This window comes from Gobio gobio, assembly GCF_949357685.1.
Source record: "Gobio gobio genome assembly, chromosome: 18".
In the NCBI taxonomy this organism is placed as follows: Eukaryota; Metazoa; Chordata; class Actinopteri; order Cypriniformes; family Gobionidae; genus Gobio; species Gobio gobio.
The window spans coordinates 3109407-3181495 of NC_137111.1; the positions used below are offsets into that span (position 1 = coordinate 3109407).

The window sequence follows — 72089 nt, forward strand, 5'->3', positions numbered from 1 at the left end:
TGGTTCAGGTTCTGAGCTGTGGTTCAGGTTCAGGTTCTGAGCTGTGGTTCAGGTTCTGAGCTGTGGTTCAGGTTCTGAGCTGTGCTTCAGGTTCTGAGCTGTGGTTCAGGTTCAGGTTCTGAGCTGTGGTTCAGGTTCTGAGCTGTGCTTCAGGTTCTGAGCTGTGGTTCAGGTTCAGGTTCTGAGCTGTGGTTCAGGTTCTGAGCTGTGGTTCAGGTTCTGAGCTGTGGTTCAGGTTCTGAGCTGTGGTTCAGGTTCTGAGCTGTGGTTCAGGTTCAGGTTCTGAGCTGTGGTTCAGGTTCAGGTTCTGAGCTGTGGTTCAGGTTCTGAGCTGTGCTTCAGGTTCAGGTTCTGAGCTGTGGTTCAGGTTCAGGTTCTGAGCTGTGGTTCAGGTTCAGGTTCTGAGCTGTGGTTCAGGTTCAGGTTCTGAGCTGTGGTTCAGGTTCTGAGCTGTGGTTCAGGTTCAGGTTCTGAGCTGTGGTTCAGGTTCTGAGCTGTGGTTCAGGTTCAGGTTCTGAGCTGTGGTTCAGGTTCAGGTTCTGAGCTGTGCTTCAGGTTCAGGTTCTGAGCTGTGGTTCAGGTTCAGGTTCTGAGCTGTGCTTCAGGTTCAGGTTCTGAGCTGTGGTTCAGGTTCTGAGCTGTGGTTCAGGTTCAGGTTCAGAGCACTTCCTCCCATCAGGTCTGCACAGTTACAGGAATTTTTCAGGCTGGAAACTTTCCGTGGAATAACGGGAATTACTGAGAATATGCAGGTTAGCCTTTAACAGGGAACTTGAACGTAGTAAAAATCTTGCAGAATAATCTCAGTTAAAAAATCCAGATCGAGTGCACTTTCAGTTTCACACATCCCTCCATCACATCTGATCATAACTCCAGTGTAGATCAGCTGTTCACACTCACACACACACACACACACACACACACACACACACACACACACACACACACACACACACACACACTCATGTTTGTTTTTGTGAAATGTGAGGACATTCCATAGGCGTAATGGTTTTTATACCGTACAAATCGTATTTTCTATCCCCTTACACTGCCCCTAAACCTACCCATCACACACACACACACACACACACACACACACACACACACACACACACACACACACACACACACACACACACACACACTGCCCCTAAACATACCCATCACACTCACACACACACAAACACACACACACACACACACACTGCCCCTAAACATACCCATCACACACACACACACACACACACACACTGCCCCTAAACATACCCATCACACTCACACACACACACACACACACACACACACACTGCCCCTAAACATACCCATCACACTCACACACACACACACACACACACACACTGCCCCTAAACATACCCATCACACACACACACACACACACACACACACACACACACACACACACACACACACACACACACACACACACACACACACACACACACACACACACACACCACACACACACTGCCCCTAAACATACCCATCACACTCACACACACACACACACACACACACACACACACTGCCCCTAAACCTACCCATCACACACACACACACACACACACACACACACACACACACACACACACACACACACACACACTGCCCCTGCCCCTAAACCTACCCATCACACACACACACACACACACACACACACACACACACACACACACACACACACACACACACACACACACACACACACACACACACACACTGCCCCTGCCCCTAAACCTACCCATCACACACACACACACACACACACACACACACACACACACACACACACACTGCCCCTAAACCTACCCATCACACACACACACACACACACACACACACACTGCCCCTAAACCTACCCCTCACAGGAGACTGTGCAGTTCACTTTCTGTGAAAAAAAACTCATTCTGTGTGATTTATAAGCATTTTGAAAAGTGAGGACATGGGGAACGTCCTCATATTTCACCCTCTTTTTGTAAAACCCATGTCATTATACACATTTGTGTCCTGATATTTCACAAAAACATGCCCACACACACAAACACACATATACTCCAGTGTAGATCAGCTGTTCACACTCACTCACACACACTCTCACACACACACACACACACACACACACACACACACACACACACACACACACACACACACACACACACACACACACACACACACACACACACACACACACACACACACACACACACACACACACACACACACACACACTCCAGTGTAGATCAGCTGTTCTCTGTGTGAATATATACTAAAGTGGCATTTATTCCTGTTTCCAACACTGATAAAAATCCTCATATCGGAATGATTTCTGAAGGATCATGTGACACTGAAATAAATAACACGTTTTTTTTGCGCAAACAAAGCACTCGCATTGCTTCACTAAACTCCCCCACTGGAGTCACATGATTCCTGTAATGTCTCCACTGCCTCTGGGGCTTGAATGGTAGTTGTGTAGCCTGTCAATGGAGGGACGGGAAGCATCAGATCTTCATCTGGGTCTGAAGATGAACGAATGTCTGACGGTTTGGAACGACATGGCGGCGAGTAAATGATGATTTATATTTTTGGGAGAATTAACCCTTTAAGTTGGCAGAGGAGGAAGTATCCTACCATTCATTATTTCATCTGGAAGTAATATGTGTATTTGGTAGAGTGTTATACATCATTTTGAATTCAAGAATTGTTTTAGGCTGTTTTAGCATTGTTGCGGTGAGACTGTGCCATTTAGAGACAAGACAGCGCTTCAGTGCTTCTCCAACTCACTGAAGAACCCGTTTGACTCCAGATCCGGCTCATGACTTTATTTGCTTTAGCTCCAGGCAAACTCAAGTGCTTGAAAACAACGGTCAATGTTCAATGTTCTTAAAATGGTTAAATTAACTGGTGTGGGTCCCAGTGTTTAAGGGCTGCACGATTTGGCGAAAATATCTAATTGCGATTATTCTGGTTAAAATTGCGTTTTTTTTTTTTTAACAAATGAAAAGTGTTTGTGTATAACATTTTGTGTTTATATATTAATATGATAATAATAATTATGATTATTATTATTGCTCAATAAAAATATTGAACAAAATAAGAAATATTACTATTACAATAACATTTTCATTATTAAAAATAGAGTATTTAAGAATAAATATAACAATATAATACTACTACTACTACTAGTAATAATAATAATAATTTTTATATTTGACAGAAAATTTATTTTACAAAAAAAAAACTGCTGGGTTACCTGTTAATATGCAGACAGCCTGACTAAAAATCATTAGGAAGGTCTAAGGATTTATTGTAAAATTATTATTATAAAAATCTGTGCTTTTTATCTGTGATATCAATTTCTTAAAGTCTATGTCTTTAATAATGAGCCTGTGGGGAAGAAAACGCCTGTATATTTAAGAAAAACATATGGATTGTCATATAAATTTATTTAGAGAGAAGTATTTTTCTCATTTGTTACCGCATTCAGATATTGTGTGCCATTGCGATATGTATATCGCGATATGTACATTTGCGATATTTCGATATATTGTGCAGCCCTAATTTAAAGCCTTAAAGTCCCACTGAAGTGCCTTGAAACCCACAGCATTATTAAATGTGCTGATGTCATTTCCCCTGAAATGGCTCCACCTGTGAGCAGCTCCTCCCCTTTTTTGAAACAGCCAATAGCGTTTCGTTAATACCACAGTTTGACTAGAGCCGTTCTGTTTGGTAAAGCCAGAGTTTCCTCCTAAAGTCTGCGATGATGTCATCAAAATCTGTGATCCATTTTGTGAGTCTGTAATTTTTGAATGCTTATATCTCCTAAATGCTGTTTTGGAACACACCAGATTATTGATAACCTTAAGGCTAACATAGTCATACTAAAAGCTAAAAAACTTCCATTTTGATTTCAGGGGGGCTTTAAAGTTCTGCATAATTAAGGGCGTGGCCACTTTGAGTGACAGGTGGATTGCCGTTTGTCTGCTGTCTGCATGCAAAGATTCGTGATCCAACTTCATATCCAGAACACGCAAGTACGCCACTTTATAATGTGTGTGTTTGCAAGTGGCCTTTGTGAATGTGCTGGTTAGGACGCTACACCGTGGCTAAAGCTAGCATTCACAGAGCTGGTTATTTTTAAACGCTCAAAAATAAAACGAATGACATCTCTGATCTCTGTGAGTGGTACCTTTAGCCACGGCGTAGCGTCCTAACCAGCACATTCACAAAATATAACGTGCAATACTTACATGTTCTGAAAATGAAGTGTGTAACAGTTGGTATTGATCCATCTCTGTGAATTATATTCGCTGTGTGAGGCTCTGCCCTATTCTTGAAAGCAGCTCATTTGCATTTAAAGAGACACACACATCAAAATGTTTCAAAACATCCTAAAATAAAGAATCTGTGGTGTGAAAAGGGCATTATAGGACCCCTATAACTATTTATATTTTTCTCACATAGTATAAATGGTTCTTCATACTTAATAAATATATAGCTACTTTATAATATTGAACCGTTCGGTACGGCATTCAAGGTTCAATACGCGCTTATGAATTGCGTTTTTTTTTATATGAATTTTTATGAAAATTTTATGAATTTTCGTTTTTGCATTTAATTAATTATTTGTCTACAAATTCTATCACTTGCCTCCATCCCAATACTGAACAACGCGACACACATTCACATCACACGTTAGTGGTGGAGTTATACTCACGGAATTCACAATCACCAAAGTTCATTATTTGCATGCGTTTTAAAGCCTTGCCGGTTAAACATGCGCTTTTCCGAATGCGCGCACTAAACGCCTGTCAAACACACGATTACTGGACTAATTAAGTTAGTCGTCTTACTTTGCTAATACTGTCAAATACACACAAGGTTAACATAAACACAGTCGGTTATGTCTAAAGTGAAAGTAAAATCGGTGTGTGTGTATATTAGATGCGCGCAGGTCTTTAATTGACAGCGGCGCAGCCTATAGTGAACACGCTGGTCTTAAAGGGACAGTTCACCTCTAAAATTATGTCATTATTTACCCACTCTAATATTGTTCCAAACCTGTATTCATTTCTAAATTACAGAATTTTCATTTTTGAGTGAAATATCCCTTTAGTGTTAATACAACAACAAAAGACAAAGAGAAAATCACTCACTGCTCTTGACTGAAGAACTAATACAGCAGCTTTAATAAGAATCAGTGTATATTTTATAGTGAAGTCTATGTAGTGTTTTATTTTTACATTTATTAATTCAATTTCATACTTAAATGCTGCTGTACATCTCTGAGCTGCCAGAGTAAATCTTTATATATATTTATATTATATTTTACAATACACTGGGAATGTGTACAAGTAAAGTTTTAAGTTTAAGTAAGGTTTTTCAATTCTTTTAAGTAAAATAAAGAAAGAGTATTGTAATAAAAAAGTCTTTTTTTCTCCTTAACCTCTTGCTGTTCCTGTCGCCGAAGAATAGAATGGCAAAAAACACTTTTTTTGCGAACCGAAAACCGTGGTTAAAAACCGACCGTGCACTAACTGTATTGTTGCATCCCTAATAGCTACCATTATATTTTAGAAAAGGCGATTGTCATATTTGGGGGGGATCAAAGAGTTAACAAATACTTGAACTACTGAGAGCGATCTGGCTTTGTAAACATGAAGTGGAGGAATATCTTACCATCGGTAGTCTGCGTCCTGGAACGCTGGGGAAGTCATGGTGCTCGTTGTGGTACCCGACGTTGAAGGTCAGCAGGTTGAGGGACCCATAGTACGAGTAGGTCTCATGGCCTTTGAGGAACATGTAATGTTCTGCAATGAAGTGTCCTGAGATGGGATGGAGACCCATTCCTAGCAATGAGCCCATCATCATGTAGACCAAGGGCTTGGCCCCCCAGAACCAGTAGAGGAGGGCGTTGAACGCGAGCTGGATGGCCGTGTTGATGACCTCTAGGTGGCTGATGGGTTTGGGGTTGATGTAGAGGGGTCGCACAGCGTAGAACAGCGGCTGGAACATTATCCAGATGAGCTTGCGCAAACGCGTGCTAAAGAACCAGCCCTCGAAGTCGGTCGGGATGTCGACGTCCACGCCATCTCCGCCCAAGTAGCGATGGTGGTCCAGGTGGTAGCGCTTAAACGATGCCGAGTACGGCAACCCAATGGGCAGATTGGCAAAGATGGCAAACCAGCGGTTCAGCTTGGCGCGGTTGTTGCCGAAGGCGGTGTTGTGAGAGATCTCGTGAATGGCTAGCGTCATTGAATGGTTTATGCAACTCCCAAACGCATACGTCCAGAACAAGACCCATTTCCAGGACAGGTCCTTCACCAGATAGAAGGCCCAAAACTGGACCGCAACCATCGTACAGACGATCCATTTCAGTCTGGGGTCGGGTCCCATCAGAGACTTGATCTCTGGGTATTTAGCTGCCAAAAAAAAAAAGACAACACGTTGTCAAAGAGTGTAGAAGCCCAAGAGGCGAAACTCAATAGACAGTTGCCCCCATGACGAACTGAAGGAAAACGCCGAAAAATAATGGAAGTCAATGGCACTGAACCAACTTAACATAACAAAAACTTAACATAACGTAATGTTTTCTCGCCGTCATATCTAAATATGAAAACAATTTAAAATATATTAATGAGGATGACCGACGCTAAATGACAGAAAATGTTACGTCTATGTGTTGGTTATGCATGGCCTAATTACCCTTAGGAAAATAGTATTTTGGGACAAAATATTACTATAAGCAGGGCTGGACATTAAGCCGGTTCACATTCATTTTTTTCATAAATATAATCTATTCTGAAGCAATATTCTCACCAGTGTTCAATCAGCTTTTAAATATTTATATATGCATATTTGTGATATTTTTACCTTTTTATAAAGGCCATTTTTCCACAATCTTATTAAATATAGGCTATGCTTCAGCTTTCCTTTTATATTCTTAAATTTGATCTATAAATTAAATTAGAATAAGACATTATAGGCTGTTACCAATCAAATTAAATCATTTACACTGAAAAATTACAACTGCATTAAATAATGTTATGAGATTATTTTAAATATTTTTCAATATACAAATAAGAAATGTTGGAAAGATGAAAGTAAAGCACCAGTAGGTGGCAGCAGGTGACCGTCTGAATGAGCGAATCATTGAGTCGATTCAGTGAAACGGCTGATTCATTCCTGAATTTGGCGGTCGTTTACTTTACTGTCTATGGTCGTATATGAATAGGCCATTGAATCTTTGATTCAACCGATTCATTTAAACGCTGAATCATTCACTAACCCACACTGTTGCTGTGAGAGGCGTTATGGTTCTGCTGTGATCTTTGTTTGGCTAAATATTTTCGCTACTGAAATAGAACAAAATCAGTCCATATTGCTTCTAAAATGTAAGTGATTTAATGTTAATAATTGTTTCTGGAACTGGCGTATGAAATCAGTGTCATTTTCAGTTATGATGGTATTCAGGAAAACACACTCTTGTTAGTGTGATGTTGCTTAACTGTATCATATGTTATAAATATAAAAACTGCACAATTTTAACCGTGTGTGTTAACTGAGTTTCTGTGTGTGAGCGCCGCTCATTTGTTTTGGATTTTCTCCTTGAGAGTCTGAGCCTCAACAGCTCAACCTTATTAACGTCAGTTAGTTTTATATTATTATCCACTATCCATCTCCACTTACACTGATGCACAATCATTATTGCACTTTGCTGATTCCCTGGTTATTTTTTGTTTTGACGTTTTACTCAGGACACTTGTCCGACGGGAAAGTAAAATTATTTTTCACTTGCCCCTTCAAAAAATCCACTTGTGCGGACAAGCGTTAATGTCCAGCCCTGTATAAGACTACTATAGAAATACTATAGCGGCTCTAGGATATTAGAGGTATTACAGAACATAACATACTTCTGTGATGTTCTGTAATACCTCTATAATATTTTAAGTCTTATCGTACTTCTATAGTATGTCCCAAATTACTATAGTATCCCTATAAGATTACTATAATATTTTGTCCCAAAATACTATAAGATTCCTATAGCAGTTTTTCGTAAGGGTAAGCCCCCCACCGAATCGGCCTACCACTTACAGTTTGCAAAGATACAATTATAAAATGACTGCATATCTTTAATCTATCAATATTTATGTTCTATTATGCATTTTCCTTGTTATATGAATAACAGAAATTCATGAAATAATATATAAGCAGACACACAGTAATAAGATATTTATTCAAATGTTGATTTTGAAATTAGTGAACATTAGGGCTGGGCGATATGTGAATTTTTTTGGGGGGGATAATCGCCTTCAAAAATATCGCGATATCTGATAATATCGTCTACTCCGCACTGACCACGCGCGCCATTTCTCATGTCTGTGTCAAAATTTTCCAGGCATAAAATGGAGGACAACGGCTTAATATCCAAGAAAAGATGCACACCGGCAATTTGGCAGTATTATGGATTTAAAACCAAATGCAAATGGTGAACCAGCGGATCCAACAGAGGCTGTGCAAAAAAAAAGCCCCGGGTATACTTCACTCACCGCGCCCGGACGCGTCACGCGCGCAGCCCTGTCGCGCGTCTTTCAAAGTATACTACACAACGGATGCGCGCGGAGGATCGCGTTCGACACATGCGCAGTAAAAAAGTGTCTATGCTCCACCAGACATCGGAGGGCAGCACTGAGTCCTGTCATCAACGGGACATTCGCTGGGCATGATCGGAGAAGAACTGTAGTGCATCCACCATTGCTACAAAGTTTGGAAGAAACACTGAAGAATAAAAAATTTTCCGAGTAGGGCTGCAACGACGCGTCGATGACGTCGACTACGAAAATACGTCGACGTGTGTGAAATGCGTCGACGCGTCGGCGGCACATTATTTACGTTCTAGAATGGAACAGAAGATCTAGAATAATGGCAGCTTCTGCTCCCGGGCATAGTGAAAATTATCATTTATCATATAAAGCCAGACCGCGACATTCAAAAGTGTGGGAGTACTTTAAACAGAAGCAGAGTAAAACTGTGCTTTGTTCGCTCTGTAACGCCGGTTTCACACTGCGCGCGCAGGCAGAGCAGGTGCTGTGCGCGTGGAGAGCGGGAGCTTTCACACTGCAGTCAGTGTTGCCACGTCCGCTTTTTTCCGCGGAATTGGGCTACTTCTACACTGTTGCCGCGGGCTGTGTCTCATGTCCGCGGGTTGAAGCAAAAAAACACACATATTCAACCCCCCGAACGCGATGTTTACCAGAGAACCTCCCCGAAACGCGATTGGGCTTGTTTTGGGCTTGTTTTGAGTAACAAATGGGTGGGTTTTGTTGTGTAAACCTGGCAACCCTGCTGCCAGTGTTCTCTCGCGCAGCTGAACCGTGGCGCGTGTATTGCAACAGACGGTCACATTTTCCGGTGTTCACTCCGACCCCAGTACGTCTCGTGCTTTTATTTATTATGGGCTGCATATATCTCCTGTTAATGCGACCTGGTTCCGCTCTGTCCCAAACACATATGCATAATAACATGCTGTATATAGGTAGTTTACATGATTAAAGTAACATTAAAGTTAAGATATGCCTCTAGCTTTAATCATTTAAATGTGTCTTTGAAGTTTGGGCAAAAACTTCTGGCAGCTTTAGTCGTTGTTTATGCACATGTATCTTCAAAATAGACGACTAGTTATAAATTAAAACTATGCTGAAAGCTCCTGTATGTGAACCTTTTGCAGATAAATACAAGTGCATTTTCGTTTACTATTGACACAAATCAATAAGTAAATCATACTCAACTACTAGCCTATAGTAAACAACTTTTCCTAATTAGGCCTACTCTGTATACATTTTATGATGGATAGTATCATTATATATTATGTTTAAAAAGCTTCTTGTGTTCATATATTTCATTATAAAATGGCATACTATGTACACTACCTTTCCTGAAATACAATTAATATTGTCATCATTCATTGATTTCATGTTAAAATAATATACAAATTCACTACCCTCTTTGAAATACAATAATCAGTAAAAAAGAATCATAAGATTAATCTGGAAAAATAATCGTTAGATTAGTCGACTAATCGAAAAAATAATCGTTAGATTAGTCGACAGAAAAAATAATCGTTAGTTGCAGCTCTACCTCCGAGTGACGAAAATTACGTCATGCGGGCGGTGCACGAACACGGACGGCCGAAGTATACCCGGGCCTTTAGTCTTGTGGACCAGGCAGAATACTGGTCCATGCTTCAAACTTTTGACCGGCAGTATGAAGTACCCAGTCGGAATTATTTCTCAAGAACAGCTATTCCAGAGCTGTATAATACAGAGAAAACTGAGGTTATGACTAACATCAGTAGCGCGGATTACGCCGCTCTTACGACGGATATGTGGTCGAGCAGCAATACGATGACACCTTACATGTCAATTACTGCTCATTACATAGACAAAAACTGGGTCAAACTGCCTCGGAACGATTTATGTGCCTGAGAGCCACACAGCAGATTATTTGGCAGATAGTCTCTTGGAGAGTGTAGGGCGTTTTCACACCTGAAAGTCCGCACCGAGGTCCGAACCGAAATGTTTTGATACATTTTATACATTGGGTTAGTTTTGGTTTGGTTTCACATTGCCATTACACGAGTGCTCTAAAGAACTGAACATGACACACTTGCGTCCACAGGGCTCTACGCTAACTTTTTTCTTGAGGAGCACTTGTGCTCTTAATTAAAAAAAATTAGGAGCAGTCAAAAATTTAGGAGCACTTTCTGATCAATAACACGTTTTCCAATTATAACTTTCCCATTACAGGATGATCTTTGTCCCTTTAAATTAATGTCCAGGGGCATTTTTACCATTAGAAGAGCAATGTTTTCTAATCTTATATTAAATGTATGCACCATCTTTGGTCAATTTCTTCATTTAAAATAGAAAAGTTTTTTTTTATTAAATGTTAATTTAAACAATAAATTCAGTTAGAGCAATAAGACACAACCAGACTGTTACCAATCAAATTAAATCCTCATCAAAAGTAGAAGTGGCGCAGAAGCTCTATCTGAAATGGTGTTTAGATACATTTACATGCAGCTCATGGGTAAATAATGTTGTATAAATGTTTTAAATATAAGTTTTTGAATTTAGAAATAGGCTATGTACAAGTTAAACTTAAACTTTGTTAAAATATTTATATTTTAAATAAAAAGTCCATGCAAAGTATAAATATGAAAATAAAACAGCCAGTAGGGGGCGTCAAGTCTATGTGGGAGTGATTGATTCAGTCGTTCAAACGCAGATTCATTCGATCGAACCGCTTGGAGATGCGCAACTGGTGTTGTTTTGATTTTCACAAAATAAACAGTATTGTGGCTAAAACGTTGTTACTTAATATCAACTTGTCTATTGGACTTTTGTACAAGATCAGTATCACATTTGCAATCATGCCAATACTCGGAGCAATAGCAGTCCGTAACTGTTGGCGCTCTGGCGCTAATAACAGAACTGCGAGCGTCTTGCGGAAGAACAGCCGGATCTACTTCTCTCTGTGTGTGTCTATGGCGAGTCACGCAGGGACTGTGATCCTCCACAGCGCTGCGAACCAAACTGGAATAGTCAGAATAGAAACACTTATTATATGTGTACCGTAGTGATTCAGGGTAAGATAAAAACACGGTTTGGAAAATGGATTCATGATGTACTCACTCATATGCATCTAGTCATTTTTAAACACAATAAATGTTATGGACTGCAGCTGATAAAGATTAAATCAAGAACTCATACAGGAGCGTTTTTAAATTATTTTTTATTAATTCATTTTTGGTGGCATTTTTGCCCCAAGCCCCAGTTAATTTCCGACCTTGTTTATGATAATCCAAATGTGGTATTTCTAGTTAAGTTTGGCTGCAAAGAAACATCAGCGCGAGGCGTCTGGTAAGTGCATGGCCGCGTCACACCCGTTTCACTCATAGACCGCGGTTTCACCATTTAATCTGTGAAGTGTAGTCCGTCGCACACGTTTTTTGCACATGCTCCGCGGACAGAAGGCATGAAAAGCAGTTGATTGCAGCACGAAATGTAACAGTTGCTCAGTCAGTCAGTGTTTGTAGTTTTTATTCCGATTTATACATCTATTCATGAGAAGCGATCGGGTCACTCGCACCGGTGCGCCTAAATATTTTTCGCAGTCGCACGCAGTAATTTTCAGGAGCAAATGCGCCTAAAATGGTCGCTATGTAGAGCCCTGATCCACTCGTCTTCATCTCTGTGTGCGGCAACTGGACATTGATTGGTTTGTAAACGGATGCGTCTTTGACAAGCGTGAATGAACGGACGCATATCACCGCCACTATTGAAAGGTGCGCATTGCTGGACTACTTTCTTTTCGTTGCGTTTAAAAGTGGACAATTCAAGCTTTATATACACATATTTCTCATGTTTGTGAGACGAGTATCTGCTGAGTTTGGGTTTATTTGAGACTCCAGTTCATGTGTAAAGCATGTGATCGCTCCCGCGATTATTGTCTGCTATAGACTATTTGCTTCTTATTTATTAAATCCAGGCAATTGTCTGATTAAACGTTGATTAAAATTAAGATACCATTTATACAAAACGAAATTCACTTTAAAGAAGGGTTTTCTAAGCAAAATCATGCAAAATTTCGTGTCTAGAAACCTGCGTTAGATTGTTGCGTTAATGTTTTATAAATGCATAGGTTCAATTAAATAACGTGGTGTTTAGATTAGGCTATATTTTATTTCTGAGAACTAGCCTAATGTATTTTTAAAAAATGAAATCATATTTGTTTTAATTGTGAATTATAATTTAGATTTTTTTATGATTTTAATGATTTTTAAAAAAATGCATGGCAACTGCTAAGACATGCATGCAAACCACAGTTAGCCTACGTTTTATAGGTTCAATTAAATAACGAGATATTTGGATTATATTTTATTTTTACGGTGTCTAATTAAAAAAAATAAAATCAATTGTTTTAATTTTGAATGATGATTTAGTTTTTTTAAGATTTTACTGATGATTTTAAAAAATGCATTTATGATTGTCATACGCAACTGTTAAGACATGCTGGGTAAACCACATTTACGGTGTTTTACAGATCACCTGCATAAAGTTATTTTAAGGTGATGTTTGTTTACCCATATTTAGATTTTTTTTTTTTAAACGTTTTGAATATGTTACTGATAAAAGCAATTTGTCTAAATGATTGAATATCGTTCGCATTGTGTCCTGAATAAAATATTTTTTTTTCAAAGGTTTCGCTCTCTCATTTTATTTTTAGCGTTAGTATTTTAAATGTTTTCCAGGTTTACATGTTTGATTAATATTTGTATTATTAATAGGCTATTCTATTTATAATTTAATTGCCAATAATATTTTGAGCTGTTTAAAACATTTAGCCAAGCCAACCTATGTCTAGTTAATTTGTAACGTGCTTCTCTTTGCGCACAACCACAACCAACATCTTATCCATATACTTCAATGTTTTGCTTTAACACATAATAGCTACTGTAGCTATGCATCAAAAACACTAAAAAGGTAAGTGTATGGTCACTACTAAGCTATTTTATAATGTATTTGGCAACGCAATGTCCTGTGAGTTTATCAGTCGTCATTTTTACGATACTGTCGATTATCGTCTGATAACACTGACTGTTATCGATATCGAGATATTTGCGAGACATCGTCGATATACCATAATATCGTCATATCGCCCAGCCCTAGTGAACATCACCATATATATGATTTGGAAAAATAAATAAAATAATAAATGAACATTTCTAAAGACAGTTAATCTTTTACATAGAATATCACAAAAATATGAACTTGTTTTTCAACATCTTCAGTGAAAGTGCACACAGTGAAATGCAATTTATTGCAGAACACTGCTTGTGTTTTGACCACTTGCTCATCTTCACAGTTGTGAGGCTCGCTAACAATTTCAGCAGCTTTCAGTCCATAATGGCGGCCGCGCCTCCACAGCGCCATCTACAGACTGTTACCCATAATGTGGCGTTCACAGCGGACGCGATTCGCGCGAAGGTGGACGCTTGAACATTTTGAGTTTACTCGCTTCACTCGCGCGTGACATTCACTGCACAACAGACGTGATTCTCCTCATGGGCGGAGCTTCTGCCAGCGGCTCGTCTCGTTGAGAAATGGCGAACATGGGCTGTGTTTACACGTCTTTTTTTTGTTAAAATCTACTGTTAATGTGTGACAAAACGTAGTTTTAAGACTTTTTCAGTCGATAATGTAGTAGTTTAAAGCTCAAATGTGTTTTATTTATATAAAGAGAGCCTATTTGAACATGTGATGTGGTGTGTGTGTGTGTGTGTGTGTGTGTGTGTGTGTGTGTGTGAGCTCCAGTGGATCAGCGGCGCTCATTAACCCAGTGAGATCAGCCTTTCCTCAGCCAGTTCTTCTGCCGCTGCTCTGATGTCTCTGTGGTGTGTGTGTGTGTGTGTGTGTGTGTGTGTGTGTGTGTGTGTGTGTGTGTGTGTGTGTGTGTGTGTGTGTGTGTGGCATGTTTTCGTGAAATATCAGGACACAAATGTGTATAATGACATGGGTATGACATAGTTATTACAAAAAGAGGGTGAAATATGAGGACGTTCCCCATGTCCTCACTTTTCAAAATGCTTATAAATCACACAGAATGAGTTTTTTTTCACAGAAAGTGAACTGCACAATCTCCTGTGAGGGGTAGGTTTAGGGGCAGGGGCAGTGTGTGTGTGTGTGTGTGTGTGTGTGTGTGTGTGTGTGTGTGTGTGTGTGTGATGGGTAGGTTTAGGGGCAGGGGCTGTGTGTGTGTGTGTGTGTGTGATGGGTAGGTTTAGGGGCAGTGTAAGGGGATAGAAAATACGGTTTGTACGGTATAAAAACCATTACGCCTATGGAATGTCCTCACATTTCACAAAAACAAACGTGTGTGTGTATGTGTGTGTGTGTGTGTGTGTGTGTGTGTGTGTGTGTGTGTGTGTGTGTGTGTGTGTGTGTGAGCTCCAGTGAGATCAGCCTTTCCTCAGCCAGTTCTTCTGCCGCTGCTCTGATGTCTCTGTGGTGTGTGTGTGTGTGTGTGTGTGAGCTCCAGTGAGATCAGCCTTTCCTCAGCCAGTTCTTCTGCCGCTGCTCTGATGTCTCTGTGGTGTGTGTGTGTGTGTGTGTGTGTGTGTGTGTGTGTGTGTGTGTGTGTGTGTGTGTGTGTGTGTGAGCTCCAGTGAGATCAGCCTTTCCTCAGCCAGTTCTTCTGCTGCTGCTCTGATGTCTCTGTGGTGTGTGTGTGTGTGTGTGTGTGTGTGTGTGTGTGTGTGTGTGTGTGTGTGTGTGTGTGTGTGTGTGTGTGTGTGTGTGTGTGTGTGTGTGTGTGTGTGTGTGGCTCTGATGTCTCTGTGGCGGCTCGAGCTATAATTCGTCTTGTAACGGCCGATCTTTGGTCTCATGGATCTAGAATTTGTTCCCTGGCAAATCGTTTAGACTGAAGGCAAAGAGAAGTTTCATGACTTTATATTTTTAGGCTATAACTGTACGTTAGTTGTAACGTTAGCCGACTAGCGCTGACTTTGAATGTTTGGCTGAATTGTTTGCTTTATTTCATGTGTAGCTTATTATACCTTTTACTTATACTTTTGTATTATTGATCAAACATAAACTTGCATTTAACAAAAAGAGACTGGGTTGTGTTTCATGTCATTTAATGTTATCACAGTGATAATCATATTGTCTGAACCAGATATTAATATACAGATTTTCTCCTCATTGTTGTCACTACTAGAGCAGCTCCTGATTGGTTAACGCGGCGCGAAATATCCGCCAAAGTTCAGATTTTTCAACTTGAGCGATTCGCGAGGTTTCCTTTTTCTCATTCGCGCGAATCGCGCCGCAGAATGCCATTGCGCGTCTCTGCATTGACTTAACATGTAAATCACTCGCGCGAATCGCGTCCGTGTGAACGCAGCATTACACAACAGAGTTTCGCCTCCTGGGCTTCTATACTCTTTGACGTTGTTAAACTGAAACAGGCTGATGTGGAAGAGGAGAACATTCAAATGATCTCTATGACAATGCAACTCGACACCAGCAGGATCTGGAACAGTGACTCTGTGTCTCTAACATCGGCCCATCCTCGCTAACACACTTAGCCGGGGTCATTTGCCTACAGCTCCCAAGAAAACACAGTAGAATTTAAATGTGTGCACTTTCCATCCAAAGCATTTCATTTTCTCAGGCTCTGAGAAAAGACAAAAAGCCTGGATTCCAGGGTTTAATATGCAGACAGTCTTAGACACGTCTGGATCAGGCTTCCCGCATTATTAGCACAAGTCAGCACAGGTCAGGCTTACTGGAGGAACATCCCCAACGCAGGCAAACACCAACACGCATACAGAGAGTTTGCTCAGCATTAGACCGATCACAGGGAGGATGATGTGTTGTTTGAACAGTATAGTGTGTGTGTGTGTGTGTGTGTGTGTGTGTGTGTGTGTGTGTGTGTGTGTGTGTGTGTGTGTGTGTGTGAGAGAGCTCTCCAGATCCCCATTAGCATCAAGAAGCAATCATGATTCGGATCGCGTGTCAAACTGCTGAAATTTGGCGATTCAAACCGCTGAATCGACTCACTGATTCATAACGCTTCAAACTGCTGAATCGACTCACTGATTCATAACGCTTCAAACTGCTGAATCGACTCACTGATTCATAACGCTCTGAACCGCTCTATCGACTCACTGATTCATAACGCTCTGAACCGCTGAATCGACTCACTGATTCATAACGCTCTGAACCGCTGAATCGACTCACTGATTCATAACGCTCTGAACCGCTGCATCGACTCACTGATTCATAATGCTCTGAACCGCTGAATCGACTCACTGATTCATAACGCTCTGAACCGCTGAATCGACTCACTGATTCATAACGCTCTGAACTGCTGAATCGACTCACTGATTCATAACGCTCTGAACCGCTGCATCGACTCACTGATTCATAACACTCTGAACCGCTGAATCGACTCACTGATTCATAACGCTCTGAACCGCTGAATCGACTCACTGATTCATAACGTTGAGTTATGCATATAACTACTGTTCCCAGAAGGAGGGAAACGAGGTACAACACATGACTATGGGATATCGCGCTCTAGCGCCATCTGCTGAAGACACCTTTATTCACGCCTGAAAGGCCAATGACGCATGACGACGTGGGCGGGGTCCCTCGCCCACAGCATATAAATGCAGTCGTATGCGTCATTTCCCTTGTTCAGTCCAGCTCTTCACCGAGCCCCGACTGTGCGGGGCCCAGAGGTGTTGTACCTCGTTTCCCTCCTTCTGGGAACAGTAGTTATATGCATAACTCAACGTTCCCATTCAGTCGGTCAACTCGGTACAACACATGACTATGGGACATATATTCACGCCCCGCCAAGTCGCTGAACTAAACGTAATAGACCAGCACCGCCACATAAACCTTTTCCGAGGGAAAGATGCATGGCCCCTATAAAAACCCCTGTGGTTTGCACAGCCTGAGTTACTGTTGCCGTAGTGGCAACTAGCGGGTACACCGGACAAATGTGCACAGTGATGCCCAGCTGGCATCCCACGAGAATATTAAACCAAGCCCCTGACATCTCCATGCCCTTGTAGAGTGCTCACACACCTCACCAGGCAGAACCAACTCCTTCCATGTTATAGAAATAGCCTTGTACAATCCAATGTGAAAGACATCGCTCAGATAGCGGCTTCCCACTGGCTGAGTTGGAAAACATGACAAAAGGCTGGTCAGGCGAGTGCATAGCCTGCAACTGCCGAACGCACCTGCGTACGAATCGCAAATGGCGCAAAGCACAAAGCAAGTATCCTGTTTTTCTCTGAGTCAGAGATTTCATAGGGCAGACAGCTCGAACGAGAGCATACTCCCAACCTGACTTTAGGCATATACGCCGCATTTGGATGCAACACCACCAAGTGCAGCTTGGGTGCAAACTGCAAAGGGGATGCACCAATAGCGCATGAAGATAACCAACATGCTTTGCTGGTGCCAGTATCCATGACAAGGAATCATCCTTATATTCAAGGATTCTAAAGGCTTAAACGGAGGTTCACACCTAGCCTCCAGATCAACCATCAGGTCATGACCATTACAGTTTGTAACGAGCCTAAAAACGCTGACCTTAAAGCTCCAGGTATACTTTGGATGTCTGCGTTCTGCGCACCATTCGTGTGACGTAAAATCTCGTCAACAGGAGGGCCTTTGGTGCGCATGCCACAGCGTATGAGTGACTTGACCACTTGCGGACAAAGTTCACTCAGAAGCACGCATTCCGAACCCATCTACACTTAAGTCCAAAGTATTCCGTCAGCATGCAGCCCAATTGTTTTTGAGAATGCATGGAAGGTGCGCATACAACAGCGCATGTGCAAGAAAAACAGAAGCGACAGAAGAGTCACAACAATTATACTGCACATGTATTGAACTTGGTCATCCGCGCTCATTCGACTGCGTGTGTGACGCATCTGGATGCGGGAAATTAACCATACCCGGCCTTCCTGGCCAAAGGAGTATACCGTGACCAGCTCACACTCTCAACAGATGGAGTGGAACGCGAGAGTTCCCTGACAGTCCGTGAACTGTCCGTGTGACGTAATAATCACCATTAGGAGAGTCCGCAGATGGCCGCGCACACTGTCCGTGTGCAGCCCAATTTTTGGGACCGCGGACGGTGCACATAAAACAGCACATGTGCGAGTGACATGAATCATATAGCATGTTTCCTATGTACTACTGTACACCCAAAGCGCTTTACACTCATGTCAGGGGTCTCTCCTCAACCACCAGCAGTGTTCAGCATCCACTTGGATGATGCAAGGGCAGTCACAGTACAATGGCACCAGCGCGCTCACCACACACCAACTATAGGTGGAGAGGAGAGAGAGAGCACTTGAAAACCAAAGCACTCGAAAACCAAAAATGCACTAGATAGTGCACATGCGCCAAAAGCACCTTTCCACTGATGTGGGCAATGGAGTAGGCTATACTTTGAAAAACTCACACTCTCGACTGTGCCCGAAACGGAGCAAAAATCGTAGTATGCCAGGACCCTCTTAAGGAACCGAAAAATGCGCGCTTTAGCGCAGCACCATTAATGCCCTCATGAAAGCCGAAAACAGTCGCCCAATAAACTTCCAGCATGGAATGGGAGTGACTTTTCTTCGGAGAAGAAAACAGTATCAATCAGGCACTGACACAGTGATACAGATTTTCACCTGCACCAAACTTCAAACATGCGCTACTTCAACACAACACGGTGTGCTTCAGAAAGCAAGCGCCCTGTTTTGTAGCTATAGTCAGATTCTCCCTCTCTTAACATGTAGACCCTTAGAGACCACAGTTCCGGCCGAGGGTGCAGAATCTGCCTCCTGCATAGGGGAAGACACCATGGTGTGTGTCCTTAACAGCAATGCCATGATGCTTGTGTACCATTTCTTTTTCTCTGGCCAGCAAGATGCCACCAAAATCAGTGATGGACCCTTCTGCATACAGCAGAATCCTGGGCTATACGTGTTGGGACATCCACCCCCTACGGGGCACTCCAGTCCATAATCAAGAAAACAGCGGGCGGCGCATGTTTTCTGCAGATGCAAAAAGATACACATTTCTGCACCCGATCTGCACCACTATTCAAGAGTGCATAAGCCACCGCAGGTCTGCCTTGTATCAAGAGCATCCATGCCAATTGCAGCAGAGAGGGAGTACCTCCTTGCCTACATAGGCCTATATATGACCATTGTCATATTTTCCATTCTGAATAATGCTTGCCCTGCTGGGTCAAGTGTTTCAGCACCAGGAGAACTATTCCACATAAATGTATGTGAAGCTCTTACAGCGCTGTCAACCACTCTCCTCTTACAGAGTTTCTCGTCCATGTTGTGACGTTTGTCATCACTAATGAACATGCCGTAACCCTGCCCAGGGGAATTCCTTCTGTTAACAGATCTAGGACTCCCAGGGGACCATGGTCTGAACGCCCAACAGCGCTACTGAACCATGCTTAAATGTCACATGGCATATAGCAAGTTACCGAACGCCCAGCGCCGGAACTGCAAACACAAAGAGGAGAATCCAGCAGTACTACTGCTATCGGGGTCATGAGCCCCAGCAGTCTCAGCACTGCAAAAGTCCTCTGCCCTCTGTTCGGTTCTGAATCTATCCCCAGACCAAGATATAACAGACCGAGACATAACAGCCCCTTTTGAGATTATCTGAAAAATCCCAGAGCTCGTAAAATGGAAAAACAAGTGCATGTGTTTTACAACACTGCGTGTTCCCTGCTGTCTGCAGCCAGGAGCACGTCATCCAAATAGGAGAACAATATTATGCTCTGATGGCACAGCAGAACCAACACCGCTTCTGCATATCTTTCAGATATGCGCAGTGCCATTAGGATCTATAGGCAATCCCATCAACGGAGACCTCAGAAATGTTTTCTGTGCTCCTGTTTGATTGTGGCAAGATGCATCGGGCAAAAACACACCGATGTAAGCCGATCCCGAGGATGCAGAGGGCAGAACAGGTGACATACTGCAAGCATTTTTGAACTTGACACATTAACCACTCTAAAGTGTTTGTTCAACTGCTGCAAGTCTGGTATTTTTTTTTTTTTTTTTTTGGAGGAGGAGGAGGAGGAGGAGGAGGAATTTACTCTGAAAAATCTCTTTCTCCATTTTCCCTTGTGGCAAAACTTGAATTGCCATTTTGCTGAGGAGAGCACGGATTTCCCCTCTCAAACAATGAAGTTGCAATTACTCCGCCAAACCAGAGGGGGGCGCGAGAGAAACCGCAGCCGACAGCCCTACTGGAATCGTGCGAAGAAGCCATGGTGTTGTTAGTGCGCTTACGCGCCACCGTTCAAGGCAGACAGCGAGGAGGATTCTCAAGCATCACTTGTGGAATCCCGCGTCCTTCTGCAAACATCACTGTAAATTGCATAACACTGCATTATTCTCATCTGTCGGCATACGGCCAGACTGTGAGGTTAGAGGTTCCAGTGCAATCTGATTGTTTTAACAAATCAACACATGAGGTCTTGTATGCTCAACACACATTTTATTGACAACATACTTAAACTGAACCCGCTATTTTGCTGGGTTACTGCCCAATCTGGATAGATCGGCAGGCGAGTTTGCATCGCTGATTTTACAGGAATCAAACCCGCAAGCTTCTGTATCACGGCAGGACTATCGACAAACTTTGTTGCCGCTCTCCAACACAGATCAATTCAAGGGCTATCATTTCACTTTCACCCACCTCGGGGAGACGCGATCTGCCCGGTTTGAAAATATATATCATCAGAGCATTCCTCACCCGCTTCTAGCGAGACCGAATCACCCCGTGAACGCTACACCGACACTCCTCGGTCTATACCCGATCATCCCAACTCTCCGTGGCCTCCAAAACCGGCGATCGCCGTATCTGGATCAGCACCTGAAGACAGGAGCGGGCCGTGTTCGACCACTGCCCCGCCAAGCGGAACGGCAGAGCTGCCGGTAGGGCACAACGTACACGCACTGGGGTTGGAGAGATCTAGTCCAGCCTAATTAGACAAAGACTGGGAAGATGCCTCAGCAGTCCCAAGTCCCGCTGACAGTCCATCCGTGAGCCCCATGACCGGCCTCGCCGCACCGCCTCGGCGGATGCGGGACCGATCCACGGGGCTCACGAGGCTGGCCGGCCTCATCGAACACGGCCAGCCGAGAGCGGAGCAGCCTGAGTGTCAGCTCTCATAATGCTCTCCCTCGAGAGCCGCCGAGCATGCTGAACACCCTACTTATGATTATACCATGAACACCCACATGCCATAGGACAGGGGAGATAACCTGTTCAGATATTTATCATGACAAAATTTATTAGCCATTTGTTAGTTGTACTAAACTCAAGCCAAAAACTTCTCTTTTATGTCTTTTCCATTAACAAGAGTCATCACTGTGGATTATCTTGTGAATGTGGCATAAGTTTGAACATTTTGTTTGAGAAAAACTTATTAGCCTTTCGTTAGCAAAGCTAAACTTGTTGCTAAATAAGCTTTCTCTTTTTTGCCTTAATTTCGACAATAATCACCACCGTGGGCTTTTCTTGCGAAAATGTGGCGTGATGGTGTTCAAGCAGCACGGTGAAGAGCTGAAGAACAAGGGAAATGACGCATTCGACTGCATTTATATGCTGTGGGTCGTGACCCCGCCCACGTCGTCATGCGTCATTGGCCTTTCAGGCGTGAATAAAGGTGTCTTCAGCAGATGGCGCTAGAGCGCGATATCCCATAGTCATGTGTTGTACCGAGTTGACCGACTGAATGGGAACACATCTTAATATCAGCCACAGAATCACATTTTGACAATTGATCCAATCAACCATCAAATGTATTAACAGACAAGCTCTTTAACTCAAAAAGTAGTTCAAAGCATGAAGGCACTATAAACTTAAATCCATTTAAATCCATCATTTGGCTGAAGATCATCAACAAAATCAGTGTGATGCAGATTTTCAATTAACCTCACAGAAACCATAAATACGGCCAAGTATTCAAAATGTGTGTGTGTGTGTACAGGTTTGAATACACCACGGAAATATAATGACTATTCCTCAGTAATATAGTGCAACCTTTTCGACTAGATCAGGGGTTTTCAAACTGGGGTCCTCCAGAAGGTTCTAAGGATTCCCCAGAAAATTTCAGGGAATAAAAAGACAAAGCAAAAATAGTTTTTTTTGGTTTAATCAAAATAGCTTTTGATTGACGTGCACTTTGCATATTCACCCAAAACGATGATGTTTTGTTTGTTTGAGGACATCGGTTTCTGTGTAATAATAAAGGTTTTTTCTCATTCTAACTCAAGGTAAGGTCAAGGTCCATGAGCTCCAGTTCTCCACTGTGAAGTTTGAGGATTTCGGGGGCAGTGAGGAAACTCTGGAGGTCAGCCTCGATCATCCGCTCATGCGTCTGTCCCGCTCACACACACTGATGTCTAACGGCTGCTTGTCTTCTGCAGGATGTGTGTAAGCTGCTGATCCACATGAGACATCCGGAAGTGTACCAGCGGCTGGGGGTCGTTCCTCCGCGCGGCTTCCTCCTGCACGGCCCGCCGGGATGTGGGAAGACCCTGCTGGCTCAAGCTGTGGCTGGAGTGAGTGACCAGAGCCGCGTGTGTGTGTGTGTGTGTGTTAGGGGTGGGAATCTTAAAGGATTAGTTCACTTTTAAACAAACTTTTGCTGATAGTTTACTCACCCCATGTCATCCAAGATGTCCATGTCTTTCTTTCTGCAGTCGAAAAGAAATGAAGGTTTTGGATGAAAACATTCCAGGATTTTTCTCCATATAATGGACTTCAATGGGCTCCAAACGGTTCAAATGACAGTTTCAGTGCAGCTTTAAACGACACCAGATGATGAATAAGGGTCTGATCTAGACAAACCATCAGTTTCTGAGAGAAACCCAGCAGTATTTATGCTATTATTTTACCTCTTATCAGGAGCCATAACTTCCGCCAAGTGAGGTCAAATTCGAGCGTGGTCATAGATGTATACGTAGATGCCTCATTAGCAACTGCACGGAACAGTAGAATGAGGAATCTACTATCGATATATCTATAACCACGATCAAATTTGACCTCACTCTCCTGAAGTTATGGCGGAGCTCAGAGATGATCACGCTCGTCTGATAAGAGGTAAAATAATAGCATAAATACTGCTGGGTTTCTCTCAGAAACTGATGGTTTGTGTGTGTTGAACCTCTCACCGGGAAAAGTGTCCCCACGGGTGAGACGCCCCTGAGCAGGTCATAATTCGTCCATTTGATCTTAAACGAAGCCAATTCACCAGCAGACGAACGTTCGCCTATCAACTAGGGATGAAACGGTATGGAAATTTAACATCACGATTATAGTGACCCAAATTATCACGGTTATCAATATTATCACGGTTTTGTTCAAGTTTTATATTTGAAAATCAACAAACAAACTAAAGCAGCTCTATGCACTTTTTTAAGCAAGATTCTGTGGGATTTTCTTCCTTATAATGGCCGGCGTCAATAGCAACGCATAAATAATAATAATTTCTCGTAAATATAATCTCTAATATTATCTCTGTAAATATATTCTCAAGCAATATTCTCATCAGTGTTCAGCAATGATGCATTTAAATCTAGCATGTTTTGTGTAAGAGCCCAAACAGTATCCTAGAGAAATAATGCATATCCATATTTCCATATGATTTGACAGTTTATTTTATTAAATATCAAAATGACTGCATCATACCTGATACCTAGATGATCACTTTACAGCCAGTTTTATGACTTTCATTCTCTTCAAATGCTATTAAAGTTTCAAACGTGTATAACGTTACCAATGTTGTGTAACTTTACAGACGGTCCCTAAATTCGCCAGCATTATGCCAGTCATATCAGACGCGCTGTGGCTCTGCTGTGGTTCTGCTGTGTTTGTTTGAAACTATTTTCGCTGCTGAAATAGAACAAAAACAGTCAACCTCTGTATGATGAGTGAATCTCTTGCGTACATCACACACACATCTCTGCTTTAGTGTAGATTTCAGCGCGTGACAGCGGCGCGCGCTCTGAACAACATTCCGGATAATCTGAACGCCTCTGATTATGAGACATTGCATTCATAAACTCAATATAAACACGTGTGAGTGCTTATAATGCGCAACGCGATTATAACAGACGGCCTTTGAGAAGACTATAATAAGTTCAACAGCAGAGTGGCTAGTGTGCAGCCGAGATAACGTTAACTTACACCCGCAAATGGCGGTTGTTAATGTCAAGCCCTGATTATTATCCCTTAAATGTCGCCCTAGTCTTGTCTGAACTTGTTCGTTAGCTTCATGTTATTATTTCCCAGACGTAGTTTTGGTATTCAGGTCAAAGTCCACTTGCCTTGCGTTCGTAGTTTTGAAGTGTTTCCTCTATTACAGCGACTTTATTCTGTTGTTCTGCAGACAGGATGACCATCTTCGATTAAGTTTCCCTCAGGACTTTTGTAAAAGCCAAAATATGACGCCTCAGATTTGGTCCTTTTAGAGGCTGAAAAATCTCCCGGCGCTGTCTCTGCTTCTGCCATTTCTTCTCATTCAGAAAGCAGCGGTGCGCGCAACAGACTGACGCTGACTGGACAAGATTTACCGCGAGTTTTAAAATCGTGATAATCACATGCGGTTTTAATGATGATTAAATTTTATACGATATTACTAACCGTCACTAAATTTTACCGTGGTTTATCGTGAAACCGGTAATCGTTTCATCCCTACTATCAACGCTTGGCCACAGTGGTGAAGTGGCCATTTGAATTGAACACAGAATCGATTCTGAATTTTTGAATATCGAATTGCGATGCATCAATGCATCAACCTTTTCTCCCACCCCTAGTGTGTGTGTGTGTGTGTGTGTGTGTGTCACTGGTGAGCGGGTGTGTCTGATGCTGTGTGTGTGTGTGTGTGTGTGTGTGTCACTGGTGAGTGGGTGTGTCTGATGATGTCTGTGTGTGTGTGTGTGTGTGTGTGTGTGTGTGTGTGTCACTGGTGAGCGGGTGTGTCTGATGCTGTGTGTGTGTGTGTGTGTGTGTGTGTCACTGGTGAGCGGGTGTGTCTGATGCTGTGTGTGTGTGTGTGTGTAGGAGACGGGGTTGCCCATGCTGAAGGTCTCAGCGCCGGAGCTGGTGTCTGGAGTCTCCGGAGAATCCGAGCAGAAGCTGCGGGAACTGTTTGAGCAAGCCATAGTAAGACTCAGACACAGGTGCACAACATAATCAGTAACCAATGGTAGCAAACCAGTGACCAGAACACCGGATTTAGGCAGGAAACAGGGAAGTATGCCTCTACATTGACCTGAACTAAGGCTAACCGTGTGTCTAGACCAGTGCTCATTTTGATTTAGTTTTAGTCATATTTTAGTCGCCTGAATTGTTTTTAGTTTTAGTCTAGTTTTAGTCTCCTAAAATCTAATGAGTTTAGTTCAATTGTAATACATTAAACATTTAAGCGTCACACAACCGACTGACACTGAACTGATCATTTTGTTTTTGACATTAAAAATACACGAAAGAGCTCAATTCACTTTTTTAAAAACATCTCTATAGTTTTTATAACTTTGTATTTCTGTTTTAGTCAGTAGGCCATAACAGGTTAAGCTAAAGCTTCAAATAAGTGTATTATTATTATTTTTTATTTATTTAATTTATTTAATTTCAAGTAATGAAGATTTTTAATGGTTTTAGTGAACTATTATAACCCTGATACTTATTGATATGTGTCAAATACTGGTCTTTCCTCCTGAATATGAATTAAATGGGAATTAAATTAAATACAGTTTATTGTGTACGCAAAGCGAATATATAATGCGTGACTTTTAATGATAAACAAGCTGGAAATACACCAGGACTCTTATTTTGAAATGTCTGCGCCTCTATTGCAGTTGCAGGAGCTCATTCAAGTTCAGGAGATCAAATATCATTATTACAACTGTCTAAAACATATTACTATATAAACATCATAAAGTAAACACTGTCATTATTCATCAGCATTAGTTTATAAACACTGGTCTGGCATAAATGTGTGTTATTGATTGAGCCGCTCTGGAGCTGGATTGGGTGTGTGTGTGTGTGTGTGTGTGTGTGTGTGTGTGTGTGTGTGTGTGTTATTGATTGAGCGGCTCTGGAGCTGGATTGGGTGTGTGTGTGTGTGTGTGTTATTGATTGAGCGGCTCTGGAGCTGGATTGTGTGTGTGTGTGTGTGTGTGTGTGTGTTATTGATTGAGCGGCTCTGGAGCTGGATTGTGTGTGTGTGTGTGTGTGTGTGTTATTGATTGAGCCGCTCTGGAGCTGGATTGGGGGTGTGTGTGTGTGTGTGTGTTATTGATTGAGCGGCTCTGGAGCTGGATTGTGTGTGTGTGTGTGTGTGTGTGTGTTATTGATTGAGCGGCTCTGGAGCTGGATTGTGTGTGTGTGTGTGTGTGTGTGTGTGTGTGTGTTATTGATTGAGCCGCTCTAGAGTTGGATTGGGGGTGTGTGTGTGTGTGTGTGTGTGTGTGATTGATTGAGCCGCTCTGGAGCTGGATTGGGGGTGTGTGTGTGTGTGTGTTATTGATTGAGCGGCTCTGGAGCTGGATTGGGTGTGTGTGTGTGTGTGTGTGTGTTATTGATTGAGCGGCTCTGGAGCTGGATTGGGTGTGTGTGTGTGTGTGTGTTATTGATTGAGCGGCTCTGGAGCTGGATTGGGTGTGTGTGTGTGTGTGTGTGTGTTATTGATTGAGCCGCTCTGGAGCTGGATTGGGGGTGTGTGTGTGTGTGTGTGTGTGTGTGTGTTATTGATTGAGCGGCTCTGGAGCTGGATTGGGTGTGTGTGTGTGTGTGTGTGTGTGTGTGTTATTGATTGAGCCGCTCTGGAGCTGGATTGGGGGTGTGTGTGTGTGTGTGTGTTATTGATTGAGCGGCTCTGGAGCTGGATTGGGTGTGTGTGTGTGTGTGTGTGTGTGTGTTATTGATTGAGCGGCTCTGGAGCTGGATTGTGTGTGTGTGTGTGTGTGTGTGTGTGTGTTATTGATTGAGCGGCTCTGGAGCTGGATTGTGTGTGTGTGTGTGTGTGTGTGTTATTGATTGAGCCGCTCTGGAGCTGGATTGGGTGTGTGTGTGTGTGTGTGTTATTGATTGAGCGGCTCTGGAGCTGGATTGTGTGTGTGTGTGTGTGTGTGTGTGTTATTGATTGAGCCGCTCTGGAGCTGGATTGTGTGTGTGTGTGTGTGTGTGTGTGTGTTATTGATTGAGCCGCTCTGGAGCTGGATTGGGGGTGTGTGTGTGTTATTGATTGAGCGGCTCTGGAGCTGGATTGGGTGTGTGTGTGTTATTGATTGAGCCGCTCTGGAGCTGGATTGGGTGTGTGTGTGTGTGTGTGTGTGTTATTGATTGAGCCGCTCTGGAGCTGGATTGGGTGTGTGTGTGTGTGTGTGTGTGTGTGTGTGTGTGTGTGTGTGTGTGTGTGTGTGTGTGTTATTGATTGAGCCGCTCTGGAGCTGGATTGGGTGTGTGTGTGTGTGTTTGTGTGTGTGTGTGTGTTATTGATTGAGCCGCTCTGGAGTTGGATTGGGTGTGTGTGTGTGTGTGTGTGTGTGTGTGTTATTGATTGAGCCGCTCTGGAGCTGGATTGTGTGTGTGTGTGTTATTGATTGAGCCGCTCTGGAGCTGGATTGTGTGTGTGTGTGTGTGTGTGTGTGTTATTGATTGAGCCGCTCTGGAGCTGGATTGGGTGTGTGTGTGTTATTGATTGAGCCGCTCTGGAGCTGGATTGTGTGTGTGTGTGTGTGTGTGTTATTGATTGAGCCGCTCTGGAGTTGGATTGGGTGTGTGTGTGTGTGTGTGTGTGTGTGTGTGTGTGTGTGTGTGTGTGTGATTGATTGAGCCGCTCTGGAGTTGGATTGGGTGTGTGTGTGTGTGTTATTGATTGAGCCGCTCTGGAGTTGGATTGGGGGTGTGTGTGTGTGTGTGTGTGTGTGTGTGTGTGTGTGTGTGTGTGAGCCTGTAGATCGTGTGTTTTCCAGCGGTTAGATCAGCTCAGATCAAATGTGCTCATCTATGACACAGATCATCAGTTCTGACCCCATCTCTGCCCTAATCCACCCTCACTAACCTCACTATTCTCCTCTCGCTTTATCTGCTGAGGAACATGACAGTAGATTTTCCTCATAGTTTTTGTCATCCAACACTAGTTTTTATTGAGTTTTCGTCTCGTTCTCGTCAGTGAAAAAAGGTCGTTGACGAAAATGATTTGTCAACGAACTGAACACGTCCCTTGGTCTCCGCTTGTTTAATTGTGTGTGTTCTCTGCTCCTGTAGAGCAGCGCTCCCTGTCTCCTGTTCATCGATGAGATCGACGCCATCACTCCGAAACGAGAGACCGCCTCCAAAGACATGGAGAGACGGATCGTTGCTCAGCTGCTCACCTGCATGGATGGTGTGTGTGGTGTTCGGAAGCAGACTGACTGATGCTTTCATTCACAGTGTTTTATTCCTGTCGTTTCTGGTTGTCTTTAGACCTGAATTCATTATCGGAGCCAGCTCAGGTGTTGGTCATTGGAGCCACTAACCGTCCGGACTCGTTGGATCCGGCCCTGCGTCGAGCCGGCCGGTTTGACCGAGAGATCTGTCTGGGGATCCCTGATGAGGGCGCGAGACTGAAGTACGTGTGTCTCACTGACCCGCTGAATCCGCTGTGGCCAGGCTTGGGGAGTAACGGATAGGGTTGGGAACCGAGAACCGGTTCTTATGCAGAACCGAAACTGATTTTTGAAAAATACCAGAACCGCGCGAAATTCCTAAGTTTCGGTTCCGAAAACGGTTCTGGTGCAATGTGTGTGCGAAGCGCTGGAAGCGTATCCTTTAAAGGGTTAGTTCAGCCAAAAATGTAAATTGTGTCATTAATGACTGAGCCTCATGTGGTTGGACACCCGTCAGACCTCCGTTCATCTTCAGACACAAATGAAGATATTTTAGTGTAAATCTGATGCTCTGAAAGGCCTCCATTGGCTCAACTTTACACTCTCAAGACCCTTAAAAGACACTAAAGACTAAAGTTACAAAGTCCATCTCACTACAGCGGCTCTACAATAAATTTATGAATCGGCGACAATAGTTTTTGTGCGCAAAAAAACCCTAAATAACGACTTATATAGTGATGACTATTTCAAAACACGGCATCATGAAGCTTCAAAGCGTTATGAATCAGTGAGTCGATTCAGCGGTTCAGAGCGTTATGATTCACTGAGTCGATTCAGCGGTTCAGAGCGTTATGATTCACTGAGTCGATTCAGCAGTTCAGAGGGTTATGAATCAGTCAGTCGATTCAGCGGTTCAGAGCGTTATGAATCACTGAGTCGATTCAGCGGTTCAGAGCGGTTCAGAGCGTTATGATTCACTGAGTCGATTCAGCAGTTCAGAGCGTTATGAATCAGTCAGTCGATTCAGCGGTTCAGAGCGTTATGAATCACTGAGTCGATTCAGTGGTTTGAATCGCCAAATTTCAGCAGTTTGGCGGTTTGACACGCGATCCGAATCATCATTCGACTCAGTGATTCATAACGCTTCGAAGCTTAATGATGCTTTGTTTTGAAATCGTCATCACTATGTAAGTCGTTATTTAGGGTTTTTTTGCGCACAGAAACTATTCTCGTCTTCATAAAGTTATTGTAGAGCCGCTGTAGTGAGATGGACTTTGTAACTTTAGTCTTTAGTGTCTTTTAAGGGTCTTGAGAGTGTAAAGTTGAGCCAATGGAGGCCTTTCAGAGCATCAGATTTACACTAAAATATCTTCATTTGTGTCTGAAGATGAACGGAGGTCTGACGGGTGTCCAACCACATGAGGCTCAGTCATTAATGACACAATTTACATTTTTGGGTGAACTAACCCTTTAATAGCGAGTGACAGCCAGTGTTGCCAAGTCCGTGGTTTTCCCACAGAATTGGGCTACTTCATCACTGTTGCCGCGGGCTGTGTTTCATGTCCGCGGGTTGAAGCGATTGTGCAATTGTGCGGGTTTTGTTGTGAAAACCTGGCAACCCTGGCTCACCTCATCATGAATATTAATGACGTTTCCTGCCGCTTCCAGGAGTGCAGCAGTTCAGCCTGAAAGCCCTCGCGCTACATATTTATGGTTTTGCGTCAGATATTTTCTCGTTAACCACCAGCATGGCGAAGAGAAACTCACAAGCATGGATTAATTTCCAAAGAATGAATAATAATGAAGCAAAATGTAACACATGTGAAAAGTTAATAACATGCAAAGGAGGCTGCACTAGCAATTTGACAAAACATTTGCTACAGCACAGAGTGCCACAGGCTTATACCAGATTTATAGCGAAAGGCCTAATATATATATATATATATATATATATATATATATATATATATATATATATATATATATATATATATATATATATATATATATATATATATATATATATATATATATATATATGTCAACCGTTGAGTGACCATGGTTTAGGTAAGCGTTTAGGCACAATTACCTTTGTAATGCTGAATTGCAATTTATTATTTACAAGTTCACTGAATAACTGAATTACTATTAAATTAATATACAACTAATTAATAAATATAACTAATAAATATAATTTATAACTTGGTTTTATTCAGAGACAGAGAGATAAAATGTAATAAGACAATTTCAGAGGTGTTCATTTGAAAAAAAAAATGTTGCAAGAATGGCTTAATTAATACTGTAATATATGTACAGTACAGGACTTTTGTGACATTGCCAACCTGTAAATTAATTTTAGAGCAAGTAATAAACACAAAATGGATTGTTTGAGTTGCGTATTGTGCCTTTTTCCTTTACCACTATTTGTTTAATAATTTTAATGGAACCGGAATCGGAACCGGAATCGTTAGGCGGAACCGGAACCAGAACCGGAACCGGAAAATTTCTCACGATTCCCAACCCTAGTAACGGAATACATGTAACCGCGTTATGTAATCAGGATACAAAAAACTGGTAACTGTAATTCGTTAGTGTAGATCTGAAAATTCAGCTTTTGTCCCCGATATGATTGAATCACAGGACCGGATACCAGTAATTTGCCAAGAGATCTCTTATTTATTATTTTATATGTCAGACATAGTTGAGTCATTGAAAAGTTATTGTCTCATGCCAGCTGTATGTTTCTCCATTCCTCCATTCTCTCCCCTCCCTTCTTCATCCTCTCTTGTCCTGTCTCCAGTCTCTCTGTCCCTCATCGTCCCTCGTCCATCTCTCATCTGAGGCCGGACACTCAATTTGGATGTTATATACTACTTAACAGAGGATCTCACTAGGAAGAGACTTCCTTAGAAGGAAGAGAAACATGCGTCCTATGTTTAAAATAGAGCGTATATATCATGCTTACATCAGTTGCACAATCCACTTTCCTTATAAAGAATCAGTTTACAATACATCAGGAACAGATGCATCAGTGGAAACATGTTCTATAAGTATGCACATTCCTGTAACAGATATAGCTCATCCAAGTCTCTCCTTGGGACACAATGTTCAACACAGTCTGACTTTACATTGTACATTATACAAATAATTATGAAAAATAATAAAACGTAATAATACTAAATAAAAATAACATTAAACAATAAAATTTCAGTCTTCAGTTAGTTAAAGGGTTAGTTCACCTAAAAATGAAAATTCTGTCATTAATTCCTCACCCTCATGTGGTTGGACACCCGTCAGACCTCCGTTCATCTTCAGACACAAATGAAGATATTTTAGTGTAAAGCTGATGCTGAGAAAGGCTTCAGATAGGCCTCCATTGGCATTCAGTACATTTACACTCACAAGACCCATAAAAGGCACTTAAAACATTGTTACAAAGTCCATCTCACCACAGTGACTCTACAATAATTTTACAAAGCGACGACAATAGTTTTTGTGCAAAAAAAAATCAAAATAACGACTTTATTCAACCTCTTCTTGTCTTACGTGTGTGCCTCCACGACGCATGCGCGAGAATATGATGCAGATCCGGCGTTTGGGAATCCATGAAATGCGCACTTTAACCCCATTTTGAGAACTACGCCGAGACCTAAAGCACGATCAATGTAGAATTCAACAGCTGAGATACGCGCGTCTTCCTCTGCTTGTAAACAAATCGCTTCTGGGTCATGTGTCCGAACGCCGGATCTGCGTCATATTCTCACGCATGCGTCGTGGAGGCACACACGGAAGACAAGAACAAGTTGGATAAAGGTGTTATTTTGATTTTTTTTTTCGCACAACAACTATTTGTAGAGTCACTGTGGTGAGATGGACTTTGTAACGACGTTTTAAGTGCCTTTTATGGGTCTTGGGAGTGTAAATGTAAACGTTTTGAACGCGCCGTCCTTCGCGCCGCCTCAATCGCTTGAATCTCGCCGCAGAATGCCATTTCGCGTCTCTGCATTGACTTAACATGTAAATCACTCGCGCAAATTGCGTCCGGTGTGAACGCACCATTAGGGGTAAGCAGAAAAACATCAAATTTTAGTTTTTGGGTGAACTATCCCTTTAAAGGCTTGTTCACACCGGGACGATTTTCGCGCGCGTTTATCGCCGACGTTTAACGCCTCGTGACTAAACAAAGGGCGCCAATGTGTGTGTGCACTGACGCGCAAAACGCCAGGCGTAAAAGCGCCATTTAAAAAATAAAAACGCCTCGGGTTCGTTTTTTTATTTTGACGCGGCGCGTTAAAAACTGGCCGACCAATGAGATCAGTGCTTTTGTTCTCGTGCCTGGAGCTGCTGAAGTGACAGTAAAACACGGCTGGGTGGCGCTCAAGCACAAAACGGTCTTGCCGAGCACACACTGATACGACGAAGTAGTAGTAAGTAGACAAAGAAGAAGATGAACAGCTAATGCTGCTTGCCAGTTAGCAAAAAGTGTGTGAATGGTTTTGGCCATAAACATAATATATCTGTGGTTTTGGCAAGCACGTAAATACTGTCTCTCTTCTTCTTCTGTGTGACAAGCGAGTGTCAGGAGCATAAAGTGCCGCAGCGCCACCTTGTGTACGGGAGCTCCATCATCCACTGAATGTGCACGTTCACTCGGCGCATCGCCAGTGGAAATTGCTTGGGTGTGAACACTCAAGACGTCACGAAAAACGCTGGCGATAAGCGCGTGCGATATTCGTCCCGGTGTGTACAGGCCTTAAGTCAAAAAACAAAGTTATGCCCACTACAGTTACATTTTGTAAAAAAAATGAAAGTACTTTCTGGATTGCAATAGTTTGACTTAAAGGTCCCATGGCATTAAATTTTCATTTTATGAGGTATTTCAACATTAATATGAGTTCCCCTAGCCTGAATATTGTCCCCAAGTGGATAGAAATGTTGATCGGTGTAAACCCGAGTTCTGGCTGTCTTTCTCTGCCTTTGAGAAAATGACAGGCCAGACGAGCCAATCCTGAAGTCTCCTGGTTTGACGTCCAAGCAGGAACGGTTACCTCCCTTTCCTCCACCCAGAGAATCTGCCACGCCCATGCAAGTGCTCGAGAGATCATGGCTTGTGAACGAGTGAACGCTGGCAGTTTCTCAGTGTTTGGATGTACAATTGAAAACAGAAGTCTTTTTTCAGTTCCTTCTGATCTGCGATCAGTGATTTCTGATGTGTAGCTAATTAATTATTATTCGTGCACACGCAGCTGCTTCTCTCTCTCCAGACAGAACGGTGTTTTCGTGTTTTCTATCTTGTGAGTCAGTGTTTTTGTACGTCCTCGTCGCGTCTATCTGCTCTAAAATGTGCATACAGTCATGAGTTTCTGCTCAACATCAGCAGACTCACATCTCTTTAGAGATAAACCTCACGCACGCCGAAGCTCGGGCTGCACTGACCGGTTGGCCTTCAGCATCCCCGACCCCCAGTACTGCATCTTCAACATCCCCGACCCCCAGTACTGCTTCTTCAACAACCCCGACCCCCAGTACTGCATCTTCAACATCCCCGACCCCCAGTGCTGCATCTTCAACATCCCCGACCCCCAGTGCTGCATCTTCAACATCCCCGACCCCCAGTGCTGCATCTTCAACATCCCCGACCCCCAGTACTGCATCTTCAACATCCCCGACCCCCAGTACTGCATCTTCAACATTCCCGACCCCCAGTGCTGCATCTTCAACATCCCCGACCCCCAGTACTGCATCTTCAACATCCCCGACCCCCAGTACTGCATCTTCAACATCCCCGACCCCCAGTACTGCATCTTCAGCATCACCGACCCCCAGTACTGCATCTTCAACATCCCCGACCCCCAGTACTGCATCTTCAACATCACCGACCCCCAGTACTGCATCTTCAGCATCCCCGACCCCCAGTACTGCATCTTCAGCATCCCTGACCCCCAGTACTGCATCTTCAGCATCCCGACCCCCAGTACTGCATCTTCAACATCCCCGACCCCCAGTACTGCATCTTCAGCATCCCTGACCCCCAGTACTGCATCTTCAACATCCCCGACCCCCAGTACTGCATCTTCAACATCCCCGACCCCCAGTACTGCATCTTCAACATCCCCGACCCCCAGTACTGCATCTTCAGCATCACCGACCCCCAGTACTGCATCTTCAACATCCCCGACCCCCAGTACTGCATCTTCAACATCACCGACCCCCAGTACTGCATCTTCAGCATCCCTGACCCCCAGTACTGCATCTTCAGCATCCCGACCCCCAGTACTGCATCTTCAACATCCCCGACCCCCAGTACTGCATCTTCAGCATCCCTGACCCCCAGTACTGCATCTTCAGCATCCCTGACCCCCAGTACTGCATCTTCAGCATCCCGACCCCCAGTACTGCATCTTCAACATCCCCGACCCCCAGTACTGCATCTTCAACATCCCCGACCCCCAGTACTGCATCTTCAACATCCCCGATCCCCAGTACTGCATCTTCAACATCCCTGACCCCCAGTACTGCATCTTCAACATCCCCGACCCCCAGTACTGCATCTTCAGCATCCCCGACCCCCAGTGCTGCATCTTCAACATCCCCGACCCCCAGTACTGCATCTTCAACATCCCCGACCCCCAGTACTGCATCTTCAACATCCCCGACCCCCAGTACTGCATCTTCAACATCCCCGACCCCCAGTACTGCATCTTCAGCATCCCCGACCCCCAGTACTGCATCTTCAACATCCCCGACACCCAGTACTGCATCTTCAGCATCCCCGACCCCCAGTACTGCATCTTCAGCATCCCCGACCCCCAGTACTGCATCTTCAACATCCCCGACCCCCAGTACTGAATCTTCAACATCCCCGACCCCCAGTGCTGCATCTTCAACATCCCCGACCCCCAGTACTGCATCTTCAGCATCCCCGACCCCCAGTACTGCATCTTCAACATCCCCGACCCCCAGTGCTGCATCTTCAACATCCCCGACCCCCATTACTGCATCTTCAGCATCCCCGACCCCCAGTGCTGCATCTTCAGCATCCCCGACCCCCAGTACTGCATCTTCAGCATCCCCGACCCCCAGTACTGCATCTTCAACATCCCCGACCCCCAGTACTGCATCTTCAGCATCCCCGACACCCAGTGCTGCATCTTCAGCATCCCCGACCCCCAGTACTGCATCTTCAGCATCCCCGACCCCCAGTACTGCATCTTCAACATCCCCGACCCCCAGTGCTGCATCTTCAACATCCCCGACACCCAGTGCTGCATCTTCAGCATCCCCGACCCCCAGTACTGCATCTTCAACATCCCCGACCCCCAGTACTGCATCTTCAACATCCCCGACCCCCAGTACTGCATCTTCAGCATCCCGACCCCCAGTACTGCATCTTCAACATCCCCGACCCCCAGTACTGCATCTTCAGCATCCCCGACCCCCAGTGCTGCATCTTCAACATCCCCGACCCCCAGTACTGCATCTTCAACATCCCCGACCCCCAGTACTGCATCTTCAACATCCCCGACCCCCAGTACTGCATCTTCAACATCCCCGACCCCCAGTGCTGCATCTTCAACATCCCGACCCCCAGTACTGCATCTTCAGCATCCCCGACACCCAGTGCTGCATCTTCAGCATCCCCGACCCCCAGTGCTGCATCTTCAACATCCCCGACACCCAGTGCTGCATCTTCAACATCCCCGACCCCCAGTGCTGCATCTTCAACATCCCCGACACCCAGTGCTGCATCTTCAACATCCCCGACCCCCAGTGCTGCATCTTCAGCATCCCCGACCCCCAGTGCTGCATCTTCAACATCCCCGACCCCCAGTGCTGCATCTTCAACATCCCCGACCCCCAGTGCTGCATCTTCAACATCACCGACCCCCAGTGCTGCATCTTCAACATCCCTGACCCCCAGTACTGCATCTTCAACATCCCTGACCCCCAGTACTGCATCTTCAACATCCCCGACCCCCAGTACTGCATCTTCAACATCCCCGACCCCCAGTGCTGCATCTTCAACATCCCCGACCCCCAGTGCTGCCTCTTCAACATCCCCGACCCCCAGTACTGCATCTTCAACATCCCCGACCCCCAGTGCTGCATCTTCAACATCCTCGACCCCCAGTACTGCATCTTCAACATCCCCGACCCCCAGTGCTGCATCTTCAACATCCCCGACCCCCAGTACTGCATCTTCAACATTCCCGACCCCCAGTACTGCATCTTCAACATCCTCGACCCCCAGTACTGCATCTTCAACATCCTCGACCCCCAGTACTGCATCTTCAACATCCCCGACCCCCAGTGCTGCATCTTCAACATCCTCGACCCCCAGTACTGCATCTTCAACATCCCCGACCCCCAGTACTGCATCTTCAACATCCCCGACCCCCAGTGCTGCATCTTCAACATCCCCGACCCCCAGTGCTGCATCTTCAACATCCCCGACCCCCAGTGCTGCATCTTCAACATCCCCGACCCCCAGTGCTGCATCTTCAACATCCCGACCCCCAATACTGCATCTGGCCCACAGCAGAGGCGCCTTACGCGTCGCGAGATTAAGCAGAAGGGGGGTAAGCGTGAGGGTGTACGGCTAGGCTAGCCAGCTATTCCCACAATGAACTGGATTACATTCGATTACTGCTGTTGTGTCTTTGTTTGCGCTGTGTACTCAAAGCGTCACTGACGCTTTTCATATGATTGGAACATATCTAAAAATAATGCTATAATCAACACTTACTCGTAACTCATTCATCTCGATAGCTGTAATGGTACTTTGCATGTGTTACAAAGTTGGTAATAATGATGAAGACGGACTCGGTGTGACTGGGACTCGTGTTTATTCAGAACTCTCAAATACAAACACAATAAACTCGCGCTGACTGACAGCGCTCTCATAACTCAGTAATTACTATAAATAACTTTGTTAGCAATCGCTGAGCTCAGTCTCTGGTACATTAGTGATGTCCGGTTGACGAACGATCTTTCATTTGATCCGGTTCTTTTTAGTGAACCGAATCAGTTCACCAAATCGGACTGAATCGTTCTAAACGGTTCGCGTCTCCAGTCAGCGCTGATCCATAATTTACTAAAGTTACTAACTTTTCTTTGCCATGGGACCTTTTAAAGAGTTTTTGACATCATAACGTTGTATTAACGTTGAATGAAGATGCTCTGAAAGTCGTGTGTAACTGTAAGGGAATGTACTTTAGAAGTGACCCTCCCAGCCCCGGTTGTGGCCCACTATATCTATGTTAAAACGTCACATTTTGAAATGCAGTTTTCTTTAGTGTTGCTGTATGGAAATGTGAATGTATCCTCATTTTTCCCCATCCCAGGATCCTGAAGACGCTCTGTCGGAAGATCAGGTTGCCGGAGGGTTTTGACTTCAGAGCGCTGGCGCGTCTCACACCAGGTTATGTGGGCGCAGATTTAATGGCGCTGTGTCGCGAGGCGGCCATGACCACGGTCAACAGAATCCTGCTGAAGTCCAGCAGTGAAGAGGGCAGTCCACCGGTACGCCAACGCCTTACCATCCCTCGCCAACGCCCCTCCGCTTAATGCACCTCAAAATGGCGGCCAACTCATCATTTTTCTTTTTCATTGCCACAGCTGTTTTCCCCCTCTGTCTGAACGCTCTTTTTTACACTGTAAAAAATGCTGGGTTAAAAATAACCCAAGTTGGGTTGAAAATGGACTAACCCAGCAATTGGGTTGTTTTAAGCAACCATTTAACCCGACCGCTGGGTTAAGAAGAGATTTGGCACCCCGACTGAGCCTAGTTTCTCCCAAGGTTTATTTTTCTCCATTCTGCTCCTAATGGGGTTTTGGTTTCCTTGCCACTGTTGCCTCTGGCTTGGCGTGCTCAGTTGGGGACACTAAATTTTTCTAAATTTTTCAACTAAATATCGAAATAAATCTAATTATTAAACTAAATTAACCATATAAACTAAATTACTGATCTAAAACCCACACTGTCACTGTATGATAATTGAAAAGACATCAGTGTTTTCTCCAGAATGGCTAGACGGCTGAATAAAATTATTGCATTATTTTCCTGTTTAACACTGTGAAGCTGCTTTGAAACAATCTACATTGTTAAAAGCGCTATATAAATAAAGTTGACTTGACTTGACTTAAAACAACCCAATTGCTGAGTTAAAACAACCCAATTACTGGGTTAGTCCATTTTCAACCCAACTTGGGTTATTTTTAACCCAGCATTTTTTAGAGTGTTTCTTTAAAACCCACCTTCTTTAAAGCGCAGTCTGCTCTGATTGGTCAGCCGGCCCCAGGGTGTGGTGATTGGTCTAGCGCTTAGAGCGTGTGTCGGAAATGTAATGGAGTATCAGCTCATCTTTATAATAATTAATACGCAGAATAAAGGGGCGGGGCCTGGTTGAGTTAGTCGTGTGTTGAAACTGCCGGTTATGGTAAGGGGCGGGACATTTTCCACTTGGTCAATCACAACACACCGCTCCAGCCGACCAATCAGAGCACAGTGTGCTTTTCAGAAGGAGGGGCTTCATAGAGACAGGAAGTAAACAGAGCGTTACTGACAGACTGGGAAGAGAGGAGCCGCAACAATGGAGAATATGAGGAAATAATCAACACTCAAGCAGGATAACCTGCTCTAGTGGAGCACAAACACACTTTGTAATGGGTCCTTTAACCCTCTGGGGTTCTTCATTTATGGGTCACACTCAGAACCTTCAGGTCAAAAATTACCCAGAGGGCGGGATTAAGATAAAAAAAGATTTGAGTAAAATGAAAGAAATATATTTTTGTTCAATAATATTTTTTCTTTTCTTTTTTGGTGTTTTGAGATAATTTTATGATTAATAATGAATATTTATGCAATAATTATGACCCATTTTTCCCATTGAATATAATTAAAAAATGTATATATATATGTATATATATATATATATATATATATATATATATATATATATATATATATATATATATATATATATATATATATATATAATTTTTTTTATTAAAGCTGTATTTCATTTTAGAGTCGAGCCTAGGCCTCATGAAAGCAATTTTTTAAATGAGATTGGTGCCATCCGGTGGACACATTGAGCATTTTTATCACACAATAGCACATTTTTACCACTATAGTGGATCTTAAAAAAATGTAAAAGTAGTTTCATCGGAATGGTCCGAAACTTGGTGACTTTATTGGTACTTGGTATATGAACACTAAAAAAAATTGGGGACAGGATTTGAAAAGTCTAAGTGGTCGTAAAAAAAAATAGTCACATTCAGGACCTTCGGGTCAAAAATGACCCCCATAGGAAATGAATGGGAAATTAGTTTTTTTCTGCATACAATTTACAAATCAGCCAGGATGCAGATAAAAGGACTGAACAGTAAAGGGGTGAATCTCTAAAACATCAAGAGTGCAAAACAGACAAAAATACACACACTTATACACACAAAAACACACGCACACACAAATTAACGCGTGCCATTCCAAAAGCTAATTGTGTTTTTGTGTGTGTGTGAGTTTTTTTTGTCTGTTTTACACTCTTGATGTTTTAGAGATCTTCACTGTTGAGTCCTTTTTTTCTGCATCCTGGCTGATTTGTAGATTGTATGGACAAAAAAACCTCTGTGTTTTCATATTTTTGCCAATTTCCCATTCATTTCCTATGGGGGTCATTTTTGACCCGAAGGTCCTGAGTGTGACTATTTTTTTTACGACCACTTAGACTTTTCACATCCTGTCCCCAATTTTTTGTGTGTTCATATACCAAGTACCAATAAAGACACCAAGTTTCGGACCATTCCGATGAAGCTACGATTTGAAGCTAACATTTAATTTAAATGACCGAAGACCCCCAGGCCCAGAGGGTTAAATATTTAGCAGTTTGAAATGGTAAGACATCACAATTAAACACAAAACATGTGATGTTCCTGACAGAAAGGTGAGCTGGAGCAGCTGCTGGCATTGATCAAGAAGAACGAGTCCCTGAGCGAGGAGCAGCTTTCTGGACTCTGTGTCGTCATGTCAGACTTCCAGTCGTCGTTATCCAGAGTCCAGCCGTCCGCCAAGCGTGAGGGATTCGCCACCGTCCCGGACGTGACCTGGGAAGACGTGGGCGCCCTGCAGGACATCCGCGAGGAGCTCAACATGGCCATCATGGTACTGCAGTGTCTCCTTCATCTTCTAGAAGACTCACTAGACTAGACTAGAAGACTTGACTCACTAGGGCCCAGGTCAGGAAGCAGACAAACTGGCTAAACCGACTGGCTAAAGCTAATCGTAAATTCTCTAAGATTATTATTCACGTCCGCACTAATGATGTTCGACTTCGCCAGTCGGAGATCACCAAATTAACATTAAAGAGGTTTGTGAACTCGCTAGTACGATGTCAGAGGCTGTTTTTTGTTCTGGACCGCTCCCCGTTAAAAGGAGTGATGAGATAGTTAGCAGACTATCATCACTCAATGGCTGGTTGTCTAAGTGGTGTCCGTAAAATAACATAGGGTTCATAGACAATTGGAAAAGCTTTTGGGGCAGACCTGACCTGTTGAAGAAGGATGGCATCCATCCCTCCTGGAGTGGTTCCACTCTTCTCTCTAGTAATTTGGTACATAGTCTTAGAGTTAAACCTTGACTCACTAGGGCCCAGGGGCCTCATTTATAAACGTTGCGTACGCACAAAAGAAGGCGTACACCGCTCTCTATGCAGTAATTGGTATTTATAAAAAGCAAACTTGACGGGAAAATGTGCGGTCCTTCACCAAGCTCTGACCCAGGCATACGCACAAAAACGGGTGAAATGAGAAATGGCGACACAGTCGGCAGATGAAGAAACACGTGAAAGTGTGTGAAACTGTAGTCCGTTGTGTAAAAGAAATGGCAATACTGCCTCTCATAAATAACTTGAAGACTTCACAAAGCAAGTATTACAATGAACAGCCTACACGAACACCCGTTTGATCGATCTGCAGTGTAAAACAAACAAAATCAAACGAAAATTACAACAGAAATGCAAAAAAAAAAAAAAAAGTGAAATATGTTCTGCAACAATATTAGCATGTTATGCAATTCATCCTCATAAATAATATGGTAAACAGAACAAAATAATGTACAAAACTGATATTCTCGTCAATGTGTCCGTCTGACGGAGCAGATATAGATGCAAATATAGACAGACAGATAGATAATTAGGGAGATATATAGATAAATAGATAGATAGATGTATTAATTGTCCACTGGGGAAAGTTGTTTTCATAGTAAAAATTTCTTCATCAGCTACGTAATCATGGTATTCATGCAAATGCCTTTAGTTTGTTTTATTTTCGATAAAATAACTGACGTATGTCTCAACCATTCAGAAAGCTGCAAGAAATTACATTTGCACTGAACTATTTCCCATTTCCACGTAGATAATAGGGATAGGGATTAACAGGGATTCCCCAATAATTGCCGCCAGTCTCTCATCAAGAGGCTCAGCTCCGGTTCCCTTTCCCCACCCGGGGCAGACACACTCTGATGGAGCGCTAGACGCATTTTTGCCTCGACTTTGATGTCCGACCATTTCTTTTTTTTTCGGCCACGGTCCGAGGTTGTGAGGCTACAGCATTTACGGCGTCTGCAACCTTTTGCCACTCAAGTTCCTTTTTGCCATCAGTAATGCCCACACTGTGCCCTCCAAACAACACTTTTCTCCTCTTTTCCACCTCGCCAACGATAATTTCTACTTCACATTGAGTGAAGTTACGTTTTTTTGATTTCCTCTCTGTATTTGCCATGATTTCGCAAATTATGAATATTAACTTGTGGGCGTTTCACGGACTATTTATGGGCAACTATGGCCGTGACATGAAGCCGCAAAAGCTGCGCTACATTTAGAATTGATTGTGATTTATTAAGGGAAAACTGCGTAGGATGTGCGTGCGCACGGTTTTATAAATCCGAATATTTCTGTGCGTACGCACGTCCTATGTTTCATCCGTACGCCACTTCTGACGCAAATCCTACGCAAAGTTTTATAAATGAGGCCCCAGGTCAGGAAGCAGACAAACTGGCTAAACCGACCGTCTGCTAGCTGTCTCACGTTACCGGAGTCAGATAAATCCCAGCACATAGAGACTCTTTCACCTAGATATTATCATATAGAGACTGTGTCTGTTCCCCGAATGAGTAAATACAAAAAAACATCAAAACCATTCAACAGTAAAAATTTAATTGACGTCCAACAAATAAACAAAAGATATAATACAGATGAACAATTGATAAAGCTTGGGTTGCTGAATATTAGATCCCTTTTCCCAAAAGCGCTTATTGTTAATGATATTATTACAGATAATAATCTAGATGTGCTCTGTTTGACAGAAACCTGGCTAAAACATGACGACTACATTACTTTAAATGAGTCCACCCCTGAAGATTATTGTTATAAACATGAGCCGCGTCTGAAAGGTAAAGGGGGAGGGGTTGCTGTAATTTATAATAATATCTTCAGTATTACTCAGAAGTCTAGTTTCAAACATAATTCCTTCAAAGTTTTGGTGCTTTATGTAACGCTATGTAGTGTACATGATAAAACCCGTTCAACATTTGTGTTAGCTACTGTATACAGGCCACCAGGGCATAATACAGACTTTATCAAAGAATTTGCTGATTTTCTATCAGAGTTAGTTCTGGTGATTGTAATTGATTAGTAATTGAAATGAACTGATGACATCAGCGTTTTCTCCAGAATGGCTATACAGCTGAATAAAATTATGCTGCATTATTTTCCTGTTTAACACTGTGAAGCTGCTTTGAAACAATCTACATTATTAAAAGCGCTATATAAATAAAGTTGACTTGACTTGACTTGAATATCGGCTCATGTTCTTAGTTCAGAGTTGATGTGTGTTTTGTCTTGTTCAACAAACTCATTGGTTTCTCCTGACGCTGCTACTAAAGAGAGGTGATGATGATGATGATGATGAAGATGAAGATGAAGGCCAGGTCTAATGGCTGTGTTTGTATGTTCCCAGGCCCCCATCCATAACCCGGAGCATTTCAGGGCTCTGGGTCTCAGCGCTCCAGCTGGAGTTCTGCTCGCCGGACCGCCCGGCTGTGGAAAGACCCTCTTAGCCAAAGTGTGTGAGCTTTCATTTCATTCCGCTTTATTTTTCCTCATTTCTCGTCATAACCGATTCAAGTCATGCGATAAAAGTTGCCTCTGCCATGTGGTTAATGAGTGTTTTTGTCCTTACCAACTGTGACAAGCACTAGAGCGCTGCTTTAAAGCGGTCAGGACATGAGAAATCAAATTTGCCTTGATCTTTTGACATATTAGAAGTTTTATACCATTAAAACATCCTGCAGGTTTTAGAGCTTAAAATCCTCATTATAAACAAAGCATTTATTTAACCCTCTGGAGTCTGAGCGGTTTTGGGGCCCTTTAGAAGTTTCGACATGCTGTGACATTGTGTTTTTTTCAGATGCTTATAAACACATGACTGGCAAATGTTAATGTTCAGCACACACTGGGCTTCCATAATATGTGAGCAACATGTATGTACATGCTTTATGCATGGTTTTTGAGAAAACAAAAAAAATTGTTTTAAAATGAAGGCCTCAAAACACACAATAGATATGCGTCCACAAGACTTTTGACGAATGGGTGTATTTTCCTAGAGTTTTTGCTTCAAACTGATGTGAGAATCATTGAGCCTACTCATTCACATAAAACAATACACTGATTTAAAATGTGTAAGACAGTTTTTCTTCGCAAAGCCAGTATGCGAGGAGGCGTGATATCTAATGAATAATGATGAGAATCACCTGAGAGAACAATAGAACATAATAGCCTGCATAATGAGTTGCATAATGAATGAATGCCACTTCCGCTCCTCCGCTCATGAGTGTGAGGTAACGCAGCTCTGTTGATCATATTAGACACATCTGAGTGTGTTGATGATGGGATGGCGTTACTCTGTGCATTCTCTCGCCGCTGCTATGACACTTGTTCACACTGCAGTGAGAGATAAGTGCTACTTTCTACTTTGCTTTTAATGTGTTATTATTTGGCTGAAATGTACATTTAACTAAGATTAATACACGTTTTAGAAGTATTTTTCATTGTCAGTTTGTTAATGAATGAACTAATGTTAAATAATAGAGTCTTATTGTAAAGTGTGTGACTGAACAACAGTCAGAACATATTCAAACAATATCTAGGGCATGTCATTTAGTCCAGATTAAAATATAAAATGTTTAAGTTTGAAAATGACTGGCCTTTAGTCTTTAAGTATTAAGTATTTGGTTATGTGATGAGCACCGTAGCGAATATGACGTGTTGTTCATTTTAAACGGTTGATGGGTAAAGTATTCTTAAAATGCATTCTAAAAATCTGAATAATTCGTAAGGAATAATTATTCACGGTATTTTGAATTGCCCACGATAATATTGTGCATGTTCATTATTGCGGTATATCGTGTTACCGTTTACCGGCACATGTCTAGTTGTTATACACTTCCATCATCAGTCTCTCTGTCTCATTACAGGCTGTTGCTAATGAGTCCGGCTTGAACTTCATCTCGGTCAAGGGTCCAGAGCTGCTGAATATGGTGAGATCACAGAAAACATGACATGACTCTCAGGGCATTGTATCGTCCATCTGTGTGCACTATTCAAGATGTACAGGTCACATTTCAGCACAAAATCAAAATAGTCATATGCTGCATAAAACCTGAGTACATTTTATATTAAAAACTAAACAGGCACAATAAATACTACCCAGATAAGGCATAACATTATGACCTAATATTGTGTGGTCCCTGAAGGTGTGCTGTGGTATCTGGCACCAAGATGTTAGCAGCAGATCCTTTAAGTCCTGTAAGTTGCGAGGTGGACTTGTTTGTTCAGCACATCCCACACATAATCGATTGGATTGAGGTTTGGACTCAAACTCGTTGTTGTGCTCCTCAAAGCATTCCTGAAGCATTTGTGCTTTGTGGCGGCGCATTATCTGCTGAAAGAGCCACAGCCACAGGGAATAAAGGCTGGACATGGGCTCAACAATGCTGAGGTAGGTGGAGCGTGTCAAAGTCACATCCACATGATGGAGGACCCAAGGTTTCCCAGCAGAACATTGCCCAAAGCATCACTGCCTCCGCCGCCACGCCTTCTTCCCATAATGCACCTGGTGCCATGTGTTCCCCAGGTAAGCCACGCACACACACTCCAAGACCCTGTGGCTGGTTCTCCACTGGTCCTTCATGACCCTGTGGCTGGTTCTCTACTGGTCCTTCATGACCCTGTGGCCGGTTCTCCACTGGTCCTCCATGACCCTGTGGCCGGTTCTCCACTGGTCCTTCATGACCCTGTGGCCGGTTCTCCACTGGTCCTCCATGACCCTGTGGCCGGTTCTCCACTGGTCCTCCATGACCCTGTGGCCGGTTCTCCACTGGTCCTCCATGACCCTGTGGCCGGTTCTCTACTGGTCCTTCATGACCCTGTGGCCGGTTCTCCACTGGTCCTTCATGACCCTGTGGCCGGTTCTCCACTGGTCCTTCATGACCCTGTGGCCGGTTCTCCACTGGTCCTCCATGACCCTGTGGCCGGTTCTCCACTGGTCCTTCATGACCCTGTGGCCGGTTCTCCACTGGTCCTTCATGACCCTGTGGCCGGTTCTCCACTGGTCCTCCATGACCCTGTGGCCGGTTCTCCACTGGTCCTTCATGACCCTGTGGCCGGTTCTCCACTGGTCCTCCATGACCCTGTGTCCGGTTCTCCACTGGTCCTTCATGACCCTGTGGCCGGTTCTCCACTGGTCCTCCATGACCCTGTGGCCGGTTCTCCACTGGTCCTCCATGACCCTGTGTCCGGTTCTCCACTGGTCCTTCATGACCCTGTGGCCGGTTCTCCACTGGTCCTTCATGACCCTTTGGCCGGTTCTCCACTGGTCCTCCATGACCCTGTGGCCGGTTCTCCACTGGTCCTCCATGACCCTGTGTCCGGTTCTCCACTGGTCCTTCATGACCCTGTGGCCGGTTCTCCACTGGTCCTCCATGACCCTGTGGCCGGTTCTCCACTGGTCCTCCATGACCCTGTGGCCGGTTCTCCACTGGTCCTCCATGACCCTGTGGCCGGTTCTCCACTGGTCCTTCATGACCCTGTGGCCGGTTCTCCACTGGTCCTCCATGACCCTGTGGCCGGTTCTCCACTGGTCCTCCATGACCCTGTGTCCGGTTCTCCACTGGTCCTTCATGACCCTGTGGCCGGTTCTCCACTGGTCCTTCATGACCCTTTGGCCGGTTCTCCACTGGTCCTCCATGACCCTGTGGCCGGTTCTCCACTGGTCCTCCATGACCCTGTGTCCGGTTCTCCACTGGTCCTTCATGACCCTGTGGCCGGTTCTCCACTGGTCCTCCATGACCCTGCGGCCGGTTCTCCACTGGTCCTCCATGACCCTGTGGCCGGTTCTCGACTGGTCCTTCATGACCCTGTGGCCGGTTCTCCACTGGTCCTCCATGACCCTGTGGCTGGTTCTCCACTGGTCCTTCATGACCCTGTGGCCGGTTCTCCACTGGTCCTCCATGACCCTGTGGCCGGTTCTCCACTGGTCCTCCATGACCCTGTGGCCGGTTCTCCACTGGTCCTTCATGACCCTGTGGCCGGTTCTCCACTGGTCCTTCATGACCCTGTGGCCGGTTCTCCACTGGTCCTTCATGACCCTGTGGCCGGTTCTCCACTGGTCCTCCATGACCCTGTGGCCGGTTCTCCACTGGTCCTTCCTCTGAGCACTTTTGATAGAGACTGACCACTGCAGACCGGATGCTCTGACCCAGTCGTCTAGCCGTCACAATCTGGCCCTTGTCAAACTCGCTCAAATCCTTACTCTTGCCCATTTCTCCTGCTTCTAACACATCAACTCTGAGGACAAAATGTTCACTTGCTGCCGAATATATCCCACCCACTAACAGAGATCATAAGTGTTATTCAGTTCACTATGCCTGATTGGTGTATAATTGTCTTTTTTTGCATTACAGTAAAGCTGTTTTTCAGTCTCATGAGAATGAGACGTTTTGCATTAAACGGTATTGGAAATTTGCAGAGTGAGGTGCTTGATTGTCATTAAAATAATGTCACAATGCAAAAAAAAAATCTTAATGATTCTAACTTCTCTATATTTCCGTCATGACACAGACATGTTCCTTCATCAGGTGTGTTGTGTGGTGTGTGTTTGCAGTATGTGGGTGAGAGCGAGCGAGCCGTCCGCCAGGTCTTCCAGAGAGGCCGTAACTCGGCGCCCTGCGTCATCTTTTTCGATGAGATCGATGCTCTTTGTCCTCGCCGCTCAGAGCATGAGGTGAGAGCACGACCACACCAGAAACATCAGCGCTGATCCGATGGTGCGTCTGTCAGTGTCGGTTTCACACCACAACCTAAACTACAACAGGTCAACAGGCGGAACCGATCACTAGTGTTGTAGTCAAGACCACCTAAACCGAGACCAAGTCAAGACCAAGACTTTGAGGGGTTGAGACCAAGACAAGACCAAGACTTTGAGGGGTTGAGACCAAGACAAGACCAAGACTTTGAGGGGTTGAGACCAAGACAAGACCAAGACTTTGAGGGGTTGAGACCAAAACAAGACCAAGACTTTGTGGGGTTGAGACCAAGACAAGACCAAGACTTGTCTGAGATATGACTTATATTTAATGAATAAATACAGTTAGAATAGTAAGACACTATAGCGCTGTAACCAATCAAATCACTAACAATAAAACTCATGGCACAGAAGTTGCATCTGAACTGGTACAATTACACCTGCATAAAAAATGTCCAGATTTATTTAACATTAAAACATTAACATTATTGAACAGTCATGGAACCCTTTATTCAACCAGTTTGTTCAAAGCAGCCGATTAATTTAATAACGAAACGCTGCAAATTAGCAAAGACAGTTTAAAATGTCATTAAATATGAACTTCTTGTTTATTGAACGTTTGTATAAATCAATATCATTTGCAATCACGGTTATATTCATGAAAACAGCTCTCTTGCTCTTGCGATATTGCGTAACTATATTCTATTTTATATGAAAAAAATTAAATCTCAGAATTTTGTGGGCATTTAGATAAATTTTGGGCATTTTTGAGACAATGCTGCATTGATTTTGAACCCGACAGAACAGCGACAAAATAAATCACATTACAAAGAAGTTATTGATCGCATTTTAAGCTGTAAGTTTTACATCAAATAGCATTAATGATGTCATATCAGACAATTTAGTGATATCCTTGCAGGTGTGGTCTTGAGATCAAATCCCGAGTCCTCTAAGTCCGAGACCAAGACCATCAAAAAATGGTCTTAAATGGTCCAGTCTGGAGTACTACAACACTACTGATCACTGTAGGGCGGCACATGAACCGATCATCTCTTCTTTACTACTAGTTATAGTACCAAATAAACGCTAGTTAGATGTGATGATGAGTTGTGAAGTTGGTGATCAGGTGTGTGTGTGTGTGTGTGTGTGTGTGTGTGTGTGCTGTCAGTCAGGAGCCAGTGTTCGGGTGGTGAACCAGCTGCTCACCGAGATGGACGGCATGGAGAACCGCAGGCAGGTGTTCATGATGGCTGCCACCAACAGACCAGGTAATCAAGAGGGATGTTTATGATTAGGGTTGGGTACCGAAATCCGGTTCCAATATGGCACCGGTACTTATATAACCGGTGTGTACCGGACCGAATCAGAACGCAGATTTCGGTTCCTCATTTCGGTGCCAAAATTCAAACGTGATTTTGCGCTTTGGCTGAGCCAGAGACAGACGCTCAGCGCTCGTCATATCACAACTCATGACAACTATTCAGTGTTTTCAACCACATCATGATTATTTCAGGTTTCAGACATTTAAATGCTCATAAGTACTAGCAAAAAACACACACTGATGTCTATGAAAGCGGCAATGACAATCCTTTCAGACGGTTATAATTTGACTAACGTTACGTGTTTTATTCACATCAGATACATGCACATTATATAGTAACTATATAGTTTACTCTATTCTTCCTCCAGTTCACTGGTCACTTTCATGTATTTCGTGAGACGATAATGAACTCAAGTGTTGTAAATCCGACAGATCCGATTCTGAGGCGCAAACTAACATGGCGCCGCCCATTGCGCTTTATAGATCAACTAACACACATTCACTCACACATTTGAACATCAGATAGTTCATGACACAGTTAAGAAGTTTGTGAATATTTTGAATAAAAAGAAAAAGCGAAATAAACCCGATACAGCTGAGCTGTCAGCGCTATTGCGGCTGCTGTGTGTCATGTGAGAAACATGACGCGTCGCCATGGAAACATTAAGGCGATGCGTTCTAAAATATTTAGCCAGAGAATATGATCATATTTCAAATGAAGCTGGAAGCTGGTTTGTAGCAGAGCAAGAATACAGACTCTGCTGTTATTACTGTAGCTGTTATTTAGAGTTATATTAGGCCTGTTGTAGTTGGGTTAGGTGGCTTAGGTTTTACTGTGAATTTGTAAATAAGTCAATTATAATTTGTAAATTGTGTTTTGTATTTATTTATACTCATACATTTAAGTATACATCAAACTTTTAATAAATGGTTCAATTTAAATAAATAAGTAAATAAAAAGCCATTTAATGTCATCCACCTCGTTTTGTGGCCTTTAAAATTTTTTTAAAAAAAAGTATCGGTTCAGGCACCGTTTAGGCACCGGAACCATTTTAAAAGTATCGGTTTGGCACCGGAATCGAAAAAAAACCAAACGATACCCAACCCTATTTGTGATAGCATTGCGACGTGTGTTTTTAATGTGTGTATGACTTGATGGCTGTTTGTAGATATTATTGATCCGGCTGTGCTCAGACCAGGACGACTGGACAAAACTCTGTACGTGGGATTGCCGCCCGCCGCAGACAGACACGCCATATTAATCACCATTACGAAGGTAAACGTCATTTAGCCAAACACAGTAGAGCCACTGTAATGGTGTGATATGGGTAATCTTTGCATTTATGAACTCTTTCATGTTTTAGGGTGGCACCAAACCTCATCTAGATCCAGATGTCAGCCTTGAGGAGATTGCCCATGATGCACGCTGTGAGAGTTTTACGTGAGTAACGATCTGAGAGATCGAAATGCTTTCTCATAAGTTTGTGCAATTTCAATTTGGGAATTGTGATGTTTCGAGGTTGCTTTAGTTTGTTTTATTGATGACATTGTTACGCATCGTCTATTGTAACAAACTCCAGATTATGTTTTTGTTTAGTAGATTTTGACTTTTATTAGGGATGCACCGATATGGACATTTTGGCCGATATCAATAACCGATAATTCTTTATATTAGGAAGCCGATAACTGATATATTGGCCAATAAATCTAAATCTTGATATCATATTTTCTGAGCCTTATTACAAAAACAAAAGGCAAACAAATACAGTGGACAACTGCTCTTACTTTAAAACCTTAACTGTAGAAAACAAGGAAACATCTAGATCTTTCTTTTCCCTAAATGTAGCTAACTTTGAGCCAGTTAAAACATTCTAAATTAATTTTACATTCCTGAGGCAAATTGCAATTCTGAAGTCTGCTTTTTTTCTAGGTGAAAACTGACATAATTGTAATTAGTCCATAATTTATCGGCTTTAATATAAAGTAATTTAATAATAGCAATAAATTATTAAAACTTTAAGGAATGATCACAATTTTTTTATTTTACTTTTAATTGAAAACTTTAATTGTTGTGCAACAGTTGCTCTGCCAAAAAATAAAAGGAATTGTTTAACTATCATTTGATTTACATTCTAAAAGATTAAATTAATATTTTATGTTTAATGCCTTCATTTGATTGCTCCTGTTTTATTAAATAAAATAAAGAATACATTTCATGTCTCTATTAATTTTTTTATTTTTATAAGTTGTTAAAGTTGTATTAATTAATTTGCTTAATTTAATTAAACCATTAAAATGGAAAACACGAAATTTGGGAAAAATAAAACTTTTAATTAAAAAAAAAAAAAAAATGTAGGGCCCTAATCTTCGTATTGGACCAATTATTACAATTGAACAATTATTGGCTGATACTGATAAAATATATTAAATAAAATATATATTTTCTTATAGGTTTTGGAAAATGTTATATAGAGATTAATAATTTCAATTAATTAGACATGCTTTTTGTTGATTAACATTTAATTTAACCATTAAATCAGCGTTCAGAAAAAAATATGGAAGCCAGAAAAATTTAAATGGGGGGGGAAAAAACAGAATTTACGAAGAAAATAAAATGCATTTCATAGGGGCCTAATTTTCATATCGGACCGATAACATGAAAAGATATATCTGCAACAGCCATTATCAGGACCAAGCCCAACAGAAGCAAACAAGGAAGACCAGACCAACTGCAACAATGAGTCAAGACATTTGGAGACAATTTTAAGCAAAAAGGTTGAAAACCCATAAATACGTTGAGTTCTATAGAGCCAGTTTCATGTTTTGTTTAATTATAGCACCATCAAGTGATGCATTCCCACTACTTATTTTATGTGTCCTCAGAGTGCGTTCATACATAATCATGTCAAATTTAGTGAAAATATCTAATTTCGTTTAGGAGTTATAGTAGGGCTGTGCAATTAATCGAATTTCGATTTCGATTTCGCCTCCCAACGATCACCAAAATAGTACAATCGAGAAAAAACGATTATTTTGCCTTGCGTTCTGAATGAAACGCGCATGCGCTCATCCGCCCCTCCCGAAGCCACAAACTTTCTCAGATCGGGAGTCTCGTGTGCATATCATCCGCTGGAATTTAAAAACTCTGCGCGAGTAAAGATGGCAGAAGGAGGGCAGTTACAGCAGCGTTTGGTGAGCAAAAAAGGCAAAACCAACTCCGTTGTCTGGGAACAGTTTGGCTTCGAGGAATCAGACGACGAGCAGAAACATGTTACGTGCAAGATTTGCTACATGTAGTGGCTGCAACGCAAGGGAACACCACGAATTTGTTTAACCACTTGAAAATTAAACAGTGAGTGACCTATGACAATCTAATAAAGAAACAAAAACTGACGAGAGCAGGGGTGCCGTGTAAACGTCCTTTTTTCCCCTCATATTTTTCAAATAATTCTCTCTTTGTAAACTTTGTTCAATGCATGCGAGTGCTGCCGTATGTTTGAATATGACCAGTCGTTTTCACCGTCATCACCCGGGTTTTGTGCCAGAAGACGCGAATGAGAAGCCGCGCGCTGTGAGGAAATGTGTCTCTGTGCGCTCATCCGAGAGCGCGCACACGTCTCACAGCGCGCAAATATTGAGTTCTCTTTCAAGTCTTGCTCTTGAACGGACAAACTCACACAAAACGTATGTCAACATGTCCATCTTGATGAGTATCCTAGCAGACATAGTCTGTATATGCCTTAAGTGAACTTTATACAGTCGATAAAGACGACGCATATCCGATCCGGATTGAATAGCTTTTGTAAGTTTAATAGGATTCATCTTTAATTTATGCACTCAAATATGCAATGTTATTTTAGATTTGAGACATTTCTGTACCTGAAAACTAAGGTTAGACGTACCTGAAAAACCTGAAAAGCATATCTAGCCGAACCATATTGTTGATCTTATTTATTTGTGATTATCATTTTTACATGAATACTTTTATACTTTGATTTGAATATATGTTATATTATTTATTTTAATAGTTCAAAAAGTACAACAAATGTTACAATTTCAATTGAATTGTTGAAAGGTGTATTTTTAATAAATACAACATTAATTCCCAAAGTCATGTGAAATAATCGTGTTACATAATCGTGATTTCAATATTGACCAAAATAATCGTGATTATGATTTTTTCCATAATCGAGCAGCCCTAAGTTATAGACATTTGTGTTTATGAGCATATAAAAAATAACCCACACCCGACTTTGATTTAAATTTAACTTACTATCAACATTTGGTCTTTGACATTCAGTCAACCTGCTATGATTCCGATTTTCCTGCCGCAGTTTCGTCTCGATTGGACTAACGGTTTTGAAAGTATTCGCAAAAGTTGTTTAAGCGCTAAATCACAACGTTGCACAAACCATAAGGCGAAACCTAGCATGTTTGGTATCGTTGGACTCGGCAAGGATTCAGGAGTCTGAGGACATGAAAATAAGTCAACCACATACAAAGTTATACTATTCAGACTCTTTCAGGACATCGTCTTTCATCGACCCATATCAAATTCCGTAACGATGTGTTCATGCGTTCATAAAATACAGCATTTTACTACTAAATTCAAAATGGCCGATATGGGAAAATATCACTTGACTCGACTCACCCCAAATCTAACGAGACCACTTTTATGATTTTTCGGCAAACCGATCAGAAGCAAAAATAGACATTTTCATATCAGCGCTGTGCTGAAACGCTGCATGTGGCCTCAGGTCATGCTTGTGATGATCTGTGCCAAGTTTGGTCAGAATACGATAAAGCGTTGCAGAGATACAGCCTTACGTCTATCGAATGGTCACAAGCGCTACGTAAAAATCGCTCACGCGTTATTCGGAAACACTTTGATGAATCAACTTGAATTCCATAACTTTTAGTAGGCATTGTCTGAAGATGATCTGGTCAAATTTTCGTGAAAATTGGATAAACCGTCTAGGAGTCGTCGAAAAAGTGTTTTCTTTGGAAAATTCAAAATGGCGGACACATTTTTATGACGCAAAATGATGTCATGGTGCATTCGAACCGGCATGAATTTAGTTCCTAGCCCTTATGGTGCGTTCACACCGGACGTGATTCGCGCGAGTGATTTACATGTTAAGTCAATGCAGAGACGCGAATAAACATTCTGCGGCGTGATTCGCGCGAATCGCTCAAGTTGAAAAATCTGAACTTTGGCGGATATTTCGCGCCACGTTAACCAATCAGGAGCTTGCTCTAGTAGTGACAACAATGAGGAGAAAATCTGTATATTAATATCTGGTTCAGACAATATGATTATCACTGTGATAACATTAAATGACATGAAACACAACCCAGTCTCTTTTTGTTAAATGCAAGTTTATGTTTGATCAATACACACACACCAGATCACATGTTCAGAGAGGAGCTCTCTTTACAAACCACAGATTTGAGCTTTAGACAACTACATTCTCACCTGAAAAACTATTAAAACTACATTTAGTCACACATTAACAGTAGATTTTAACAAAAAAGACGTGTAAACACAGCCCATGTCAGCCATTTCTCACTGAGACGAGCCGCTGGCAGAAGCCCCGCCCATGAGGAGAATCACGTCTGTTGTGAAGAGAATGTCACGCGCGAATGAAGCGAGTAAACTCAATGTTCAAGCGTCCAACTTCGCGTTATTTGCGTCCGGTGTGAACGCACCATTACGGTTCAAAAGTTATTAGCATAAACATGAGTGCAACTTTGGACAGGTGGTGGCGCTAGAGGGATTGATTCAGAGACTCCTAAATTGGTGTGTAAATTGCCCAATGTCAAAACTTTCCTGCAGTCGGTTTTAAATGGACTGCCATAGACCTCCAACCTTCGGCTCTTGGCCCCTAATGACCAATCATGGGCTGAAACCGATGCGGCCGCAGAGATCTCCGGCATTCCTGCTCTCTGAAAGCTGAAGTGTGTTTGATGGGTTGTGTTTCAGAGGTGCGGATCTGACGGCTCTGGTGCGGGAGGCGAGTGTTAACGCTCTGAGAGTTCACCTGAACACAGGACCAGCACAAACACACACAGGTAACACACACACACACACACACACACACACACAGATATCTGAACACCGTCAGGAACGCTGCAGTATGAGCCTGTGTTTTCAGTTCCAGAGCCAGTGAAGGACATCACAGTGAGCCGAGTGCACTTCGAAGACGCCTTCAAGAAGGTGCGGCCGTCCGTGTCCAAGAAGGTGAGTGACGAGGAGAAGACGAGATTAATGATCCGAGTAGACACTCATAACGTCACATTAGTCCGTGATGAGTGGATCAGCTCTCAGACTGGGATTGGCTGGACTGTGCTTTAATCCAATTCAATAAAAATCACATGAGCTACAAAATCCAACATAATGTAGTTCCTGTGTGTTGCCTGTTTAGGGCATCTCTAGCTGTTTCCATCCAGACGTGTGCGCTGTTGGAATACGGCGTAACACATTTGTGAATAAAGCTGCGTTTCGAAGAGAACAAAATCTGGGTTCGCAACATTTCACAATGCCTGGTAGCCCGAAAAGAATTGAACTAGCCCAAATGAAAAAACGTTTTTATGTAGAAAATTGGACTGGAGTCAAATATCACATCAAAAACGCATGTATTTGGTTCTAACTGAACTGAAATTTCTATGAATTTCTATCCTGACCTGTCTTTTTTGGATCAGCAGAACTAAAATACCGGTGTAAATCCATGGGCCTCTTAACATTTTCACACACACACGCACACGCACACGCACACACACACGCACACACTGCCTTTACCCCTAAACCTACCCATCACACACACACACACACACACACACACACACACACACACACACACACACACACACACTGCCCCTGCCCCTAAACCTACCCATCACACACACACACACACACACACACACACACACACACACACACACACACACACACACACACACACACACACACACACACACACACACACACACACACACACACACACTCTCACACACACACACACACACACACACACACACACACACACACACACACACACACTGCCCCTGCCCCTAAACCTACCCATTACACACACACAAACACACACACACTGCCCCTGCCCCTAAACCTACCCATCACACACACACTCACACTCACACACACACACACACACACACACACACTGCCCCTGCCCCTAAACCTACCCATTACACACACACAAACACACACACATACGCACACACACACTCACACACACACACGCACACACTGCCCCTACCCCTAAACCTACCCATCACACACACACACACACACACTGCCCCTGCCCCTAAACCTACCCATTACACACACACACACACACACACACACACACACACTGCCCCTGCCCCTAAACCTACCCATCACACACACACACACACACACACACACACACACACACACACAGGAGACTGTGCAGTTCACTTTCTGTGAAAAAAACCTCATTCTGTGATTTATAAGCATTTTGAAAAGTGAGGACATGGGGAACGTCCTCATATTTCTCCCTCTTTTTGTAATACCCATGTCATTATACACATTTGTGTCCTGATATTTCACAAAAACATGCCCACACACACACACACACACACACACACACAACACTAAATCTGTTCAACACAAGTTAAGACTGGATATAGGCTTTATTAGTTTACTGTCATACACACTGTGTTTCACAGAGTTACTAAGTTATTAAACATTATTTGTTAACACTTTACAATAAGGTTGTATTAGTTAACATGAACTAACCATGAACAACAGCTCTGTTCAGCATTAGTTCATCTTTGCTAACATTAGTTATTATAAATCCAGCTGTTCATGTTAGTTCCCGGTGCATTAACTAATGTTAGCAAGATTTGAATAAAGCATTAGTAAATGTTGAAATTAAGAACTAAGATTAATAAATGTTTTATAAGTGCAGTTCATGATTAGTTCATGTTAACTAATGAACTGTATTGTTAAGTATTACCCAATTAATATTTAATTGAATAGTATATCAAATATAATATTTAATATTTTTTGATATTCGCACTGTGGACGCGCGAATGGATTCAAAATGTTCAAGCGTCCAACTAGACGCAGTTTTGACGCTCGATTCGCGTTTGGTGTGAACGCAGTATAATGATGAGAGACTGGACTCGGGCGTTTCAGAGCCACCAAACCAACATTTGAGATGCTGCGATGCCATTGGTCCACTGCTTAGTCCAGTCAATCACAGCCTTTTTGAGGGATTCATTCAGTAAATGTGTTTCCATTCGGTTTATACACAGATAAATAAATGATCCGCCTCAGTTGAGCGCATACGTTTCTTATGTGTGTTTTTTGGGGTGATGTGCATCTTGGCGTTTTAAAAACAGGTGGACGGAAACATGGCTACTGATTAATTTCCTTTTATTAACACATTAAGTGACCCGTTCAGAACACATCTCCATAAGCGCAGCAGAACAGGGACGTTCATTCCTCTCTTGATGTAAGTTAAGGTTTGTCCATCGTGTTAATCGTGTTCTTGTTATTCCCCTCCGCGCAGGAGCAGATAATGTATGAAAGACTGAAGGAGACCCTCACGAGATGACGGCCGCTGAGGAACTGACACTGGAGTGTGTGTGTGTGAGGGAAGATCCAGCTCAAGACCAACATTTATAATGAAATGATATATGCAATAAAGTGTGTATATGAAGAGATGGTTCAGAAAGTGTGTTTACTGGAACTACTGGAGTGAGCTTCACAGCTTGTGTAAGTTTTTCATTTGAACCCTTTTTCTAAAATAGATTGAACTTTAGTTTTTATAGTTGTTCGCCTGTTGGATCACAATCTTACAGTGACTAAACCGGTCAAGCACAGGCCCTCAACAGGAAGTACAGTAGACTCTAGTACGGGTCACTTTGCTTCAGAATGATGTCATATCCTTCAGATGATCCACAGTGAACTGAAGCACCAAAGATCATGTGTGTTTAAACACACTACCGGTCAAAGGTTTGATGATCAAATAAACTTGTATTTCTCATCTTTAAAAACCCATTTGCTCTAAAAGCTCGTTCAGTCACACTTTATTTTACAGTACACGCACTTGTGTGTCCTCCCCTAAGAAAGCACTGGGAAATATAAGGTAACTACAGGAATTAAGGAGAGGTTCAGGGTTAGTAGTTATTACACAGTTATTGTACTATGAGTACATGGTATGTTTATGGGGAACAGGGCCCGTTTCAATAAGGAGGTTCAAACAACTTTTACCCTGAGATGGGAAACTGAGTTTTGGGTTTCAGAACAGCTGACAGGCCGGGGCGGCCCACAAAGTTCGGGAGGCCAGGACACTGTGCTCGGGTCAGAGCCCTCTCTGAACTCTGTGCTCGGGTCAGAGCCCTCTGCGGACTCTGTGCTCGGGTCAGAGCCCACTCCGGACTCTGTGCTCGGGTCAGAGCCCTCTCTGAACTCTGTGCTCGGGTCAGAGCCCTCTGCGGACTCTGTGCTCGGGTCAGAGCCCTCTGCGGACTCTGTGCTCGGGTCAGAGCCCTCTCCGGACTCTGTGCTCGGGTCGGAGCCCTCTCTGAACTCTGTGCTCGGGTCAGAGCCCTCTCCGGACTCTGTGCTCGGGTCAGAGCCCTCTCCGGACTCTGTGCTCGGGTCGGAGCCCTCTCTGAACTCTGTGCTCGGGTCAGAGCCCTCTCCGGACTCTGTGCTCGGGTCAGAGCCCTCTCCGGACTCTGTGCTCGGGTCAGAGCCCTCTCTGAACTCTGTGCTCGGGTCGGAGCCCTCTCCGGACTCTGTGCTCGGGTCAGAGCCCTCTCCGGACTCTGTGCTCGGGTCAGAGCCCTCTCCGGACTCTGTGCTCGGGTCAGAGCCCTCTCTGAACTCTGTGCTCGGGTCAGAGCCCTCTCCGGACTCTGTGCTCGGGGCAGAGCCCACTCCGGACTCTGTGCTCGGGGCAGAGCCCTCTCCGGACTCTGTGCTCGGGTCAGAGCCCTCTCTGAACTCTGTACTCGGGTCAGAGCCCTCTCCGGACTCTGTGCTCGGGTCAGAGCCCTCTCCGGACTCTGTGCTCGGGGCAGAGCCCACTCCGGACTCTGTGCTCGGGTCAGAGCCCACTCCGGACTCTGTGCTCGGGTCAGAGCCCATTCCGGACTCTGTGCTCGGGGCAGAGCCCTCTCCGGACTCTGTGCTCGGGTCAGAGCCCTCTCCGGACTCTGTGCTCGGGTCGGAGCCCTCTCCGGACTCTGTGCTCGGGTCGGAGCCCTCTCCGGACTCTGTGCTCAGGTCGGAGCCCTCTCCGGACTCTGCTCAGGTCAGAGCCCTCTCCGGACTCTGTGCTCGGGTCGGAGCCCTCTCCGGACTCTGTGCTCGGGTCAGAGCCCTCTGCGGACTCTGTGCTCGGGTCAGAGCCCTCTCCGGACTCTGTGCTCGGGTCAGAGCCCTCTCTGAACTTTGTGCTCGGGTCGGAGCCCTCTCCGGACTCTGTGCTCGGGTCAGAGCCCTCTCTGAACTCTGTGCTCGGGTCAGAGCCCTCTCCGGACTCTGTGCTCGGGGCAGAGCCCACTCCGGACTCTGTGCTCGGGGCAGAGCCCACTCCGGACTCTGTGCTCGGGGCAGAGCCCTCTCCGGACTCTGTGCTCGGGTCAGAGCCCTCTCTGAACTCTGTACTCGGGTCGGAGCCCTCTCCGGACTCTGTGCTCGGGTCAGAGCCCTCTCCGGACTCTGTGCTCGGGTCAGAGCCCTCTCCGGACTCTGTGCTCGGGGCAGAGCCAACTCCGGACTCTGTGCTCGGGTCAGAGCCCACTCCGGACTCTGTGCTCGGGGCAGAGCCCTCTCCGGACTCTGTGCTCAGGTCGGAGCCCTCTCCGGACTCTGTGCTCGGGTCAGAGCCCACTCCGGACTCTGTGCTCGGGGCAGAGCCCTCTCCGGACTCTGTGCTCGGGTCAGAGCCCTCTCCGGACTCTGTGCTCGGGTCGGAGCCCTCTCCGGACTCTGTGCTCAGGTCGGAGCCCTCTCCGGACTCTGCTCAGGTCAGAGCCCTCTCCGGACTCTGTGCTCGGGTCGGAGCCCTCTCCGGACTCTGTGCTCGGGTCGGAGCCCTCTCCGGACTCTGTGCTCAGGTCAGAGCCCTCTTCGGACTCTGTGCTCGGGTCAGAGCCCTCTCCGGACTCTGTGCTCGGGTCAGAGCCCTCTCCGGACTCTGTGCTCGGGTCGGAGCCCTCTCCGGACTCTGTGGTCGGGTCGGAGCCCTCTCCGGACTCTGTGCTCGGGTCGGAGCCCTCTCCGGACTCTGTGCTCGGGTCAGAGCCCTCTCCGGACTCTGTGCTCGGGTCGGAGCCCTCTCCGGACTCTGTGCTCGGGTCGGAGCCCTCTCCGGACTCTGTGCTCGGGTCGGAGCCCTCTCTGGACTCTGTGCTCCACCCAACTCGGGACCACTGGAACTGGGACCACCAGACTCGAGACCCTCCCACTCCGACCCCTACTCTTGGAGGGCTGAGGCCTCCACTGACTGTAGGTGGAAAATGAGGACAGTCAGTGGGCTGGGATGCTGCTGGCTGAAGAAGTTCGGACTCCTTCAGGCAGTAAACAAAGTCCCAGAATCCCAGCTTCCCCAGCCTCTCCATCTCCCCCGGACAGAGTGGCATATCCAGGCATAGATTAAAAGTCTCTGTCTCACTGAGGATCAAATGCTCTACTTTCACCAGGAATCGACGCAAAGTCTCTTACGTCAGCCCCCTGATGAAGGATGCATTTAGAGTTCACATACCGCATGACCTGTAGTCATCTAAAGGGTTCCATGGGGGAGGACGGGGAACAAAAAAAATTAATCACCTGCTGAGTCCTCTAATGGTCAGATCGTTCTGTCACGTCAAACAAAGGAACAACCGGAATGAGGACTCAAAGGCAGGTGAAGATTGAATTTATTAACCAAAATAAACCAAAACACAAATCAAAAACAAAACCCACAAAGGGGAAAATCAGTCTAGAAATACAAAATCAACTAAGAACAGAACATCAAGAACCACAGGGAAAACAGGAGACAAAAGACAACGATCCGACAACAGACTGCAAACACGAGGACACTATAAAGGGTAAATAATCAGGAGGGAACAGGTGGGGTAAATTAAACAATAATTAGATGACAAGAGGGGTGGGATCCAAACAAAGACAAGAGCATATGGCCCAAAATACAAACTAAAACACCACATGTGCAAAACAAGACAGGACAGACATGTGACAATTCAGAGGTATTTTTTTGTCATTTCCTTTAGCTGGATGGAAATAAAAAGCCTAAATGTATGCAGCCTAAAGGCCATGATGATAATAATATAAGCACTTATTAGGCTCTAAAGTGGCTATGACAAAGTTCACCTCTATCCCGTGCTCCACACCAACAATCATCTGTCTATGCTGGCCACCTCCACACTGACCAACTTGACATTCAATCAGGTGCCTTGGCTGCAACATGAGAGAGATGTAATTAAAGACCTGTGTTAAGGCTTATGTAGTGACTGGTGTCTAACATAATAACAGGTAACACAGAATTTTTAGATAGTTGCACAGTTAACCATGGCATGCTTCCAGGCTTTTCACAAAAATGTGTGAAAGTATGTTAGTCCAATCTTATATTTTTGTGATTACCGTCTTGGCTAAATGATATAATTTGTTCAGGATTACCGAATCCGAGACTGCCTGAAGGAAGTGGTCTGAGTTCGGTTGCGCAACTTGCGCTCCAACTGTGCTGGGATTCACGTGAATGTAAAAGCAACACAGACTCGAGTGCGCAAGAAAAGTGACCTAAGCATGCCTTTTATCAGATGACGATGTATTTAGTTCAATAAAACACATGTAAGGGATGCTGGTTCAGGTGATGCCAGGGTCTTCCACAGAGAAAGGGTACAAAGCATCTGTGCATAACCCTTATGTCTCACAGATAGTGTCCCAGAGGGAAGTCACTGCTCCTGAGTAACCAGAAATGGCTGCAATATACTTGGAGCTAACTTGGAGCAGGCTGAGGGCGACTCCATACCAGAAAGCTTTGCCCCAAAGCAAACTTGAATGTATGCGTCTATGGACTCATCCCCCCATACTACTTTAGTAAAATAAAATTAGGTGGACCAGAGCCAAACAAAGTCTATAACCTCATTCCACTCTGTTATAAAGCATCTCTAAAAAGACAATAGACAACATTAAAGGCTGATTTATACTTCTGTCAGACCTATGTTGTATCCTCTACCACACAAGTTGTGCGTCGGTTTTCATTTATACTTCTGCGTTGTTGTCCGCTTCAATGTGCATTTACACATGCAGACACTAGTAGGCAGTGTCCATGGGCATGTTGATTGTGTAACCCACAGCATCGTTGCCAGGGTTGTGGTTTTCCCACACAATTGGGCTATTTTAAAAATGTAGTTGTGGGAAAAATTACGGAGCCGCAGGTTGCATTTTTTTGGGCTACTTTTATAATGTTTATAATGTAAAATTGTAGGCAAAGAAAAATGAAAATGGAACCGTTTATTAGTTGGTATTGTCCCCTGGGAATGAATACTTGGAAACAACCGCTGCTGCACATGTGCATTTGACGTAACATCACAAATCAAGAATCATCACGTCACATGAGTTATGCCGAGATTTGGTGGTTGTAGTAGAAGCATCGGTTCGGTTGTCCGTGGATGAACAAGCAGCATTATAAAATGTCAGGTAAATGGAGAAAAACCATCACCACAAAGGCTTTCTCTTTACTGCTGAAATCTATTCGGAAGGGTGGGGAAGAGAGCACAAATGTCTAAAAGAAAACCGCCCTGAGATTGTATATAGTTCTGTTTAGTATAGACGTTTATAATGTTGCAAAAGCTTTAAATTTCAGATAAATGCTGTTCTTTTTAACTTTCTATTCATTTAATAATTCTGAAAAAAATTGTACACAACTGTTTTCAACATTGATAATAATCAGAACTTTTTCTTGAGCAGCAGATCGGCATATTGTAATGATTTCTGAAGGATCATGTGACTCTAAAGACTGGAGTAATGATGCTGAAAATTCAGCTTTGAATCTTCACAATATTACTGTAATTTTACTGTATATTGGGTTTTAAAAAAATGCAGCCTTGGTGAGCAGAAGAGACTTCTTTCAAAAACAATCAAAATAGTATAGTTGTTTTCCAACTTTGTATATTTTATATTCATAAAACATTTATTTTTAGGCCCTTTGGAAAACTGGAAAATTGGGCTAGTTTTCATTCCATTTGGGCGGGTTTTGAGCTGTCATTGGGCTGGAAATATTTCTGACCCACAGTATCAATACAAAAGCTGAAGAAGAAGCAGGTTGTTGTGTATATTGTCAGAGTAGCAGCAGCAGTGATTGCGGCAAATAGCAACTTTTCTTGCAGCTTGAGTTGTTGTATCTAATACAAATTAAGCATCTTTAGTTGATTAGGTAAATAAGAGGCGATCTGGCGCTGGAATGAGTTTTTGAAATCATGCAGAGCTCGTGGCGCTGTTTTCAGCATCGGTGGCTCATGCACAGACAGGCGCTTCAATAAATTGCTGTTGCTGAGACTTTATTCATTCCGTTGAAATCACAAAATGAAATGCATCCAAATGTGTCCCAGTTCTTGATATACAGTACCGTCGCAAGGGCTGTGCCAAGTGTGCGGCCTCACCAGAGCCTCGCGCAAAATTAAAGACGACAGCTGACTTGAGGATGTAAAGCCAATAGTTAAAGTTCATGTTTTTGTCCTTCAAAATACTATAATAGTTTTTTTTTTTTAAAGCATAGCTAAAAGTGTGTATCGTGATGCTTTATTATTATTATTAACTTGCAATAGCCTATTTCTCTGTGCGTGCAGACTGTGCGTGTGACGGTGATTAATGCGCATACATGTCAATCAGCGCGGCATCGCACATCAAGTTCATAGAGCTTTATTCCCAGTCCATTCAAATTTCAGATTTTGGCCGTCTCTGACATGGGTCAAACCATAGATTACCTACGAAGTTCAAGTAAATATGCTAGAAATGCGCGCTCATTCAAGGATGTGCATTTATTGCATGGACAGAGAAAGCGCAGACGCCTGCATTTCATCTGACGGTAGGCTATGCACAAAAGGTTTTTTATTTAACACTATTAAAGTTAAATAAGCATATCCTAACTATTACTCACCTGTCGGAGCATCAGTGAGAGCAATGGCACTGCGGAACGAGTAAAGCCTACTCTATCTCTAGACGCTTTAAACGTTTTTAAATCTGAAAACTGCAAAAAGCAACGAAATTGTCAGACATCCATTTTGTTCATGTTCACAATTCAATTCAATTCAATTCAAATTTATTTGTATAGCGCTTTTCACAATACACATTGTTTCAAAGCAGCTTCACAGAAAGTGCATTTCATAAATGTACATTGAAAAATGTTAGAAAAGAGAATGTTAAAGAAAAAATGTTAGGATAAGTTAATCAATCATGTATTATTTTAGGCCATAACAACGCTGGCGTTGAGTCGTCTCTTCACAGGTGTTGGGGCATCTGAAGTCTCCATGAGAGGCTGGATACAAACTGGAGCTGACGAACTAGTTACCTCGGGACTAGTGTCCCGAGATAACAACAGAAAAGCAGATGGGAAATAATTAGCATAGCTGCTGTTCAGAATATTAATGCTGTTGGTGCGATTTAACTGTAGTATAAAACTTAATTATAATGTGAATGCTTGGCTAAAGAGATGCGTCTTTAATCTAGTTTTAAACTGGGACAGCGTGTCTGAACCTCGAACAATATCCGGAAGACTATTCCAGAGTTTAGGAGCTAAATGTGAAAAAGCCCTCCCTCCTTTAGTGGACTTAGATATCCTAGGAATGACCAGAAGCCTCGAGTTTAGTGATCTTAAAGAGCGCGATGGATTGTAGGGCGATAAAAGATCAGTTAAATACACTGGAGCTAACCCATTTAGGGCTTTATAGGTCAGTAGCAATACTTTGTAATTGATACGGAACTTAATAGGTAACCAGTGTAGGGATGATAAAATTGGTGTTATATGATCATATTTTCTTGACCTAGTAAGCACTCTAGCAGCTGCGTTTTGGACTAACTGCAGTTTGTTTATCGATGATGCAGGACAACCAGCTAATAAAGCATTACAGTAATCTAGTCTCGAGGTCATGAATGCATGAACTAACTTTTCTGCATCAGAAATAGATAGCATGTTACGTAGCTTGGCAATGTTTCTAAGGTGGAAAAATGCCGTTTTTGTAACATATGAAATATGACTTCACAGAGGAAATACTGAAAATTCAGCGCTGGTCCTCTCAATACTGTTTATAATTTTACCAACTGAGAAATCGCTTCTGATGATTCAGTGAGAGGGCAGTCCAAAGTAATTCAAGTGCATTCAGGGCGTTTTGCAAACGCGTTTGACCCATTCATAATTTAGAACATATTTTTAGCGTCAAAATGTGCGCACTGCCCAGTTCAGTTACACAGTTTAACTTCTTGAACCTGCTGTTAAATTGAATATACGATTTTTTCCCCTTAAATATCCACTTAAACAACACAATGGCAACAGAGTAGACCCCCGTTAATAGGCTATACCCCCGGGCCTCGCACATCACGTTTGCACAGGGCCTCGCACCCCCCTTGCGACGGGCCTGTTGATATACAATCACTGATTAACATCTTTGGTTTTAATGAGAAAATGAATAAACTATACTCAGAACCTCTGGCATGCTTAACAAAAATTCTACCACTAGACCATCAAGAGCTCACACACACACAGCGGATCTATGTATTTATTCACTAACAATGAATCTCTGGACTACAAAGTATTGTGTTATATAGCAGATGTAAGGATGAAACTATCATCCCATTTCTGGACACACACACACACTCCTATCGCAGATTTTATCATTTATTTATTGACCTGAGGGAGGGGTTCTGGCAGACCAATCACAGCGCTTGCGGTCCGCGTAGAATTGACACGTTGTTACATTTTTGGAGAGGTGCACGTCAGGGTACGCCGTAGGCTATGCGTTATAATTTTTCATCCAGCTCCTTCTGCTTGAAGATCGGGATGTCGGCATATGGAGGGAGGAGATGAAGCTGGTCATAGGGTCTGTGCACAGGTCTTTTCTGAGGATCTGTAGTCGACAAGGTCTTCACAGTTGGTCTGTCTCTAGGGCTCGTCTAGTTGTCATGATCTCTGCTGACATTCAGGGCTGTTGTGGTTGTGTGTGAGTGCAGATCCACCATCTGCTCTGGATACAGACCATATCCGGCTGACCATGGTAAACTTGGGATAAGAAGGAGAGAGACAGACTGACATTAGCATAGATGCCATTCCTCTTATGATGTAACAAGTACATTGGATGTTATAGGAGTGTTCCTGTTCCAGTCGACCGAATTTATGCAGCCTGACAATCCTTTAACAGATTTGAATAATAGGGATGTGATAATGTGTTTCATATATGTCAGGTGAAAGAGATCTAGATCTAAACTGACAGAGTGTGTCTGCTTCCCGAACAATGCTAGGAAGACTGTTCCAGAGTTTAGGTGCTAAATAGGAAAAGGATTGAACACCTGCAGTTGATTTTGATATTCTAGGTATTATCCACTGGCCAGAGTTTAGAGATAGCAATAGACATGAAGGACTATAAAGTGATAAAAGCTCGCTCAAGTTCTGAGGACCTAAACCATTCAGGGATTTTATAGTAATCAGAAGGATTTTGAAATGTATGCACTGTTTAATAGGGAGCCAGTGTAGTTTTGACAGAACCGGGCTAATATGGTCACACTTCCTGGTTCTAGTAAGGACTCGAGCTGCTGGAGTTTGTTTATTAGGCCTTCAATAATCTAGCCTTGAGATCATGAACGCATGAACTAACTTTTCTGCATCTGACATTGAGACATTTTTTTAAGATGGAAAAAAGTGGTTTTACAAATGTCAGACATGTGGCTTTTAAAAGAAAGATTGCCATCAAAGATCACTTCTACACTTTGGTAGCAAATCTACACTTCTCAGTTTCTCCAGACGAAAAGACCAAAATAAACTCACATGTTTCAACTAGAGTTTTAAATTAGTTATTTTGCTCAGATTCGCTAAAACACCAAAGTCTGCTGTCAAAAGCAAAACATCTGATTATCAACTCAAGCATTATTCATCAAAATTTCTCAAGACCTAAACTTTCTTGTAACCAAATGACATTTCTCTAAATTAACGATTACATTTACAGGTTATTGTATGTTTTAATTAATGTTCACCTATTTTGTTGTAACAACACAGAAAAACATTATACGTGTGATTTACTGGCTTTTGAGTCAAATGAATCATGTATTTTTTTGTTTTATCTGTTCAAACATCTGTGTGTCTGGTTTGATCTGTCTGGTGGTTAAACTGCGTTTGCTGGATGTTTGTCATCTCTGTGTGCATCAGCAGTTTGTGGGTGAAGCATTTCTTAATTTAACGAGCACACTCAGACCCTTAAAACAGCAGCCAAAAAACTGGAGGTATTTCGTAATTTGTGGAAAGAGAGCATGATCGCATACAGAAAGGCCATAAAAACTGCTAGATCTACTTATTTCTCGACTCTCTTAGAAGAAAACAAACACAACCCTAAATATTTATTTGATACAGTGGCTAAATTAATAAAAAATAAAGCTTCAACTTCTGATGTTTGTAAACAGCACAGCAGTAATGACTTTATGAACTTCTTTACATGTAATATTGATAATATTAGGAAGAAAATTATAACCCTGCAGCTGTCTACTACAGTATCACATCAGACAGAGCATTGTAGTGTCACTGAGGAAAAATGACACTCATTCACTGCTATAGGAGAAGAAGAATTGGCTAAACTCGTTAAATCATCAAAATCAACAACATGTATGCTCGACCCTATACCGACTAGGCTATTAAAAGAGATGCTTCCAGAGGTCATAGATCCTCTTCTTAATATCATTAATTAATATTTGTCATTAGGATATGTACCAAAAACTTTTAAGCTGGCTATTATTAAACCACTTATTAAAAAAAACTCAATTTGATCCTACAGAATTAGTAAATTACAGGCAAATCTCAAATCTGCCCTTTCTGTCAAAAAAGTGTCTTCACAACTATGCTCCTTTTAAGAAAGAAATGGTATCTGTGAGGATTTCCAGTCAGGATTTAGACTGTATCATAGCACTGAGACTGCTCTCATCAGAGTTACATATGATTTACTCTAATAATCCGATCGTGGTTGTATCTCTCTATTAGTGTTACTCGCTTTTAGTGCTGCATTCAGTACTATTGACCACAACATTCTTTTGAATAGACTCGAAAATTATGTTGGCATTAGTGGAATTGCATTGGCATGGTTTAAATCATACTTATCTGACCATTATCAGTTTGTAGCAGTAAATGAAGAGATGTCACACCGATGACAAGTTCAGTATGGAGTACTGCAAGGCTCAGTGCTAGGACCGCTGCTCTTCACCCTGTACATGCTACCACTGGGAGATATCATTAGGAAGCATGGCGTTAGTTTTCATTGTTATGCTGATGATACTCGGCTATATATTTCTTCACGCCCTGACGAAACTTACCAACTCAGAAGATTAACGGAATGCATAGCTGAAATAAAAAAAATTAATGACTGGTAATTTCCTGCAACTTAATTCAGAAAAAAAAAAGAATTTTTAATTATTGGACAAAAAATCTCTGCAAGTACTAACCTAGAATACTGTCTAACACTTGATGGCTGCTCTGTCAAGTCCTCATCATCAGTTAGGACAGTTCGTTTCTTGCATCTATAAAACTGCATTTTTCCATCTTAAAAATATGTCTAAATTATGGCACATATTTCAATGCAAAATGCTGAACAGTTAGTTCATGACCTCAAGTCTAGATTATTGTAATGCTCTACTGGGTGGTTGCCCTGCTCGCTTAATAAATATATTGCAGCTGGTCCAAAATGCAGCAGCTCGAGTTCTTACTAGAACCAGGAAGTATGACCAAATTAGCCCGGTTCTGTCAACACTGCACTGGCTCCCTATTAAACATTGTATATATTTTAAAATCTTGCTTATTACTTACAAAGCACTAAATGGTTTAGCTCCCCAGACCTCTTTTGCTCCCCGAGCTCTTAACATATTATACTCCATCACGTCTACTGCTATCTCTAAACTCTGGCCAGTTGATAATACCTAGAATATCAAAATCAACTGCAGGTGGTCAATCCTTTTCCTATTTAGCACCTAAACTCTGGAACAGTCTTCCTAGCATTGTTCGGAAAGCCGACACACTCTGTCAGTTTAGATCTAGACTTAAACCACATCTCTTTACTATGGCATACACATAGAAAATTAATAAATCAATTTATATTATTCAAATCAGTTAAATGATTGTTGGGCTGCATTAACTAGGTCAGCCGGATCCAGATCAGATGGTGGACCTGCGCCGAGACACAACCACAACGCACACGATGGCGGTGTTGCAGGCGTACCAGGCGGACCTGCTGGAGGATCTCGACCAGGGGGCCGGGTTGTCCCCTGAGGCGGTTGCTGAGCTGCGCCGCACCACAGATCTTTCTCTCCGGGCCACCAAGCAGACTGCTGCTGCTATCGGCCGCTCTATGGCGGCTATGGTGGTCACGGAGAGGCATCTGTGGCTGAGCCTGGCTGATATCGGGGAGAAAGAGAAGGGTTTTCTCCTCGATTCGCCGGTTTCGCCTACTGAACTTTTCGGCACCTCCATTGAGGCGGTGGTTGGAAAGTTCAGGGAGGCGAAGGCGCGCTCAGCGGCATTTAGACATGCATACCGCTGAGATCCGCGCCCCCACCCAGGCAGGCGGGACCTGGTCCTTCACGGTCTGAGGACCGTAGGCAGGACCAGAGGGCTAGCGTCTCCTCTCGTGCTCCCCCTCCATGGAGGAGCAGGGCACAGAGGAGACGGGATTCCCGCGGGAAAAAGGATCTGAGGGGTGATCCAGGACAAACGCTCTCAAAGACGGCATTGGTGATGGATCACTTCCCTTGAGGGCGGTTACATCCTAGCCCTCTCCTTTTTCCTTTTTAATGTCTTTTTATGATTTTTTACCCAGGCGCTTCTTACATCAGGCCTGAGGCGGGCCCATGATGAGTAGAACTATGTTCTGATGGCCCGCCCGGACTTGCTCAGTGAGAATGCCCCTTTCAGGCATTCAAGGGCGGTAGAACATGGTGGTGAGAACTGCACAATGAGTCTTCGCTCAACATGCCGCAGGTAAGAGTGGTCTTTTTTTGTGTATTACACTAAAAATATGTATTTCTTACAGACCCCAGGTTCCTGTATAGAGTAGGGTATTCATCAGAGAGAACTGTCTTTCCCCTGTTTAGTTGGCTTAGCACAGCGCCAGACTCTGGGCTGTTTAGGTGAGCGTGTGTTGGCTTTCCCTGGTTGGTCAAGATGGCGCCAGGTAGGCCACCGCGCATGGTTATCTGAAGATGGGCCTCCTCTCATATTGAGAGTAGTGTTTAGGCCGCCGCTCTTTTCTTTGAAATGTTGCGGATTACTAGGCGGTAGCACACTTTTCTGATAGAATGTAGTGTTTGTCTACCGCTTAGGGTTACTATGTGTCTTCAGTTCCCTAAGCCACTGCAGGTTGGATTAGTTTGTCTCTGTTACGACTGAGCGCTGCGGCGTCAGTTGGGTGTGCACCTCTTGGATCGGAGGCCTCCTCTCATTGAGAGTTGTTGGTTTAAGTAGCAGCCAGTTTGTTTGTCTGGCAGTTATTTCTCGTCTTTGCGAAACTCGTACAGCTTGTAGGCTTTACAAGCCTCCCTGGAACGGGTCCCCATAGCAATGGGTAGCTATCATGTGTTAGGCCTCAGCAGGCCTCCATGAAGACGAGCCGTAGGGTCTAATATTACTACAACCCACATTTTGCAATATGTCTGTTCCCAGTTAGCAGGCCTCTAAAGTTAGGCCTCGCTGGAGGATTGCACCGATTCAAGAGTACGGTGACAGTGGTAGGCCTTATCAGGCCTCTAGTAAGGCAGGTGCCAATGCTGAAGCATCAAGGTACTACTAGCCTAGCTGGCTATCAGGTTAAAAAGGGGCAATTACGCTCTCCTGAAGGTTGGCTGTCAATTGTAGGCCTAAGTAGGCCTCTTGAACAAGGCGCTTTTGCAGTTGGAAGGTTGTAGGCCTCACCAGGCCTCCCTGAAGACCCGCTGTTAAACTCTAAGACCTTACTAGGCCTTCCTGAGGGTGAGCTCCCAGATTGTGGTCACTCCCAGAGGCAGGATGTAGGCCTCATCAGGCCTCCCTGAAGGCCTGCTGTTAATTCTAAGGTGAGCTCCCAGATTGTGGTCACTCGAACGAGGTAGTAGGCCCCATCAGGCCTCCCTAAGGCGTTCCTGGGACCCAGTCATTTGAAACAGTTAGCACGAATTGCAAATAG

General features: G+C 43.5%; 2 protein-coding genes across 2 annotated transcripts in view; one reads left to right on the forward strand and one right to left on the reverse strand.

Annotated features, from left to right (window-relative positions):
* Positions 1-6435, reverse strand: part of degs1 (delta(4)-desaturase, sphingolipid 1) — a 13850-nt gene extending 7415 nt beyond the window's left edge. Inside the window, exon 1 of the mRNA XM_079842403.1 lies at positions 5698-6435. Within this exon, the coding sequence (XP_079698529.1) occupies positions 5698-6414 (717 nt within the window). The 5' untranslated portion in view covers positions 6415-6435. The remainder of the gene's footprint in view (positions 1-5697) is intronic.
* A 12865-nt stretch (positions 6436-19300) lies between these two features.
* Positions 19301-58354, forward strand: LOC307142565 (nuclear valosin-containing protein-like; the record flags this gene model as incomplete). Its single annotated transcript, XM_079843536.1, has 18 exons — positions 19301-19323; positions 19391-19536; positions 22907-22983; positions 23060-23194; positions 25698-25799; positions 28908-29025; positions 29106-29250; positions 38353-38530; positions 40950-41171; positions 44024-44128; positions 45540-45602; positions 48227-48346; positions 49536-49635; positions 50858-50964; positions 51053-51129; positions 55672-55760; positions 55844-55929; positions 58247-58354. The coding sequence occupies 18 exons, from the start codon at positions 19301-19303 to the stop codon at positions 58289-58291; spliced, it is 1938 nt and encodes a 645-aa protein (XP_079699662.1). The 3' UTR covers positions 58292-58354.
* Positions 58355-72089: the final 13735 nt, after the last annotated feature.